We start from the raw sequence: 72,089 nt of genomic DNA, 5'->3' as shown, positions 1-72,089 counted from the left end.
TTATATATTTGTATTTTTGTTTGGGTTGTATTTACATTTATATTCTCTATTCATATATCTAAAAACATACACAATACTCTTTTAAAATTAGAATAACTTATTGTAACATATAATGACTTATGTTACATGTTAAATTTTAAAAATTGACCGAATATATAAAAATAAAATTGGCTCATTCCCATTGCTACACATCTATTTCTTTTGTTTCAATATAGTTAGAGTCATAATTGCATATTTAAAATCCAATTCCTAAATGAAATGACGAAACAAACAGCATCAAATTCCCACCAATATCTTCCAAAAACATCAAGATACCTCCAACAGCCAAACAAGTGTCAGCGAAAAAACAAAGAACACTCTTCAATAACAATTCTCATCAGGACAGAAAAATGGAACCAAAATAAAAGAAAATCCTATAGAAACACACACAGCAAATTACAAAAAGTACTAAAAAAAAGTCAAACCAATCTACTAAACTCAAGCCAGTGCCACTCACCCTGAACGACCTTACTAAAAAAAAACCCAACAAAATTCTACCTCTACACTAACTCAAGGAATAAACAATCCTCTGTAAAAATAACTTTAAAACCTGAACTAATTAACAAAATGGAAAAACATCTCAACCACTAAAAACTAAGAAATTAACTACCCAAATAAATAAATACTTTAAAAACCCACCATATAAATACCCATGTTCCCAAAAAAAACCCTGATAAACAATACTCAAATACATTAAAAGACAACAACAACAACAAGAAGAAAATAAAGAAACCAAGAACAAGAATAATACCAAAAACCAGATAAACTTAAATCTGCAACCAAAAAATTATTCCCAACTGAATAAACCCATAGTGCCTCAAGCTATCAAAATAAAAATACCACCTAGAAACAAACACAAAGACTAAAGACAAACGTAACCATAAACAATGTCCCCCAAATTACCCGGAACCATAAAACATACACTACAATCAAATAAACCAAACAAATAAAAGCCCTGGAAGACGATAAACACACATGCAATTATAAAGATTAAAAACCCGCTGCTATGAACGACAGGACGCTGCCTCAAGCCCCCCAAAACAAACACTACACACTCACGCTAATAAAAGCCACCGCAACAGAATTAAAATCCGAACCGCTGCTTCGCGCTACGACCCGTAAAAACCATTGCGCGCCCTTCTAAACATAATACCCGGAAAAAAAAAAATAAAATGCGACTACAAAACCCAATCCGAAACGAACCTTTATCATCCCTACCGGCACCGAGAACCGTGCCGCTCAGGAAGAACACCGTATCCCTTAGCGGACACCCGCTGCAAACCGAACCCAGCGATGCCATCACCGCCTCCAAAGCGCCTCCGAGCCACGGCACCGCCGAACGTGGAGCGGCCGAACCCCGCGCTCGCTGCCGGCCCCGGACGGAGCGCGGCTCCCGGCAGGAAAGCGGCTCCTGCGGCGGCCGCTCCGGCACGCGGGGCCGGCGCCGTCCCGGGGAGCCCCGCCCGCTGCCCCTGCCCGGCGGGGCCGGCACCGGGCCCGGGGCTACCGGCGGCGCCCGAGCCCCGCGCCCGGAGCGGACGGAGCGGCCGGCACCGCCCGGGCCGGCGCAGCAGCGCCCGCGCCGCCTCTGCCGCCCTTGGCCGGCCCGGCCCGGCTCCGCTCGGCTCCGCACGGCTCGCACCGGCGCGGCTCCGCCACTGCCGCCCTCGGCCGGCCCGGCCGCGCCGAATCCCCCGTGCGCCCCGGCAGCTGCCCGGGCCGTGCCAGCAGCGCTCCCGAGCGGGAACGTTCCGCGCCGGGCCGCGGGCACGGGCAGCGCCCTCCAATGCAGCGGCACAGCCCCATTGCAGCCCTGCAAACGCTGCCGGAGCTGCGGCTTCCCGCAAGTCAACCCCGAAACCGCAGACGGGGCTCACCTCACTTCAACAAGGGCAAAGAAATGTGTTCTCCCCTCCAATTTCACCCCCTAGGAGAGCAGAAAAGAAGGGGCGCTCCCCAAATGAAAGCCTTCGACTGATGGGAAAGGGCGATTTCGAAGGGCGATTTCTCCATTCAAACCCTTCAAAAGGAGGGACACAAGGGCTGCCCCCTCCATTTAAACCCGAGGGTGGTGAAAATGGGGTGGCTGCCTTCAAATCAAACCCAGAATACCACAAGAATACTTTTCCCATTCCCCTTAGAATAGAACGCAGGGATTCCCTGTCACCCCCGGGATACCCCTAACAGCCTGGAAAAGGCAGCTTTTCCTGCAATCAACACCCTTCAAACCACAAGTCAAGAGGGATCCCCTCAGGTCAAACGCAGACAATAAAAGAAGAGGAGCTGCTTCCTTCTCCTTAATTCCTTTTGTCTTCATAAGCTCCATTTTTGTTCCTGGGGAACCGGGGAGGGACTGGCAAGATGAAATTGCAAAGGGGAAGGAGAAAATTCCCCGCTCCGAACCCACACGGGCTCACCTGTTCGGCTGCTGCTCCCCGGCACAAAGATTCGTCCCTCGGCGCCTCCTTTAAGCGATGCTCCACGTACCCAAGCGCGGATCCAGGCGTTGCCCCCGACCCTGTGGGAAGCTCTCGCAGTCCTTCCATGAGACAGCGCCGGGAGCGCCCCATAAACCCCTCCACTCAGCAGCTCCATGCAAAAGGGAGCTGAGACAAAGCCTCCCCCTAAAACAGCCGCGCCCCGGCAGGAGCCGGCCCCTCATCATCCTCACACTCACACCTGGGCTGCTCCGAGCCCTCATCATCCTCACACTCACACCTGGGCTGCTCCGAGCCCCCATCATCCTCACACTCACACCTGGGCTGCTCCGAGCCCCCATCATATATTTTTCATATTTATATTCGCATTTATATTTAGAATTTATATTACTGTATAATAAAAATTATATTATATATTGCATCTCTTCATGTTACTTACATAGATTTCTATTTCTATTCATAGTTTGGTATTATATCTTTATATCTCTATATATTTATTATATATTTCTGTATGTCGATTTACATTTCTATAGTACTTATATTATTTAAAATAAAACCCCTGCCTCTAACGAAATAAAAAGCAAAGACACCCCTTTATTTAAAACACATTTAAAATTTTAAAAATAATTTTGTTTGTCATAATTCTATTCACATCTATATTTGTAATTTTCATTTGTTATATTTATAGATATTATATATATTGGAGAGAATACCTTTTTATTTAATAATAGGTATATTCTTTTGACACAATAGATTTCTTTTACTGATATTTATATATATTAAATATTTATTGATATCGACATATAGATGATATATTTGGATTTCTAGTTTTATATTTTTTATGAAATCTCCAGCCTATACCCCAATAAAAGCCAAACAATCCCCAATTTATTTAAACTATATTTAAACATAAATCCTGTCACGGCTGCATTGCACAGCAGTGCCCCAAACTAATCTGACACTTGTTCATCTCCTGGACCTGAATCTGAACCCGCTCACCTTGATCGCACCTGGCAGAACCATTTTCGTACCTTTTTCTGGCATGTCTTGGGTTTTTTCTTGAATTTTTTGTGGCCTTTATTGCCTCTCTTTCTTGCCTTGTTCCTTGATTTTTTTTTTTTCTGGCACTTCTTGGGTGTTTTTCTTCGTTTCTTCTTGCCCATCTTGGTGTTTTTTCTGGTTTTTCCTTGCCCCCCTTGTTTTTTTTTTTTTTTTCAGGTTTTTTTTTTTTTCCCCTGTTTTTTTTTTCTGTGGTATTTCTGGGATTTTTCTTGCCCATCTTGGATTTTTCAGGGAGGGGGGGTGTTTCTCGCCCATCCCGAGGTATTTTCTGTGGCTTTGTTTTTTGTTGGTTTCTTTTTTCTGTTCTTTTTATTTTTTTTTTCCCCTAGGTTTCTCCTTACCCTCCTGGTTTTTGGTTTTTTTTTGTCTGTCTTCCTTCTTTCCTCCCTTCCTTCCTGTCCTTCCTTCTTTCTTCCTTTCATTTCCTTTCCTTATTTTCTTTTTTTCTTTTTCTTACTTTCTTTCTTTCCCTGCATTTCTAATCTTGGTTTTCCTTTCTAGCTTTAGAATAAAAAAGCAGCAGTAGTAACTTTCAGGCTACCTGGGAGTAAAAAAACTCCAAAACGAAAATGATTTAAAGAAAACGATTTATTCCCTGGGAGCCTGAAATTTTCTACAGCTGCACTTGACAGAGAGCTTTTATCCCTTCTTATCGATAGTTGATATTTTATACTTTATACAGCGCCCCCTGCCGTGTGCACCGGCGCACTGCAGGCACAGCGATCCCTGCCGCGTGCACCGGCGCACTGCAGGCACAGCGCCCCCTGTCGTCTGCACAGGCGCACTGCATGCAGAGCGCTGCGGCGTCGTTAGGTTCTGTTGAATGAAACTCGGCTGAATTGGGCTTGCTTCGGCTCTTGGTCTAAACTCGTTTCAGTTCGGCTCTTCGGCTGAACTGCGCACGGTTCGGCTAAACTCGGTCGTATTCGGCACATTGTCTAAATGCGGCTCAAGTCGGCTACAGTCGGCTATCGGTTGCAGTCGGCTATGATCGGCTCTTGGTGTAAACTGGGCTGTTTTCGGCCGCACTGGGCTCTTGGGTTGCAGTCGGCTGTTTGCGGCCACACTGGGCTCTTCGGTGAAACTCGGCTCTTTGCGGCCACACTCGGCTCTTCGGGGAAACTCGGCTGTTTCCGGCCACACTCGGCTCTTCGGGGAAACTCGGCTGTTTCCGGCCACACTCGGCTCTTCGGGGAAACTCGGCTGTTTCCGGCCACACTCGGCTCTTCGGCTCTTCGGAACTATTCGGCCCGGCTCGGCTCCCTCAGGGCGGGAAAGCCGACGTGAGAGGACCCCGGCACAGCGAGGCGTTTACCCAGATGCCTCTCACAAACCCGCCAAAATACGCCCGCCCGCGGCGCCGCTGAGCCCATAGCATGTCTCGGGTACACATGAAACGCCACAGAAAAATCCGTCGGGGCCGCCATGACGTCGGTATTCCGTGCAGGCAGTGCAGTTAAACACCCACCCGGTCCTCCACTTTCCCGCCCTTTTCGCCGCCATCTTGAGAAGGTCAACCAAAACTCCGCGACATCGCCCACGCGCCACTCCCAAGCTGGCGGCCTCTCGCTGCACGCCTGCAGTACCGCGCTCTGCCCACAAGGCGGCAGCACTGCCGCCCGCCCCAGCCGGGGGCGCAGCGCGCCTCGGGGCTGCGGCAGCGAAGGCGGCTAAAAAGAACAGGGGCGACCCCCGCCGACACCTGCTCTGAAATAAATGCCCCAAAACAACCGGGAAGAGGGAAAAAAAACTTCTGCCTCTAATCTAATAGGATAAAAGACAAAACAAAACAAAAAACAAAACACAACACAAAAAAAAAAAAAATTAAAAAAATAATTAAATATTTTTTAAAATATTTTTTCATATTAATATTCACATTTCTATTTACAATGTATATTGATGTACACTGTCCATTTATACATTTCTTTTTATAAATACATTTCTATTCCATATTGCATATATCCCTAAAACTTTAATTTATTTGTATATTTTTGTAATTATTTTTACATAGTAAGTATGTATTTCTGTTACTATTTTTACTTCTGTAACACTTGGATTATTTAAAATAAAACCCTTGCCTCCATCCACATTAAAGCCAAAAAGAACCCCTTTCTTCAAAACTGTACTTAAATATTTTTTTAAATTCTATTTTTCAGGTTCATATTCACATTTACATTTAAAATGTATACTTATGTATACTGTTATTTGTATTTTTCATTACATCTCTTCCTATTATTTGTATTTATTTAGATTTTGTGGTTATATAATATATTTATATCTTGATTGTATATCTCAATATTTAGAAATATATAACAATAATAACTACATTCATATGATTTAAAATAAAAACCCTGCCTCTAACACAAGAATAAAAAAGCCCAACCTTTGTTTTAAACAATATTTAAATAGATTTTATCCTCGTGTTCAATTTTTATATTCATATTTGTATTTATAATGTATATTAATGTATATTGCTTACTTATGCATTTATCTTTACCAATGTCAATTTATAAATAAATTTATATTCTATATTACATCCGATGCGAGTAGGTATTTATATTTTTCATATATTTTTATTCATGTTTTTTATATTGATTAAATATTTCTGCGTCAAGATTTTTACTTCTGGAACACTTATAATATTCAAAATAAAAACCCTGCCTCTACTTAAATAAAAGCCAAAACATTCCCTTTCTCTTAAACTATATTTACATATTTTTATATTTATATTCCCATTTATAATTTATATTGCCATATAATGTTATTTATATTCTATACTACAACTCTTCATATTACTTACATATATTTATATTTAAATTTATAGGCATAGTTTAGCAATTTCTCTTTATATATTTATTATATCTTTCTATCTTAAGATCCACATTTCTATATTACTTATATTATTTAAAATAAAACTCCTGCCTCTAACCAAATAAAAACCAAGGACACCCCTTTATTTGAACCAGATTTAAAATTTAGGAAGTAAATTTATTTTTCAAAATTATAATGATATTTATATGGATAGTTTTATTTATTCTATTCATAGCTATTATATATATTAGAGAGAATACCTTCTAATATAATCATAGATATATATTTTCTGTATTATATATATATTTTTTACTTATATTTATTTAAATTAAATATGTATAGATATTTGTATTTCTATATATATTTGTATATCTGAATTTATATTGTATTTCTATCATTTATTTAAAAACCCCAGCCTATAACCTAAAAAAACCCCCAATTTACTTTAACTCCATTTAAATATTTTTATATCTACAATCTATATTTATATATCTTTGTGTATATATATATATATAAAACAGACTATCATTTACCTATACGATAATATGTTCCAATTATATACCATATATTATAGTTCTATGTATGTATCTGTTATCTATATTTATGTTTACCACTCTAATTTTATATTTATTTTTAAATTTATATTTATTTCTATTTTCATCTCTACATTAAACCATGTCAGTTCATTAACCCGACGCACAGAGCCACAACAATACTGTACCTTTGTCAGCGCCGGCACGCAGCACACGCCCATCCCACCGCAGCACCTCAAAACAAAACCTATTTCTATTACTAACGGAACAAACATCCCACAACACTGAACCCTAATAAAAACTCAAATAAACCTAACTGTAAACAAATTTTAAATCCCACTATAAAGTAGCCCAAAACCTCCGCACATGCTCATCATAAACTTCCTCCTAAACCAGTATCTCAAAAACCCCAAAAAACTCAAATCCACCTTGAAAATGACACAACTGCTAATAAAAACAAACACCCAATAAAAATTAAATCAAACCAACTCACTAGACTCAAAACTGTACAACTGACCCTAAACATTACTAAAAAAAGTCCCCAAAGCTCTACCTTTTTTCCTAATGCACAAATAATAACCTATAATCTATAAAAGTTCTTTGAAAAAATTAAAAAAAAAACCTTGAAAATAAAAAACCTAAACCATTAAAATACTAAAAAATATCACTACCTAAATTAAAAAACGTATTGCCTATAAAAACCCACCATATAAATGCCCCTGTCCCAAAAAATAAAAATAAAAAAAACTATCCAACCAGAAAGAAATCAGAACTTAGGAACACCAAAACCATAGCCTTCAAGAAGTCACACTACATCCCTCATCATACACCAACTACAAACAACAGAAAACAATACAATGAATTCTTAAAAACCACCTTAAGACCACTACATTGAAAAACATTTCAAAAATTAAAAACTGCATTTAACAAAAGCCATCTAATAAATTCACACCCAAAACTCCAGCAGCCCAGCTGGCCCTACCAAAGCTCTAGGTTCATACATACAGTAAACAAAACCAAAATCCCAGTAATACCCATCAGAAATCTAGGAAAGAATCCTATTGAAATTAATCCTGCTTCAAATACAAACCAACCCATCCAGAAAGTCAGCTTCCCTCAAAAAACAATTTACACAGAGTTAATAATACCAAGAAATGAAACAACACACCATATACCACCAATGAATATCATAGTGAAGGAAAAAAAAAACCACTACATTTTTTCCTTTTTCTTTTTAAACTAACTTCTTTTATTAGCTAGAACAAAAGATTTTGCCAGGACTGTAACAACAACAACAACTTCTTTTGCTTCTTCTCCTTCTGAAATGTCCCTTCTCACTCCCAAATTCCTTTCAACGCCTGAGTTTACATCCAAGCAAAAAAGCAAAATTCGTGCACTCGTCCGTCCGATGCTCCTGTCAGATTCTCTCTTTCCCTCCACATCTTCTTACACTTTCAGTCTTCACGCTGTCCCGCCGTGATGAGTCTGACAGAAGAATTGGCACATGTTAACAGAGCATTTCCCTCCCTCCCTCCCTCCCTCTGCTTTCCTCAGCGCATTTCAATCCATCCCAGGCCTGCAGTGATGCACGCTCACCCCAAAGCTCACAGCAAGCATGCAGCAGCTCAGGCTCACTCGGCTCCAGGGCCCAGAGCCTGCAGGCCCTGCAGCTGCCACACGGATGGACCTGGTTCCCTCCCCGGGTGCCCAGAGGGAAACCTGAGGGCAGGCGTCCACCCCGAGGGGGCACCCGCAGCCCCGGGCAGGCATGGAGTCGCCGGCTGCTCTCTGGGGACGACACCCTCCCTGCAGGCCACACTGCCTCGGCCTCTCCCTCCCTGGGGGACAGGCACCTCCAGGGTCTGTGACCAGCCCCCTTCCGTCAGCATCCAGGGGCTCTGTCAGAGCCAGAGGGCTCAATTCGTGGGGAGTACCGATGGCACACAAATGGCAGCCCGAGGAAATCGTGTTCTGGCCTCTAAGTGCTTGGGACAGGGTCTGATTTTTTGTTTTGTACTTGTATGAAGATTAGTACAACGGGGCTCTGACGGATGACGTGGCAACACAGAATTAAAAACTCCTCGATAGGATTACATTGACTTCTAGGAAAAGACAAAAGCTTAGGGCCCTTCTGAAATCTACTTTTAATCCAAAGCACGGGGATTGTCAGCATGCTGCACCTTCCAGCTTTTCAAAGCAGCTTCCCGCTGAAGACCAGGAAACATTGATTTCTACAGAAACAATGGGCAACCCCCAGGCTAATCTCAGCACTACTGTTTAATAGGGGACCTGCCAGCGCGCCAGTCCAGCTGCAAGTGTGCTTTACTTCAGTCTAACATCCCCACAAAATTCTTCTCACAACTTCCAACCCTGAAATCTTATTTTCCCCTAAAGCTTCTCTTCATTAGCAATTTCCAAGTAACATGGTATTTTTACAACATTCAAAAATGTCATGCTGGACTGTGCTAGAGAGTAATCTGCAAATATAAGCTTAGCAAAGTTTGAATTGACTTGTCCAGAGAAAAAAACTACAAGTGAACACCTACACCTGCCTACAAAGAGCTAACAAGCCCCTGGCAGCTGCCAGCATCAAAGCACAGCGGATGTCTCTAATACAGGGTAAGGATAACAATATCACCTTCTGTTCTCTCCAGCTTCTTTTCCCTGCAGTCCTATTTTGCTTCTTATGATTTTTTTAGTCCCCGTATCTTCTTGGACAGCACTGAGCCCGACGACAAGGACACGAGAGTCTTTCCCTACCGTAGGGAGAGAACCAGGAAAACAGCTAAAATAAGAACAGGGCAGTTTGAAATTCATACTTGCAACGAGAAGCAGCGCCTAACCAACAGAACAAAAGTAAACAAAGCACGACACCTCCCTGGGGACAGAAGACTCACAAACTCTCCAGGATTTACAATTCTAGCCACCAACCCCTTCAGGACAGCAGCCAAGTGTCCCCTGGGGTGGTGCTGCACCAAAGAACCATCTGAGAGGTTCCAAAGAGTGAAATGCACAATATTTTGCAAAGACAAAAAATCTTGCAAAATAACAAAAATACAATAGATGTAAACTACAGGGCAAGAGTACAAGTGTTACCTTTGGGAGCCGGAACCATCCAGGTGAGCACCTGATAACTGGATCCTCACCAGAGTTTGAACCCCTCAGGACACAGAAGGGTTTTCCCCAGGAATTTCACAGACTGAGTTTTGACAGAAGCACGCTCGCCGGATCCTCAGAAACGTCGCCCATTCTCCAGGCGTCTGGAGAGAACTGCAAATGGCTCTCACGTAGTTGGAGCTGGTTCTGTAAGGTCTCAGGGTGAATTTCACCAGATGCAACCAAATTGGGCAACTCCCAGTGGGACAGAAGGAACCCAAAGCTTGGGTAAGCAGAGCTGCAGCAAATACTGAGGAAACAAACATAACAGCGTAAAAAATAATAAACCATCCTTTTTTTTCTCTTGCTTTTGTTTTTTTTTTCTTATTCAGATCAGCATAGCAATTAAAGAGAAGGTGAAAAACTCACCATTACTGAACATTTCATCACCTGTAAGCTGAGCATCCTTAGCATAGGGGACTCCAAAGTTAAAATTCACCGATCCCTGGGAAATGAAACCAAATATCGTATGGTAAACAATCAAACAGCAGACATAAAAATTTGTTTCCTCTAAGGACTTTCAGGTACGTATGTATCTTTGCATTACACATTAGAACATACACTTTATACCATCACCTAATACATAATAATTTACCTTTAAATTCTGATAGTATAGCATGAATTTTTAACTTAAACTGGTGATCTATCATTATTCAGTTGGTGCCTAAAGTTATTTCTGCTGTCACGTTCAAAAAAACATGAATTTTTTTTACTGGAATGAGCAATTGATTTCAAAGTCATCACAAGCCCACCAAAACACAAAGCTGGCTTCACTGGACGGGTCTGTGAGCTAGAAGTAGTTAGGCTTGTACTTCCCTCTTGTTCTTCCAGAACCAATAAATGCTGTCAACAAAACCAGGATCTTTAGCCCACTGCTGTGAAAGATTCTACAAGGATGATGGTTTGATTTGTGTTTAGAAGTTTTGATTTGAAATGGCCAGTCCAATGGATAAAGACAGTTTAAGTAGTATTACATTACTATTGTTATTATTTCTATTATGATTTTTACTAGTACTACTACTATTGTTATCACCTGCTACTGGAAGAAACAAACCAGTAGTACCTATACTTAATTACTTTCATTTCCAGAAAATAATAAAGAAAAAGAACCAAACCAAAAAAAGTCACTTCCTACCTTTTATATCAAGGGATGAAAAATTTCTCTTGGGCTCTTCTCCAATTGATCAAGACTCATAGCACTGAAAGGCAAACAAAACAGTGCTTTACAGAAGGCCAAGTGCACGTTTCAAGGCTGAACCACCAACTGACTGCAGTGACAGCACTTACAACGTAAATCGTTCCCAGAGCCTCTGTTCAATGGAATGTTCTGTGGAACTGCCATTTCTTTCCCAAAACACTAACTTCCAACACTTCCTAAACTTATCTTGTATTTTAAAACCACAGAAGTTAGTGAGACTCTGTGCGGAGGTCAGCTTTAAATTTATTTCCTTCTAAAGCTCAGAGCTCTGTTCCATCACCCTTCCCTTCGGCTCTACACTGGATCATGGTGAGCATTTGAGGAGTGCTCAAGAACCAATTCGATTTCTCTCTTTTTCTAGTTCTCTCTACTCTTAAATAATGCAAGACAAGTCAAATGAAAAATGACAAGTTCAGCATCAAAGTCACACTTTTTCCCTTTGTCTGCTCAAGAACAGGCTCTAAATCCACTTCTTGCTGCCTTCAACGATTAAGACTTGCAAAACCATTTTGACATGTTTTACAGCTTTATCATAAAACCCACAGAACGCAAGCTCTGAATTACAGGAAAAGGTCATTCACAGGCAATTATCTAAAGGGACCACTTACTTGTAAATACATACCTTGATAGAGATCGCACTGAGAACGTTTCTGTGGGACTCTAAGGGAGACATATTTTCTGAGTATCCTGTAAACAAGAAAAGCTAGGATATATTACAAGACATCCCCGCTTTTTCTACATATTCAAATAGGATTTTTAATAAAAACAATTCAGTTAAAAAAGAAGGAAGAAAATCAAGGTAATTTTACTCAGCTATATTTACTCCCGATTTAGAGGGAAAAAAAAGTCACGGGTGCTGCAAAGAAAAAAAAAGTGAACCATAAACGCTTACAGTAGAATTTTAAAACAAGTGCTTGCATAAAAGAATCTTATGGAACGTGAAGTAGAAAAAAAAGTGAAACCACTATCAGACCTGCCTATTTTCTCACCATTGTACAAGAAAATCCTAAAAGCATTATAAAGTCGCTGCCTGAAACTGGTCATGGGATGTAACCAAGAACAATTGAGGCATTTAGGCTAATCTAGACAGAAACCTTTTCTGGATGCAAGTGTCAAATCACAAGTTTTGTCTTTCAGAAGCTCGACAATGCTGGAAAGCATTTTCCCTGGGGCTCGGGAGGGCAGGGGCGGAAGGGGGGGTGGCTTTGCAGCTCGCACCTGTGCCATCCGAAGCACACAGCCCGCCCGCTCCCTGCGCTGGGCATTCTCCCGGCCATCTCTGGCTTTACCGCCCAGCGCCGCTCCATCCGCTGTCACGGCACAAAGAGCCACGGGCACTAACGCAGGCAGCAGCCCCGCCATGCCGGCGATACCGCAGCGCTCCCTGCTCGCAGCGCCCAACACGCGGCGGAGCCGCCTCCGCCCGCAGCACCGGCAGCAGCCCGAGGGAGACGGCTGCAGCTCGGGGGCTCCTCCGGCGCCTCCGCCAGCCCGAGGGCGGCCGCCCCACCGGGACCGCGGCAGCGCCCGGCGCCGCTCGCCCGGGGCGGCTCCCGCAGCTCCCGGCCCGCGGCAGCAAAGCACCGCCTCGCCCTCCGCCATCGGCGGGCGGCAGCGCCCCCGCCCCCGGCACCGCTGAGGGAGGCCGAGGAACCGGGCGGACGCTCCTTCCGCGCTGCTCAGCTCCGCGCGGGCGGCCAGACGGAGGCTGCGCCCCTCCAGCGTCGCTGTCCCGCGCGGGAGAGGCGCCGGCAGCTGCGCGCGCACAGCCCCGCGCGGCCGCCTGGCACGCCAGCCACTCATGTGCCGCGTCAGCCGTTGCGTCACACGCCGCGCCGGCAGCATGGCCTGCCGGGAGTTGTAGTCTCGGGCTGACAGCCACCGCTCCGTCCCCCGCCACCGGCAGCTGCAGTCCCTCCTGGGCATCAAACGGGTCCTTCGCCCCCGGGCGGGGAAGGACCTGAGGCAGCACCGCTCCTCCCCAATGCCCTCTCTTTTTCCCTCCAACTCTTTTTACTTTTTTCACTCTGTTTTTCACCACTTCCCTTCCCTTTTCCTTTTCCCTTTCCTTTCCTTTCCCTTCCCTTCCCCTTTCTTGTATTTCTAATCTTGGTTTACCTTTCCACCTTTAGAATACAAAAAACAGCAGTAGAAACTTGCAGGCTACCCGAGAGGAAAAAAAAAAACTCCATAACGAAAATGATTTAAAGAAAACTATTTATTCCCTGGGAGCCTGACATTTTCTACTGCTGCACGTGACATAGAGCTTTTATTCCTTCTTATAGATAGTTGATATTTTATATATATTTATCGTTTATATTGATGTATTATATTAATAACTATATATAGTATGCACCTTATTCAAAAAATATACGGGAAATATTTTTTAAATTATTTACCATATCTACTGCTACAACTTATTTTTCCTTATATTTCTAATTTTTATATAAATCTTTAATGTGTTTATGATATACTTCTATACTCATATTTCTACCTTTATATTATTTGTATTTGTAATTTTTACACGAAAACCCCTGCTTTGGCAAAGAAAAAACAAAACCATCCATTATTTTAAACTACCTAAATGTTTTTTTATATTTGTATTTATCATAATATACAACAAATGATAGATATAGATAGATAGATAGATCACATCCGTATTTATATCTATTTTATATCCATTTCCTATAATATTTTTCATAAAATATATGCAGTATCACTTGTATTATATATTGTATCAATTTATGTTATTTTACATTTACAATTTAATATTAATTTTTTAGATATCTGCATATAGTTGCAATACATTTATATACTTGTATTTTTGTTTGGGTTGTATTTACATTTGTATTCTCTATTCATAAATCTAAAAACATACACAATACTCTATTAAAATTAGAATAACTTATTGTAACATATAATGACTTATGTTACATGTTAAATTTTAAAAATTGACCGAATATATAAAAATAAAATTGGCTCATTCCCATTGCTACACATCTATTTCTTTTGTTTCAATATAGTTAGAGTCATAATTGCATATTTAAAATCCAATTCCTAAATGAAATGACGAAACAAACAGCATCAAATTCCCACCAATGTCTTCCAAAAACATCAAGATACCTCCAACAGCCAAACAAGTGTCAGCGAAAAAACAAAGAACACTCTTTTCAATAACAATTCTCATCAGGACAGAAAAATGGAACCAAAATAAAAGAAAATCCTATAGAAACACACACAGCAAATTACAAAAAGTACTAAAAAAAAGTCAAACCAATCTACTAAACTCAAGCCAGTGCCACTCACCCTGAACGACGTTACTAAAAAAAAACCCAACAAAATTCTACCTCTACACTAACTCAAGGAATAAACAATCCTCTGTAAAAATAACTTTAAAACCTGAACTAATTAACAAAATGGAAAAACATCTCAACCACTAAAAACTAAGAAATTAACTACCCAAATAAATAAATACTTTAAAAACCCACCATATAAATACCCATGTTCCCAAAAAAAAACCCTGATAAACAATACTCAAATACATTAAAAGACAACAACAAGAAGAAAATAAAGAAACCAACAACAAGAATAATACCAAAAACCAGATAAACTTAAATCTGCAACCAAAAAATTATTCCCAACTGAATAAACCCATAGTGCCTCAAGCTATCAAAATAAAAATACCACCTAGAAACAAACACAAAGACTAAAGACAAACGTAACCATAAACAATGTCCCCCAAATTACCCGGAACCATAAAACATACACTACAATCAAATAAACCAAACAAATAAAAGCCCTGGAAGACGATAAACACACATGCAATTATAAAGATTAAAAACCCGCTGCTATGAACGACAGGACGCTACCTCAAGCCCCCCGAAACAAACACTACACACTCACGCTAATAAAAGCCACCGCAACAGAATTAAAATCCGAACCGCTGCTTCGCGCTACGACCCGTAAAAACCATTGCGCGCCCTTCTAAACATAATACCCGGAAAAAAAAAAAAAATAAATAAAATCCGACTACAAAACCCAATCCAAAACAAACCATTATCATCCCTACCGGCACCGAGAACCGTGCCCACTCATGAAGAACACCGTATCCCTTAGCGGACACCCGCTGCAAACCGAACCCAGCGATGCCATCACCGCCTCCAAAGCGCCTCCGAGCCACGGCACCGCCGAACGTGGAGCGGCCGAACCCCGCGCTCGCTGCCGGCCCCGGACGGAGCGCGGCTCCCGGCAGGAAAGCGGCTCCTGCGGCGGCCGCTCCGGCACGCGGGGCCGGCGCCGTCCCGGGGAGCCCCGCCCGCTGCCCCTGCCCGGCGGGGCCGGCACCGGGCCCGGGGCTACCGGCGGCGCCCGAGCCCCGCGCCCGGAGCGGACGGAGCGGCCGGCACCGCCCGGGCCGGCGCAGCAGCGCCCGCGCCGCCTCTGCCGCCCTCGGCCGGCCCGGCCCGGCTCCGCTCGGCTCCGCACGGCTCGCACCGGCGCGGCTCCGCCACTGCCGCCCTCGGCCGGCCCGGCCGCGCCGAATCCCCCGTGCGCCCCGGCAGCTGCCCGGGCCGTGCCAGCAGCGCTCCCGAGCGGGAACGTTCCGCGCCGGGCCGCGGGCACGGGCAGCGCCCTCCAATGCAGCGGCACAGCCCCATTGCAGCCCTGCAAACGCTGCCGGAGCTGCGGCTTCCCGCAAGCCAGCCCCGAAACCGCAGACGGGGCTCACCTCACTTCAACAAGGGCAAAGAAATGTGTTCTCCCCTCCAATTTCACCCCCTAGGAGAGCAGAAAAGAAGGGGCGCTCCCCAAATGAAAGCCTTCGACTGATGGGAAAGGGCGATTTCGAAGGGCGATTTCTCCATTCAAACCCTTCAAAAGGAGGGACACAAGGGCTGCCCCCTCCATTTAAACCCGAGGGTGGTGAAAATGGGGTGGCTGCCTTCAAATCAAACCCAGAATACCACAAGAATACTTTTCCCATTCCCCTTAGAATAGAACGCAGGGATTCCCTGTCACCCCCGGGATACCCCTAACAGCCTGGAAAAGGCAGCTTTTCCTGCAATCAACACCCTTCAAACCACAAGTCAAGAGGGATCCCCTCAGGTCAAACGCAGACAATAAAAGAAGAGGAGCTGCTTCCTTCTCCTTAATTCCTTTTGTCTTCATAAGCTCCATTTTTGTTCCTGGGGAACCGGAGAGGGACTGGCAAGATGAAATTGCAAAGGGGAAGGAGAAAATTCCCCGCTCCGAACCCACACGGGCTCACCTGTTCGGCTGCTGCTCCCCGGCACAAAGATTCGTCCCTCGGCGCCTCCTTTAAGCGATGCTCCACGTACCCAAGCGCGGATCCAGGTGTTGCCCCCGACCCTGTGGGAAGCTCTCGCAGTCCTTCCATGAGACAGCGCCGGGAGCGCCCCATAAACCCCTCCACTCAGCAGCTCCATGCAAAAGGGAGCTGAGGCAAAGCCTCCCCCTAAAACAGCCTCGCCCCGGCAGGAGCCGGCCCCTCATCATCCTCACACTCACACCTGGGCTGCTCCGAGCCCTCATCATCCTCACACTCACACCTGGGCTGCTCCGAGCCCCCATCATATATTTTTCATATTTATATTCGCATTTATATTTAGAATTTATATTACTGTATAATAAAAATTATATTATATATTGCATCTCTTCATGTTACTTACATAGATTTCTATTTCTATTCATAGTTTGGTATTATATCTTTATATCTCTATATATTTATTACATATTTCTGTATGTCGATTTACATTTCTATAGTACTTATATTATTTAAAATAAAACCCCTGCCTCTAACGAAATAAAAAGCAAAGACACCCCTTTATTTAAAACACATTTAAAATTTTAAAAATAATTTTGTTTGTCATAATTCTATTCACATCTATATTTGTAATTTTCATTTGTTATATTTATAGATATTATATATATTGGAGAGAATACCTTTTTATTTAATAATAGGTATATTCTTTTGACACAATAGATTTCTTTTACTGATATTTATATATATTAAATATTTATTGATATCGACATATAGATGATATATTTGGATTTCTAGTTTTATATTTTTTATGAAATCTCCAGCCTATACCCCAATAAAAGCCAAACAATCCCCAATTTATTTAAACTATATTTAAACATAAATCCTGTCACGGCTGCATTGCACAGCAGTGCCCCAAACTAATCTGACACTTGTTCATCTCCTGGACCTGAATCTGAACCCGCTCACCTTGATCGCACCTGGCAGAACCATTTTCGTACCTTTTTCTGGCATTTCTTGGGTTTTTTCTTGAATTTTTTGTGGCCTTTATTGCCTCTCTTTCTTGCCTTGTTTCTTGATTTTTTTTCTGGCACTTCTTGGGTTTTTTTCTTCGTTTCTTCTTGCCCATCTTGGTGTTTTTTCTGGTTTTTCCTTGCCCCCCCTTGGTTTTTTTTTTTTTTTCAGTTTATTTTTTTTTTCCCTGTTTTTTTTTTTTCTGTGGTATTTCTGGGATTTTTCTTGCCCATCTTGGATTTTTCAGGGAGGGGGGGTGTTTCTCGCCCATCCCGAGGTATTTTCTGTGGCTTTGTTTTTTGTTGGTTTCTTTTTTCTTTTCTTTTTATTTTTTTCCCTAGGTTTCTCCTTGCCCTCTTGGTTTTTGGGTTTTTTTTGTCTGTCTTCCTTCTTTCCTCCCTTCCTTCCTGTCCTTCCATCTTTCTTCCTTTCATTTCCTTTCCTTATTTTCTTTTTTTCTTTTTCTTACTTTCTTTCTTTCCCTGCATTTCTAATCTTGGTTTTCCTTTCTAGCTTTAGAATAAAAAAGCAGCAGTAGTAACTTTCAGGCTACCTGGGAGTAAAAAAAACTCCAAAACGAAAATGATTTAAAGAAAACGATTTATTCCCTGGGAGCCTGAAATTTTCTACAGCTGCACTTGACAGAGAGCTTTTATCCCTTCTTATCGATAGTTGATATTTTATACTTATACAGCGCCCCCTGCCGTGTGCACCGGCGCACTGCAGGCACAGCGATCCCTGCCGTCTGCACCGGCGCACTGCAGGCACAGCGCCCCCTGTCGTCTGCACAGGCGCACTGCATGCAGAGCGCCGCGGCGTCGTTCGGTTCTGTTGAATGAAACTCGGCTGAATTGGGCTTGCTTCGGGTCTTGGTCTAAACTCGTTTCAGTTCGGCTCTTCGGCTGAACTGCGCACGGTTCGGCTAAACTCGGTCGTATTCGGCACATTGTCTAAATGCGGCTCAAGTCGGCTACAGTCGGCTATCGGTTGCAGTCGGCTATTGTCGGCTCTTGGTGTAAACTGGGCTGTTTTCGGCCGCACTGGGCTCTTGGGTTGCAGTCGGCTGTTTGCGGCCACACTGGGCTCTTCGGTGAAACTCGGCTCTTTGCGGCCACACTGGGCTCTTCGGTGAAACTCGGCTGTTTCCGGCCACACTCGGCTCTTCGGGGAAACTCGGCTGTTTCCGGCCACACTCGGCTCTTCGGGGAAACTCGGCTGTTTCCGGCCACACTCGGCTCTTCGGCTCTTCGGAACTATTCGGCCCGGCTCGGCTCCCTCAGGGCGGGAAAGCCGACGTGAGAGGACCCCGGCACAGCGAGGCGTTTACCCAGATGCCTCTCACAAACCCGCCAAAATACGCCCGCCCGCGGCGCCGCTGAGCCCACAGCATGTCTCGGGTACACATGAAACGCCACAGAAAAATCCGTCGGGGCCGCCATGACGTCGGTATTCCGTGCAGGCAGTGCAGTTAAACACCCACCCGGTCCTCCACTTTCCCGCCCTTTTCGCCGCCATCTTGAGAAGGTCAACCAAAACTCCGCGACATCGCCCACGCGCCACTCCCAAGCTGGCGGCCGCTCGCTGCACGCCTGCAGTACCGCGCTCTGCCCACAAGGCGGCAGCACTGCCGCCCGCCCCAGCCGGGGGCGCAGCGCGCCTCGGGGCTGCGGCAGCGAAGGCGGCAAAAAAGAACAGGGGCGACCCCCGCCGAAAACTGCTCTGAAATAAATGCCCCAAAACAACCGGGAAGAGGGAAAAAAAACTTCTGCCTCTAATCTAATAGGATAAAAGACAAAACAAAACCAAACAAAACACAACACCAAAAAAAAAAAAAAAATTAAAAAAAAAATTAAATATTTTTTAAAATATTTTTTCATATTAATATTCACATTTCTATTTACAATGTATATTGATGTACACTGTCCATTTATACATTTCTTTTTATAAATACATTTCTATTCCATATTGCATATATCCCTAAAACTTTAATTTATTTGTATATTTTTATAATTATTTTTACATAGTAAGTATGTATTTCTGTTACTATTTTTACTTCTGTAACACTTGGATTATTTAAAATAAAACCTTTGCCTCCATCCACATTAAAGCCAAAAAGAACCCCTTTCTTCAAAACTCTACTTAAATATTTTTTTAAATTCTATTTTTCAGGTTCATATTCACATTTACATTTAAAATGTATACTTATGTATACTGTTATTTGTATTTTTCATTACATCTCTTCCTATTATTTGTATTTATTTAGATTTTGTGGTTATATAATATATTTATATCTTGATTGTATATCTCAATATTTAGAAATATATAACAATAATAACTACATTCATATGATTTAAAATAAAAACCCTGCCTCTAACACAAGAATAAAAAAGCCCAACCTTTGTTTTAAACAATATTTAAATAGATTTTATCCTCCTGTTCAATTTTTATATTCATATTTGTACTTATAATGTATATTAATGTATATTGCTTACTTATGCATTTATCTTTACCAATGTCAATTTATAAATAAATTTATATTCTATATTACATCTGATGCGAGTAGGTATTTATATTTTTTATATATTTTTATTCATATTTTTTATATTGATTAAATATTTCTGCGTCAAGATTTTTACTTCTGGAACACTTATAATATTCAAAATAAAAACCCTGCCTCTACTTAAATAAAAGCCAAAACATTCCCTTTCTCTTAAACTATATTTACATATTTTTATATTTATATTCCCATTTATAATTTATATTGCCATATAATGTTATTTATATTCTATACTACAACTCTTCATATTACTTACATATATTTATATTTAAATTTATAGGCATAGTTTAGCAATTTCTCTTTATATATTTATTATATCTTTCTATCTTAAGATCCACATTTCTATATTACTTATATTATTTAAAATAAAACTCCTGCCTCTAACCAAATAAAAACCAAGGACACCCCTTTATTTGAACCAGATTTAAAATTTAGGAAGTAAATTTATTTTTCAAAATTATAATGATATTTATATGGATAGTTTTATTTATTCTATTCATAGCTATTATATATATTAGAGAGAATACCTTCTAATATAATCATAGATATATATTTTCTGTATTATATATATATTTTTTACTTATATTTATTTAAATTAAATATGTATAGATATTTGTATTTCTATATATATTTGTATATCTGAATTTATATTGTATTTCTATCATTTATTTAAAAACCCCAGCCTATAACCTAAAAAAACCCCCAATTTACTTTAACTCCATTTAAATATTTTTATATCTACAATCTATATTTATATATCTTTGTGTATATATATATATATAAAACAGACTATCATTTACCTATACGATAATATGTTCCAATTATATACCATATATTATAGTTCTATGTATGTATCTGTTATCTATATTTATGTTTACCACTCTAATTTTATATTTATTTTTAAATTTATATTTATTTCTATTTTCATCTCTACATTAAACCATGTCAGTTCATTAACCCGACGCACCAGAGCCACAACAATACTGTACCTTTGTCAGCGCCGGCACGCAGCACACGCCCATCCCACCGCAGCACCTCAAAACAAAACCTATTTCTATTACTAACGGAACAAACATCCCACAACACTGAACCCTAATAAAAACTCAAATAAACCTAACTGTAAACAAATTTTAAATCCCACTATAAAGTAGCCCAAAACCTCCGCACATGCTCATCATAAACTTCCTCCTAAACCAGTATCTCAAAAACCCCAAAAAACTCAAATACACCTTGAAAATGACACAACTGCTAATAAAAACAAACACCCAATAAAAATTAAATCAAACCAACTCACTAGACTCAAAACTGTACAACTGACCCTAAACATTACTAAAAAAAGTCCCCAAAGCTCTACCTTTTTTCCTAATGCACAAATAATAACCTATAATCTATAAAAGTTCTTTGAAAAAATTAAAAAAAAAACCTTGAAAATAAAAAACCTAAACCATTAAAATACTAAAAAATATCACTACCTAAATTAAAAAACGTATTGCCTATAAAAACCCACCATATAAATGCCCCTGTCCCAAAAAATAAAAATAAAAAAAACTATCCAACCAGAAAGAAATCAGAACTTAGGAACACCAAAACCATAGCCTTCAAGAAGTCACACTACATCCCTCATCATACACCAACTACAAACAACAGAAAACAATACAATGAATTCTTAAAAACCACCTTAAGACCACTACATTGAAAAACATTTCAAAAATTAAAAACTGCATTTAACAAAAGCCATCTAATAAATTCACACCCAAAACTCCAGCAGCCCAGCTGGCCCTACCAAAGCTCTAGGTTCATACATACAGTAAACAAAACCAAAATCCCAGTAATACCCATCAGAAATCTAGGAAAGAATCCTATTGAAATTAATCCTGCTTCAAATACAAACCAACCCATCCAGAAAGTCAGCTTCCCTCAAAAAACAATTTACACAGAGTTAATAATACCAAGAAATGAAACAACACACCATATACCACCAATGAATATCATAGTGAAGGAAAAAAAAAACCACTACATTTTTTCCTTTTTCTTTTTAAACTAACTTCTTTTATTAGCTAGAACAAAAGATTTTGCCAGGACTGTAACAACAACAACAACTTCTTTTGCTTCTTCTCCTTCTGAAATGTCCCTTCTCACTCCCAAATTCCTTTCAACGCCTGAGTTTACATCCAAGCAAAAAAGCAAAATTCGTGCACTCGTCCGTCCGATGCTCCTGTCAGATTCTCTCTTTCCCTCCACATCTTCTTACACTTTCAGTCTTCACGCTGTCCCGCCGTGATGAGTCTGACAGAAGAATTGGCACATGTTAACAGAGCATTTCCCTCCCTCCCTCCCTCCCTCTGCTTTCCTCAGCGCATTTCAATCCATCCCAGGCCTGCAGTGATGCACGCTCACCCCAAAGCTCACAGCAAGCATGCAGCAGCTCAGGCTCACTCGGCTCCAGGGCCCAGAGCCTGCAGGCCCTGCAGCTGCCACACGGATGGACCTGGTTCCCTCCCCGGGTGCCCAGAGGGAAACCTGAGGGCAGGCGTCCACCCCGAGGGGGCACCCGCAGCCCCGGGCAGGCATGGAGTCGCCGGCTGCTCTCTGGGGACGACACCCTCCCTGCAGGCCACACTGCCTCGGCCTCTCCCTCCCTGGGGGACAGGCACCTCCAGGGTCTGTGACCAGCCCCCTTCCGTCAGCATCCAGGGGCTCTGTCAGAGCCAGAGGGCTCAATTCGTGGGGAGTACCGATGGCACACAAATGGCAGCCCGAGGAAATCGTGTTCTGGCCTCTAAGTGCTTGGGACAGGGTCTGATTTTTTGTTTTGTACTTGTATGAAGATTAGTACAACGGGGCTCTGACGGATGACGTGGCAACACAGAATTAAAAACTCCTCGATAGGATTACATTGACTTCTAGGAAAAGACAAAAGCTTAGGGCCCTTCTGAAATCTACTTTTAATCCAAAGCACGGGGATTGTCAGCATGCTGCACCTTCCAGCTTTTCAAAGCAGCTTCCCGCTGAAGACCAGGAAACATTGATTTCTACAGAAACAATGGGCAACCCCCAGGCTAATCTCAGCACTACTGTTTAATAGGGGACCTGCCAGCGCGCCAGTCCAGCTGCAAGTGTGCTTTACTTCAGTCTAACATCCCCACAAAATTCTTCTCACAACTTCCAACCCTGAAATCTTATTTTCCCCTAAAGCTTCTCTTCATTAGCAATTTCCAAGTAACATGGTATTTTTACAACATTCAAAAATGTCATGCTGGACTGTGCTAGAGAGTAATCTGCAAATATAAGCTTAGCAAAGTTTGAATTGACTTGTCCAGAGAAAAAAACTACAAGTGAACACCTACACCTGCCTACAAAGAGCTAACAAGCCCCTGGCAGCTGCCAGCATCAAAGCACAGCGGATGTCTCTAATACAGGGTAAGGATAACAATATCACCTTCTGTTCTCTCCAGCTTCTTTTCCCTGCAGTCCTATTTTGCTTCTTATGATTTTTTTAGTCCCCGTATCTTCTTGGACAGCACTGAGCCCGACGACAAGGACACGAGAGTCTTTCCCTACCGTAGGGAGAGAACCAGGAAAACAGCTAAAATAAGAACAGGGCAGTTTGAAATTCATACTTGCAACGAGAAGCAGCGCCTAACCAACAGAACAAAAGTAAACAAAGCACGACACCTCCCTGGGGACAGAAGACTCACAAACTCTCCAGGATTTACAATTCTAGCCACCAACCCCTTCAGGACAGCAGCCAAGTGTCCCCTGGGGTGGTGCTGCACCAAAGAACCATCTGAGAGGTTCCAAAGAGTGAAATGCACAATATTTTGCAAAGACAAAAAATCTTGCAAAATAACAAAAATACAATAGATGTAAACTACAGGGCAAGAGTACAAGTGTTACCTTTGGGAGCCGGAACCATCCAGGTGAGCACCTGATAACTGGATCCTCACCAGAGTTTGAACCCCTCAGGACACAGAAGGGTTTTCCCCAGGAATTTCACAGACTGAGTTTTGACAGAAGCACGCTCGCCGGATCCTCAGAAACGTCGCCCATTCTCCAGGCGTCTGGAGAGAACTGCAAATGGCTCTCACGTAGTTGGAGCTGGTTCTGTAAGGTCTCAGGGTGAATTTCACCAGATGCAACCAAATTGGGCAACTCCCAGTGGGACAGAAGGAACCCAAAGCTTGGGTAAGCAGAGCTGCAGCAAATACTGAGGAAACAAACATAACAGCGTAAAAAATAATAAACCATCCTTTTTTTTCTCTTGCTTTTGTTTTTTTTTTCTTATTCAGATCAGCATAGCAATTAAAGAGAAGGTGAAAAACTCACCATTACTGAACATTTCATCACCTGTAAGCTGAGCATCCTTAGCATAGGGGACTCCAAAGTTAAAATTCACCGATCCCTGGGAAATGAAACCAAATATCGTATGGTAAACAATCAAACAGCAGACATAAAAATTTGTTTCCTCTAAGGACTTTCAGGTACGTATGTATCTTTGCATTACACATTAGAACATACACTTTATACCATCACCTAATACGTAATAATTTACCTTTAAATTCTGATAGTATAGCATGAATTTTTAACTTAAACTGGTGATCTATCATTATTCAGTTGGTGCCTAAAGTTATTTCTGCTGTCACGTTCAAAAAAACATGAATTTTTTTTACTGGAATGAGCAATTGATTTCAAAGTCATCACAAGCCCACCAAAACACAAAGCTGGCTTCACTGGACGGGTCTGTGAGCTAGAAGTAGTTAGGCTTGTACTTCCCTCTTGTTCTTCCAGAACCAATAAATGCTGTCAACAAAACCAGGATCTTTAGCCCACTGCTGTGAAAGATTCTACAAGGATGATGGTTTGATTTGTGTTTAGAAGTTTTGATTTGAAATGGCCAGTCCAATGGATAAAGACAGTTTAAGTAGTATTACATTACTATTGTTATTATTTCTATTATGATTTTTACTAGTACTACTACTATTGTTATCACCTGCTACTGGAAGAAACAAACCAGTAGTACCTATACTTAATTACTTTCATTTCCAGAAAATAATAAAGAAAAAGAACCAAACCAAAAAAAGTCACTTCCTACCTTTTATATCAAGGGATGAAAAATTTCTCTTGGGCTCTTCTCCAATTGATCAAGACTCATAGCACTGAAAGGCAAACAAAACAGTGCTTTACAGAAGGCCAAGTGCACGTTTCAAGGCTGAACCACCAACTGACTGCAGTGACAGCACTTACAACGTAAATCGTTCCCAGAGCCTCTGTTCAATGGAATGTTCTGTGGAACTGCCATTTCTTTCCCAAAACACTAACTTCCAACACTTCCTAAACTTATCTTGTATTTTAAAACCACAGAAGTTAGTGAGACTCTGTGCGGAGGTCAGCTTTAAATTTATTTCCTTCTAAAGCTCAGAGCTCTGTTCCATCACCCTTCCCTTCGGCTCTACACTGGATCATGGTGAGCATTTGAGGAGTGCTCAAGAACCAATTCGATTTCTCTCTTTTTCTAGTTCTCTCTACTCTTAAATAATGCAAGACAAGTCAAATGAAAAATGACAAGTTCAGCATCAAAGTCACACTTTTTCCCTTTGTCTGCTCAAGAACAGGCTCTAAATCCACTTCTTGCTGCCTTCAACGATTAAGACTTGCAAAACCATTTTGACATGTTTTACAGCTTTATCATAAAACCCACAGAACGCAAGCTCTGAATTACAGGAAAAGGTCATTCACAGGCAATTATCTAAAGGGACCACTTACTTGTAAATACATACCTTGATAGAGATCGCACTGAGAACGTTTCTGTGGGACTCTAAGGGAGACATATTTTCTGAGTATCCTGTAAACAAGAAAAGCTAGGATATATTACAAGACATCCCCGCTTTTTCTACATATTCAAATAGGATTTTTAATAAAAACAATTCAGTTAAAAAAGAAGGAAGAAAATCAAGGTAATTTTACTCAGCTATATTTACTCCCGATTTAGAGGGAAAAAAAAGTCACGGGTGCTGCAAAGAAAAAAAAAGTGAACCATAAACGCTTACAGTAGAATTTTAAAACAAGTGCTTGCATAAAAGAATCTTATGGAACGTGAAGTAGAAAAAAAAGTGAAACCACTATCAGACCTGCCTATTTTCTCACCATTGTACAAGAAAATCCTAAAAGCATTATAAAGTCGCTGCCTGAAACTGGTCATGGGATGTAACCAAGAACAATTGAGGCATTTAGGCTAATCTAGACAGAAACCTTTTCTGGATGCAAGTGTCAAATCACAAGTTTTGTCTTTCAGAAGCTCGACAATGCTGGAAAGCATTTTCCCTGGGGCTCGGGAGGGCAGGGGCGGAAGGGGGGGTGGCTTTGCAGCTCGCACCTGTGCCATCCGAAGCACACAGCCCGCCCGCTCCCTGCGCTGGGCATTCTCCCGGCCATCTCTGGCTTTACCGCCCAGCGCCGCTCCATCCGCTGTCACGGCACAAAGAGCCACGGGCACTAACGCAGGCAGCAGCCCCGCCATGCCGGCGATACCGCAGCGCTCCCTGCTCGCAGCGCCCAACACGCGGCGGAGCCGCCTCCGCCCGCAGCACCGGCAGCAGCCCGAGGGAGACGGCTGCAGCTCGGGGGCTCCTCCGGCGCCTCCGCCAGCCCGAGGGCGGCCGCCCCACCGGGACCGCGGCAGCGCCCGGCGCCGCTCGCCCGGGGCGGCTCCCGCAGCTCCCGGCCCGCGGCAGCAAAGCACCGCCTCGCCCTCCGCCATCGGCGGGCGGCAGCGCCCCCGCCCCCGGCACCGCTGAGGGAGGCCGAGGAACCGGGCGGACGCTCCTTCCGCGCTGCTCAGCTCCGCGCGGGCGGCCAGACGGAGGCTGCGCCCCTCCAGCGTCGCTGTCCCGCGCGGGAGAGGCGCCGGCAGCTGCGCGCGCACAGCCCCGCGCGGCCGCCTGGCACGCCAGCCACTCATGTGCCGCGTCAGCCGTTGCGTCACACGCCGCGCCGGCAGCATGGCCTGCCGGGAGTTGTAGTCTCGGGCTGACAGCCACCGCTCCGTCCCCCGCCACCGGCAGCTGCAGTCCCTCCTGGGCATCAAACGGGTCCTTCGCCCCCGGGCGGGGAAGGACCTGAGGCAGCACCGCTCCTCCCCAATGCCCTCTCTTTTTCCCTCCAACTCTTTTTACTTTTTTCACTCTGTTTTTCACCACTTCCCTTCCCTTTTCCTTTTCCCTTTCCTTTCCTTTCCCTTCCCTTCCCCTTTCTTGTATTTCTAATCTTGGTTTACCTTTCCACCTTTAGAATACAAAAAACAGCAGTAGAAACTTGCAGGCTACCCGAGAGGAAAAAAAAAAACTCCATAACGAAAATGATTTAAAGAAAACTATTTATTCCCTGGGAGCCTGACATTTTCTACTGCTGCACGTGACATAGAGCTTTTATTCCTTCTTATAGATAGTTGATATTTTATATATATTTATCGTTTATATTGATGTATTATATTAATAACTATATATAGTATGCACCTTATTCAAAAAATATACGGGAAATATTTTTTAAATTATTTACCATATCTACTGCTACAACTTATTTTTCCTTATATTTCTAATTTTTATATAAATCTTTAATGTGTTTATGATATACTTCTATACTCATATTTCTACCTTTATATTATTTGTATTTGTAATTTTTACACGAAAACCCCTGCTTTGGCAAAGAAAAAACAAAACCATCCATTATTTTAAACTACCTAAATGTTTTTTTATATTTGTATTTATCATAATATACAACAAATGATAGATATAGATAGATAGATAGATCACATCCGTATTTATATCTATTTTATATCCATTTCCTATAATATTTTTCATAAAATATATGCAGTATCACTTGTATTATATATTGTATCAATTTATGTTATTTTACATTTACAATTTAATATTAATTTTTTAGATATCTGCATATAGTTGCAATACATTTATATACTTGTATTTTTGTTTGGGTTGTATTTACATTTGTATTCTCTATTCATAAATCTAAAAACATACACAATACTCTATTAAAATTAGAATAACTTATTGTAACATATAATGACTTATGTTACATGTTAAATTTTAAAAATTGACCGAATATATAAAAATAAAATTGGCTCATTCCCATTGCTACACATCTATTTCTTTTGTTTCAATATAGTTAGAGTCATAATTGCATATTTAAAATCCAATTCCTAAATGAAATGACGAAACAAACAGCATCAAATTCCCACCAATGTCTTCCAAAAACATCAAGATACCTCCAACAGCCAAACAAGTGTCAGCGAAAAAACAAAGAACACTCTTTTCAATAACAATTCTCATCAGGACAGAAAAATGGAACCAAAATAAAAGAAAATCCTATAGAAACACACACAGCAAATTACAAAAAGTACTAAAAAAAAGTCAAACCAATCTACTAAACTCAAGCCAGTGCCACTCACCCTGAACGACGTTACTAAAAAAAAACCCAACAAAATTCTACCTCTACACTAACTCAAGGAATAAACAATCCTCTGTAAAAATAACTTTAAAACCTGAACTAATTAACAAAATGGAAAAACATCTCAACCACTAAAAACTAAGAAATTAACTACCCAAATAAATAAATACTTTAAAAACCCACCATATAAATACCCATGTTCCCAAAAAAAAACCCTGATAAACAATACTCAAATACATTAAAAGACAACAACAAGAAGAAAATAAAGAAACCAACAACAAGAATAATACCAAAAACCAGATAAACTTAAATCTGCAACCAAAAAATTATTCCCAACTGAATAAACCCATAGTGCCTCAAGCTATCAAAATAAAAATACCACCTAGAAACAAACACAAAGACTAAAGACAAACGTAACCATAAACAATGTCCCCCAAATTACCCGGAACCATAAAACATACACTACAATCAAATAAACCAAACAAATAAAAGCCCTGGAAGACGATAAACACACATGCAATTATAAAGATTAAAAACCCGCTGCTATGAACGACAGGACGCTACCTCAAGCCCCCCGAAACAAACACTACACACTCACGCTAATAAAAGCCACCGCAACAGAATTAAAATCCGAACCGCTGCTTCGCGCTACGACCCGTAAAAACCATTGCGCGCCCTTCTAAACATAATACCCGGAAAAAAAAAAAAAATAAATAAAATCCGACTACAAAACCCAATCCAAAACAAACCATTATCATCCCTACCGGCACCGAGAACCGTGCCCACTCATGAAGAACACCGTATCCCTTAGCGGACACCCGCTGCAAACCGAACCCAGCGATGCCATCACCGCCTCCAAAGCGCCTCCGAGCCACGGCACCGCCGAACGTGGAGCGGCCGAACCCCGCGCTCGCTGCCGGCCCCGGACGGAGCGCGGCTCCCGGCAGGAAAGCGGCTCCTGCGGCGGCCGCTCCGGCACGCGGGGCCGGCGCCGTCCCGGGGAGCCCCGCCCGCTGCCCCTGCCCGGCGGGGCCGGCACCGGGCCCGGGGCTACCGGCGGCGCCCGAGCCCCGCGCCCGGAGCGGACGGAGCGGCCGGCACCGCCCGGGCCGGCGCAGCAGCGCCCGCGCCGCCTCTGCCGCCCTCGGCCGGCCCGGCCCGGCTCCGCTCGGCTCCGCACGGCTCGCACCGGCGCGGCTCCGCCACTGCCGCCCTCGGCCGGCCCGGCCGCGCCGAATCCCCCGTGCGCCCCGGCAGCTGCCCGGGCCGTGCCAGCAGCGCTCCCGAGCGGGAACGTTCCGCGCCGGGCCGCGGGCACGGGCAGCGCCCTCCAATGCAGCGGCACAGCCCCATTGCAGCCCTGCAAACGCTGCCGGAGCTGCGGCTTCCCGCAAGCCAGCCCCGAAACCGCAGACGGGGCTCACCTCACTTCAACAAGGGCAAAGAAATGTGTTCTCCCCTCCAATTTCACCCCCTAGGAGAGCAGAAAAGAAGGGGCGCTCCCCAAATGAAAGCCTTCGACTGATGGGAAAGGGCGATTTCGAAGGGCGATTTCTCCATTCAAACCCTTCAAAAGGAGGGACACAAGGGCTGCCCCCTCCATTTAAACCCGAGGGTGGTGAAAATGGGGTGGCTGCCTTCAAATCAAACCCAGAATACCACAAGAATACTTTTCCCATTCCCCTTAGAATAGAACGCAGGGATTCCCTGTCACCCCCGGGATACCCCTAACAGCCTGGAAAAGGCAGCTTTTCCTGCAATCAACACCCTTCAAACCACAAGTCAAGAGGGATCCCCTCAGGTCAAACGCAGACAATAAAAGAAGAGGAGCTGCTTCCTTCTCCTTAATTCCTTTTGTCTTCATAAGCTCCATTTTTGTTCCTGGGGAACCGGAGAGGGACTGGCAAGATGAAATTGCAAAGGGGAAGGAGAAAATTCCCCGCTCCGAACCCACACGGGCTCACCTGTTCGGCTGCTGCTCCCCGGCACAAAGATTCGTCCCTCGGCGCCTCCTTTAAGCGATGCTCCACGTACCCAAGCGCGGATCCAGGTGTTGCCCCCGACCCTGTGGGAAGCTCTCGCAGTCCTTCCATGAGACAGCGCCGGGAGCGCCCCATAAACCCCTCCACTCAGCAGCTCCATGCAAAAGGGAGCTGAGGCAAAGCCTCCCCCTAAAACAGCCTCGCCCCGGCAGGAGCCGGCCCCTCATCATCCTCACACTCACACCTGGGCTGCTCCGAGCCCTCATCATCCTCACACTCACACCTGGGCTGCTCCGAGCCCCCATCATATATTTTTCATATTTATATTCGCATTTATATTTAGAATTTATATTACTGTATAATAAAAATTATATTATATATTGCATCTCTTCATGTTACTTACATAGATTTCTATTTCTATTCATAGTTTGGTATTATATCTTTATATCTCTATATATTTATTACATATTTCTGTATGTCGATTTACATTTCTATAGTACTTATATTATTTAAAATAAAACCCCTGCCTCTAACGAAATAAAAAGCAAAGACACCCCTTTATTTAAAACACATTTAAAATTTTAAAAATAATTTTGTTTGTCATAATTCTATTCACATCTATATTTGTAATTTTCATTTGTTATATTTATAGATATTATATATATTGGAGAGAATACCTTTTTATTTAATAATAGGTATATTCTTTTGACACAATAGATTTCTTTTACTGATATTTATATATATTAAATATTTATTGATATCGACATATAGATGATATATTTGGATTTCTAGTTTTATATTTTTTATGAAATCTCCAGCCTATACCCCAATAAAAGCCAAACAATCCCCAATTTATTTAAACTATATTTAAACATAAATCCTGTCACGGCTGCATTGCACAGCAGTGCCCCAAACTAATCTGACACTTGTTCATCTCCTGGACCTGAATCTGAACCCGCTCACCTTGATCGCACCTGGCAGAACCATTTTCGTACCTTTTTCTGGCATTTCTTGGGTTTTTTCTTGAATTTTTTGTGGCCTTTATTGCCTCTCTTTCTTGCCTTGTTTCTTGATTTTTTTTCTGGCACTTCTTGGGTTTTTTTCTTCGTTTCTTCTTGCCCATCTTGGTGTTTTTTCTGGTTTTTCCTTGCCCCCCCTTGGTTTTTTTTTTTTTTTCAGTTTATTTTTTTTTTCCCTGTTTTTTTTTTTTCTGTGGTATTTCTGGGATTTTTCTTGCCCATCTTGGATTTTTCAGGGAGGGGGGGTGTTTCTCGCCCATCCCGAGGTATTTTCTGTGGCTTTGTTTTTTGTTGGTTTCTTTTTTCTTTTCTTTTTATTTTTTTCCCTAGGTTTCTCCTTGCCCTCTTGGTTTTTGGGTTTTTTTTGTCTGTCTTCCTTCTTTCCTCCCTTCCTTCCTGTCCTTCCATCTTTCTTCCTTTCATTTCCTTTCCTTATTTTCTTTTTTTCTTTTTCTTACTTTCTTTCTTTCCCTGCATTTCTAATCTTGGTTTTCCTTTCTAGCTTTAGAATAAAAAAGCAGCAGTAGTAACTTTCAGGCTACCTGGGAGTAAAAAAAACTCCAAAACGAAAATGATTTAAAGAAAACGATTTATTCCCTGGGAGCCTGAAATTTTCTACAGCTGCACTTGACAGAGAGCTTTTATCCCTTCTTATCGATAGTTGATATTTTATACTTATACAGCGCCCCCTGCCGTGTGCACCGGCGCACTGCAGGCACAGCGATCCCTGCCGTCTGCACCGGCGCACTGCAGGCACAGCGCCCCCTGTCGTCTGCACAGGCGCACTGCATGCAGAGCGCCGCGGCGTCGTTCGGTTCTGTTGAATGAAACTCGGCTGAATTGGGCTTGCTTCGGCTCTTGGTCTAAACTCGTTTCAGTTCGGCTCTTCGGCTGAACTGCGCACGGTTCGGCTAAACTCGGTCGTATTCGGCACATTGTCTAAATGCGGCTCAAGTCGGCTACAGTCGGCTATCGGTTGCAGTCGGCTATTGTCGGCTCTTGGTGTAAACTGGGCTGTTTTCGGCCGCACTGGGCTCTTGGGTTGCAGTCGGCTGTTTGCGGCCACACTGGGCTCTTCGGTGAAACTCGGCTCTTTGCGGCCACACTGGGCTCTTCGGTGAAACTCGGCTGTTTCCGGCCACACTCGGCTCTTCGGGGAAACTCGGCTGTTTCCGGCCACACTCGGCTCTTCGGGGAAACTCGGCTGTTTCCGGCCACACTCGGCTCTTCGGCTCTTCGGAACTATTCGGCCCGGCTCGGCTCCCTCAGGGCGGGAAAGCCGACGTGAGAGGACCCCGGCACAGCGAGGCGTTTACCCAGATGCCTCTCACAAACCCGCCAAAATACGCCCGCCCGCGGCGCCGCTGAGCCCACAGCATGTCTCGGGTACACATGAAACGCCACAGAAAAATCCGTCGGGGCCGCCATGACGTCGGTATTCCGTGCAGGCAGTGCAGTTAAACACCCACCCGGTCCTCCACTTTCCCGCCCTTTTCGCCGCCATCTTGAGAAGGTCAACCAAAACTCCGCGACATCGCCCACGCGCCACTCCCAAGCTGGCGGCCGCTCGCTGCACGCCTGCAGTACCGCGCTCTGCCCACAAGGCGGCAGCACTGCCGCCCGCCCCAGCCGGGGGCGCAGCGCGCCTCGGGGCTGCGGCAGCGAAGGCGGCAAAAAAGAACAGGGGCGACCCCCGCCGAAAACTGCTCTGAAATAAATGCCCCAAAACAACCGGGAAGAGGGAAAAAAAACTTCTGCCTCTAATCTAATAGGATAAAAGACAAAACAAAACCAAACAAAACACAACACCAAAAAAAAAAAAAAAATTAAAAAAAAAATTAAATATTTTTTAAAATATTTTTTCATATTAATATTCACATTTCTATTTACAATGTATATTGATGTACACTGTCCATTTATACATTTCTTTTTATAAATACATTTCTATTCCATATTGCATATATCCCTAAAACTTTAATTTATTTGTATATTTTTATAATTATTTTTACATAGTAAGTATGTATTTCTGTTACTATTTTTACTTCTGTAACACTTGGATTATTTAAAATAAAACCTTTGCCTCCATCCACATTAAAGCCAAAAAGAACCCCTTTCTTCAAAACTCTACTTAAATATTTTTTTAAATTCTATTTTTCAGGTTCATATTCACATTTACATTTAAAATGTATACTTATGTATACTGTTATTTGTATTTTTCATTACATCTCTTCCTATTATTTGTATTTATTTAGATTTTGTGGTTATATAATATATTTATATCTTGATTGTATATCTCAATATTTAGAAATATATAACAATAATAACTACATTCATATGATTTAAAATAAAAACCCTGCCTCTAACACAAGAATAAAAAAGCCCAACCTTTGTTTTAAACAATATTTAAATAGATTTTATCCTCCTGTTCAATTTTTATATTCATATTTGTACTTATAATGTATATTAATGTATATTGCTTACTTATGCATTTATCTTTACCAATGTCAATTTATAAATAAATTTATATTCTATATTACATCTGATGCGAGTAGGTATTTATATTTTTTATATATTTTTATTCATATTTTTTATATTGATTAAATATTTCTGCGTCAAGATTTTTACTTCTGGAACACTTATAATATTCAAAATAAAAACCCTGCCTCTACTTAAATAAAAGCCAAAACATTCCCTTTCTCTTAAACTATATTTACATATTTTTATATTTATATTCCCATTTATAATTTATATTGCCATATAATGTTATTTATATTCTATACTACAACTCTTCATATTACTTACATATATTTATATTTAAATTTATAGGCATAGTTTAGCAATTTCTCTTTATATATTTATTATATCTTTCTATCTTAAGATCCACATTTCTATATTACTTATATTATTTAAAATAAAACTCCTGCCTCTAACCAAATAAAAACCAAGGACACCCCTTTATTTGAACCAGATTTAAAATTTAGGAAGTAAATTTATTTTTCAAAATTATAATGATATTTATATGGATAGTTTTATTTATTCTATTCATAGCTATTATATATATTAGAGAGAATACCTTCTAATATAATCATAGATATATATTTTCTGTATTATATATATATTTTTTACTTATATTTATTTAAATTAAATATGTATAGATATTTGTATTTCTATATATATTTGTATATCTGAATTTATATTGTATTTCTATCATTTATTTAAAAACCCCAGCCTATAACCTAAAAAAACCCCCAATTTACTTTAACTCCATTTAAATATTTTTATATCTACAATCTATATTTATATATCTTTGTGTATATATATATATATAAAACAGACTATCATTTACCTATACGATAATATGTTCCAATTATATACCATATATTATAGTTCTATGTATGTATCTGTTATCTATATTTATGTTTACCACTCTAATTTTATATTTATTTTTAAATTTATATTTATTTCTATTTTCATCTCTACATTAAACCATGTCAGTTCATTAACCCGACGCACCAGAGCCACAACAATACTGTACCTTTGTCAGCGCCGGCACGCAGCACACGCCCATCCCACCGCAGCACCTCAAAACAAAACCTATTTCTATTACTAACGGAACAAACATCCCACAACACTGAACCCTAATAAAAACTCAAATAAACCTAACTGTAAACAAATTTTAAATCCCACTATAAAGTAGCCCAAAACCTCCGCACATGCTCATCATAAACTTCCTCCTAAACCAGTATCTCAAAAACCCCAAAAAACTCAAATACACCTTGAAAATGACACAACTGCTAATAAAAACAAACACCCAATAAAAATTAAATCAAACCAACTCACTAGACTCAAAACTGTACAACTGACCCTAAACGTTACTAAAAAAAGTCCCCAAAGCTCTACCTTTTTGCTAATGCACAAATAATAACCTATAATCTATAAAAGTTCTTTGAAAAAATTAAAAAAAAACCACCATGAAAATAAAAAACCTAAACCATTAAAATACTAAAAAACATCACTACCTAAATTAAAAAACGTGTTGCCTATAAAAACCCACCATATAAATGCCCCTGTCCCAAAAAATAAAAATAAAATAACTGTCAAACCAGAAAGAAATCAGAACTTAGGAACACCAAAACCATAGCGTTCAAGAAGTCACACCACATCCCTCATCATACACCAACTACAAACAACATAAAACAATACAATGAATTCTTAAAAACCACCTTAAGACCACTACATTGAAAAACATTTCAAAAATTAAAAACTGCATTTAACAAAAGCCATCTAATAAATTCACACCCAAACCTCCAGCAGCCCAGCTGGCCCTACCAAAGCTCTAGGTTCATACATACAGTAAACAAAACCAAAATCCCAGTAATACCCATCAGAAATCTAGGAAATAATCCTATTGAAATTAATCCTGCTTCAAATACAAACCAACCCATCCAGAAAGTCAGCTTCACTCAATAAACAATTTACACAGACTTAATAATACCAAAAAATGAAACAACACACCATATACCACCAATGAATATCATAGTGAAGGAAAAAAAACCACTACATTTTTTCCTTTTTCTTTTTTAAACTAACTTCTTTTATTAGCTAGAACAAAAGATTTTGCCAGGACTGTAACAACAACAACAACTTCTTTTGCTTCTTCTCCTTCTGAAATGTCCCTTCTCACTCCCAAATTCCTTTCAACGCCTGAGTTTACATCCAAGCAAAAAAGCAAAATTCGTGCACTCGTCCGTCCGATGCTCCTGTCAGATTCTCTCTTTCCCTCCACATCTTCTTACACTTTCAGTCTTCACGCTGTCCCGCCGTGATGAGTCTGACAGAAGAATTGGCACATGTTAACAGAGCATTTCCCTCTCTCCCTCCCTCCCTCCCTCTGCTTTCCTCAGCGCATTTCAATCCATCCCAGGCCTGCAGTGATGCACGCTCACCCCAAAGCTCACAGCAAGCGTGCAGCAGCTCAGGCTCACTCGGCTCCAGGGCCCAGAGCCTGCAGGCCCTGCAGCTGCCACACGGATGGACCTGGTTCCCTCCCCGGGTGCCCAGAGGGAAACCTGAGGGCAGGCGTCCACCCCGAGGGGGCACCCGCAGCCCCGGGCAGGCATGGAGTCGCCGGCTGCTCTCTGGGGACGACACCCTCCCTGCAGGCCACACTGCCTCGGCCTCTCCCTCCCTGGGGGACAGGCACCTCCAGGGTCTGTGACCAGCCCCATTCCGTCAGCATCCAGGGGCTCTGTCAGAGCCAGAGGGCTCAATTCGTGGGGAGTACCGATGGCACACAAATGGCAGCCCGAGGAAATCGTGTTCTGGCCTCTAAGTGCTTGGGACAGCGTCTGATTTGTTGTTTTGTACTTGTATGAACATTAGTACAACAGGGCTCTGATGGATGACATGGCAACACAGAATTAAAAACTCCTCGATAGGATTACATGGACTTCTAGGAAAAGACAAAAGCTTAGGACCCTTCTGAAATCTACTTTTAATCCAAAGCACGGGGATTGTCAGCATGCTGCACCTTCCAGCTTTTCAAAGCAGCTTCCCGCTGAAGACCAGGAAACATTGATTTCTACAGAAACAATGGGCAACCCCCAGGCTAATCTCAGCACTACTGTTTAATAGGGGACCTGCCAGCGTGCCAGTCCAGCTTCAAGTGTGCTTTACTTCAGTCTAACATCCCCACAAAATTCTTCTCACAACTTCCAACCCTGAAATCTTATTTTCCCCTAAAAGCTTCTCTTCATTAGCAATTTCCAAGTAACATGGTATTTTTACAACATTCAAAAATGTCATGCTGGACTGTGCTAGAGAGTAATCTGCAAATATAAGCTTAGCAAAGTTTGAATTGACTTGTCCAGAGAAAAAAACTACAAGTGAACACCTACACCTGCCTACAAAGAGCTAACAAGCCCCTGGCAGCTGCCAGCATCAAAGCACAGCGGATGTCTCTAATACAGGGTAAGGATAACAATATCACCTTCTGTTCTCTCCAGCTTCTTTTCCCTGCAGTCGTATTTTGCTTCTTATGATTTTTTTAGTCCCCGTATCTTCTTGGACAGCACTGAGCCCGACGACAAGGACACGAGAGTCTTTCCCTGCCGGGCGGAGAGAACCAGGAAAACAGTTAAAATAAGAACAGGGCAGTTTGAAATTCATACTTGCAACGAGAAGCAGCGCCTAACCAACAGAACAAAAGTAAACAAAGCATGACACCTCCCTGGGGACAGAAGACTCACAAACTCTCCAGGATTTACAATTCTAGCCACCAACCCCTTCAGGACAGCAGCCAAGTGTCCCCTGGGGTGGTGCTGCACCAAAGAACCATCTGAGAGGTTCCAAAGAGTGAAATGCACAATATTTTGCAAAGACAAAAAATCTTGCAAAATAACAAAAATACAATAGATGTAAACTACAGGGCAAGAGTACAAGTGTTACCTTTGGGAGCTGGAATCATCCAGGTGAGCACCTGATAACTGGATCCTCACCAGAGTTTGAACCCTTCAGGACACAGAAGGGTTTTCCCCAGGAATTTCACAGACTGAGTTTTGACAGAAGCACGCTCGCCGGATCCTCAGAAACGTCGCCCATTCTCCAGGCGTCTGGAGAGAACTGCAAATGGCTCTCACGTAGTTGGAGCTGGTTCTGTAAGGTCTCAGGGTGAATTTCACCAGATGCAACCAAATTGGGCAACTCCCAGTGGGACAGAAGGAACCCAAAGCTTGGGTAAGCAGAGCTGCAGCAAATACTGAGGAAACAAACATAACAGCGTAAAAAATAATAAACCATCCTTTTTTTTCTCTTGCTTTTGTTTTTTTTTTCTTATTCAGATCAGCATAGCAATTAAAGAGAAGGTGAAAAACTCACCATTACTGAACATTTCATCACCTGTAAGCTGAGCATCCTTAGCATAGGGGACTCCAAAGTTAAAATTCACCGATCCCTGGGAAATGAAACCAAATATCGTATGGTAAACAATCAAACAGCAGACATAAAAATTTGTTTCCTCTAAGGACTTTCAGGTACGTATGTATCTTTGCATTACACATTAGAACATACACTTTATACCATCACCTAATACGTAATAATTTACCTTTAAATTCTGATAGTATAGCATGAATTTTTAACTTAAACTGGTGATCTATCATTATTCAGTTGGTGCCTAAAGTTATTTCTGCTGTCACGTTCAAAAAAACATGAATTTTTTTTACTGGAACGAGCAATTGATTTCAAAGTCATCACAAGCCCACCAAAACACAAAGCTGGCTTCACTGGACGGGTCTGTGAGCTAGAAGTAGTTAGGCTTGTACTTCCCTCTTGTTCTTCCAGAACCAATAAATGCTGTCAACAAAACCAGGATCTTTAGCCCACTGCTGTGAAAGATTCTACAAGGATGATGGTTTGATTTGTGTTTAGAAGTTTTGATTTGAAATGGCCAGTCCAATGGATAAAGACAGTTTAAGTAGTATTACATTACTATTGTTATTATTTCTATTATGATTTTTACTAGTACTACTACTATTATTATCACCTGCTACTGGAAGAAACAAACCAGTAGTACCTATACTTAATTACTTTTATTTCCAGAAAATAATAAAGAAAAAGAACCAAACCAAAAAAAGTCACTTCCTACCTTTTATATCAAGGGATGAAAAATTTCTCTTGGGCTCTTCTCCAATTGATCAAGACTCAGAGCACTGAAAGGCAAACAAAACAGTGCTTTATAGAAGGCCAAGTGCACGTTTCAAGGCTGAACCACCAACTGACTGCAGTGACAGCACTTACAACGTGAATCGTTCCCAGAGCCTCTGTTCAATGGAATGTTCTGTGGAACTGCCATTTCTTTCCCAAAACACTAACTTCCAACACTTCCTAAACTTATCTTGTATTTTAAAACCACAGAAGTTAGTGAGACTCTGTGCGGAGGTCAGCTTTAAATTTATTTCCTTCTAAAGCTCAGAGCTCTGTTCCACCACCCTTCCCTTCGGCTCTACACTGGATCATGGTGAGCATTTGAGGAGTGCTCAAGAACCAATTCGATTTCTCTCTTTTTCTAGTTCTCTCTACTCTTAAATAATGCAAGACAAGTCAAATGAAAAATGACAAGTTCAGCATCAAAGTCACACTTTTTCCCTTTGTCTGCTCAAGAACAGGCTCTAAATCCACTTCTTGCTGCCTTCAACGATTAAGACTTGCAAAACCATTTTGACATGTTTTACAGCTTTATCATAAAACCCACAGAACGCAAGCTCTGAATTACAGGAAAAGGTCATTCACAGGCAAATATCTAAAGAGACCACTTACTTCTAAATACATACCTTGATAGAGATCGCACTGAGAACGTTTCTGTGGGACTCTAAGGGAGACATATTTTCTGAGTATCCTGTAAACAAGAAAAGCTACGATATATTACAAGACATCCCCGCTTTTTCTACATATTCAAATAGGATTTTTAATAAAAACAATTCAGTTAAAAAAGAAGGAAGAAAATCAAGGTAATTTTACTCAGCTATATTTACTCCCGATTTAGAGGGAAAAAAAAGTCACGGGTGCTGCAAAGAAAAAAAAAGTGAACCATAAACGCTTACAGTAGAATTTTAAAACAAGTGCTTGCATAAAAGAATCTTATGGAACGTGAAGTAGAAAAAAAAGTGAAACCACTATCAGACCTGCCTATTTTCTCACCATTGTACAAGAAAATCCTAAAAGCATTATAAAGTCGCTGCCTGAAACCGGTCATGGGATGTAACCAAGAACAATTGAGGCATTTGCTAATCTAGACAGAAACCTTTTCTGGATGCAAGTGTCAAATCACAAGTTTTGTCTTTCAGAAGCTCGACAATGCTGGAAAGCATTTTCCCTGGGGCTCGGGAGGGCAGGGGCGGAAGGGGGGGTGGCTTTGCAGCTCGCACCTGTGCCATCCGAAGCACACAGCCCGCCCGCTCCCTGCGCTGGGCATTCTCCCGGCCATCTCTGGCTTTACCGCCCAGCGCCGCTCCATCCGCTGTCACGGCACAAAGAGCCACGGGCACTAACGCAGGCAGCAGCCCCGCCATGCCGGCGATACCGCAGCGCTCCCTGCTCGCAGCGCCCAACACGCGGCGGAGCCGCCTCCGCCCGCAGCACCGGCAGCAGCCCGAGGGAGACGGCTGCAGCTCGGGGGCTCCTCCGGCGCCTCCGCCAGCCCGAGGGCGGCCGCCCCACCGGGACCGCGGCAGCGCCCGGCGCCGCTCGCCCGGGGCGGCTCCCGCAGCTCCCGGCCCGCGGCAGCAAAGCACCGCCTCGCCCTCCGCCATCGGCGGGCGGCAGCGCCCCCGCCCCCGGCACCGCTGAGTGCGGCCGAGGAACCGGGCGGACGCTCCTTCCGCGCTGCTCAGCTCCGCGCGGGCGGCCAGACGGAGGCTGCGCCCCTCCAGCGTCGCTGTCCCGCGCGGGAGAGGCGCCGGCAGCTGCGCGCGCACAGCCCCGCGCGGCCGCCTGGCACGCCAGCCACTCATGTGCCGCGTCAGCCGTTGCGTCACACGCCGCGCCGGCAGCATGGCCTGCCGGGAGTTGTAGTCTCGGGCTGACAGCCACCGCTCCGTCCCCCGGGAGCCACCGGCAGCTGCAGTCCCTCCTGGGCATCAAACGGGTCCTTCGCCCCAGGGCGGGGAAGGACCTGAGGCAGCACCGCTCCTCCCCAATGCCCTCTCTTTTTCCCTCCAACTCTTTTTACTTTTTTCACTCTGTTTTTCACCACTTCCCTTCCCTTTTCCTTTTCCCTTTCCTTTCCTTTCCCTTCCCTTCCCCTTTCTTGTATTTCTAATCTTGGTTTACCTTTCCACCTTTAGAATAAAAAAGCAGCAGTAGAAACTTTCAGGCTACCCGAGAGTACAAAAAAAAAAAAACTTCAAAACGAAAATGATTTAAAGAAAACTATTTATTCCCTGGGAGCCTGACATTTTCTACTGCTGCACGTGACATAGAGCTTTTATTCCTTCTTATAGATAGTTGATATTTTATATATATTTATCGTTTATATTGATGCATTATATTAGTAACTATATATAATATGCACCTTATTCAAAAATATACGGGAAATATTTTTTAAATTATTTACCATATCTACTGCTACAACTTATTTTTCCTTATATTTCTAATTTTTATATAAATCATTAATGTGCTTATGATATATTTCTATACTTATATTTCTACCTTTATATTAATTGTATTTGTAATTTTTACACGAAAACCCCTGCTTTGGCAAAGAAAAAACAAAACCATCCATTATTTTAAACTACCTAAATGTTTTTTTATATTTATATTTATCATAATATACAACAAATGATAGATATAGATAGATAGATATATCACATCCGTATTTATATCTATTTTATATCCATTTCCTACAATATTTTTCATAAAATATATGCAGTATTACTTGTATTATATATTGTATCAATTTATGTTATTTTACATTTACAATTTAATATTAATTTTTTATCTGTCTGCATATAGTTGCAATACATTTATATATTTGTATTTTTGTTTGGGTTGTATTTACATTTATATTCTCTATTCATATATCTAAAAACATACACAATACTCTTTTAAAATTAGAATAACTTATTGTAACATATAATGACTTATGTTACATGTTAAATTTTAAAAATTGACCGAATATATAAAAATAAAATTGGCTCATTCCCATTGCTACACATCTATTTCTTTTGTTTCAATATAGTTAGAGTCATAATTGCATATTTAAAATCCAATTCCTAAATGAAATGACGAAACAAACAGCATCAAATTCCCACCAATGTCTTCCAAAAACATCAAGATACCTCCAACAGCCAAACAAGTGTCAGCGAAAAAACAAAGAACACTCTTTTCAATAACAATTCTCATCAGGACAGAAAAATGGAACCAAAATAAAAGAAAATCCTATAGAAACACACACAGCAAATTACAAAAAGTACTAAAAAAAAGTCAAACCAATCTACTCAACTCAAGCCAGTGCCACTCACCCTGAACGACGTTACTAAAAAAAAAAACCAACAAAATTCTACCTCTACACTAACTCAAGGAATAAACAATCCTCTGTAAAAATAACTTTAAAACCTGAACTAATTAACAAAATGGAAAAACATCTCAACCACTAAAAACTAAGAAATTAACTACCCAAATAAATAAATACTTTAAAAACCCACCATATAAATACCCATGTTCCCAAAAAAAACCCTGATAAACAATACTCAAATACATTAAAAGACAACAACAACAAGAAAATAAAGAAATCAACAACAAGAATAATACCAAAAACCAGATAAACTTAAATCTGCAACCAAAAAATTATTCCCAACTGAGTAAACCCATAATGCCTCAAGCTATCAAAATAAAAATACCACCTAGAAACAAACACAAAGACTAAAGACAAACGTAACCATAAACAATGTCCCCCAAATTACCCGGAACCATAAAACATACACTACAATCAAATAAACCAAACAAATAAAAGCCCTGGAAGACGATAAACACACATGCAATTATAAAGATTAAAAACCCGCTGCTATGAACGACAGGACGCTACCTCAAGCCCCCCGAAACAAACACTACACACTCACGCTAATAAAAGCTACCGCAACAGAATTAAAATCCGAACCGCTGCTTCGCGCTACGACCCGTAAAAACCATTGCGCGCCCTTCTAAACATAATACCCGGGAAAAAAATAAATAAAATCCGACTACAAAACCCAATCCAAAACAAACCATTATCATCCCTACCGGCACCGGGAACCGTGCCGCTCAGGAAGAACACCGTATCCCTTAGCGGACACCCGCTGCAAACCGAACACAGCGATGCCATCAACGCCTCCAAAGCGCCTCCGAGCCACGGCACCGCCGAACGTGGAGCGGCCGAACCCCGCGCTCGCTGCCCTCCCCGGACGGAGCGCGGCTCCCGGCAGGAAAGCGGCTCCTGCGGCGGCCGCTCCGGCACGCGGGGCCGGCGCTGTCCCGGGGAGCCCCGCCCGCTGCCCCTGCCCGGCGGGGCCGGCACCGGGCCCGGGGCTACCGGCGGCGCCCGAGCCCCGCGCCCGGAGCGGACGGAGCGGCCGGCACCGCCCGGGCCGGCGCAGCAGCGCCCGCGCCGCCTCTGCCGCCCTCGGCCGGCCCGGCCCGGCTCCGCTCGGCTCCGCACGGCTCGCACCGGCGCGGCTCCGCCACTGCCGCCCTCGGCCGGCCCGGCCGCGCCGAATCCCCCGTGCGCCCCGGCAGCTGCCCGGGCCGTGCCAGCAGCGCTCCCGAGCGGGAACGTTCCGCGCCGGGCCGCGGGCACGGGCAGCGCCCTCCAATGCAGCGGCACAGCCCCATTGCAGCCCTGCAAACGCTGCCGGAGCTGCGGCTTCCCGCAAGCCAGCCCCGAAACCGCAGACGGGGCTCACCTCACTTCAACAAGGGCAAAGAAATGTGTTCTCCCCTCCAATTTCACCCCCTAGGAGAGCAGAAAAGAAAGGGCGCTCCCCAAATGAAAGCCTTCGACTGATGGGAAAGGGCGATTTCGAAGGGCGATTTCTCCATTCAAACCCTTCAAAAGGAGGGACACAAGGGCTGCCCCCTCCATTTAAACCCGAGGGTGGTGAAAATGGGGTGGCTGCCTTCAAATCAAACCCAGAATACCACAAGAATACTTTTCCCATTCCCCTTAGAATAGAACGCAGGGATTCCCTGTCACCCCCGGGATACCCCTAACAGCCTGGAAAAGGCAGCTTTTCCTGCAATCAACACCCTTCAAACCACAAGTCAAGAGGGATCCCCTCAGGTCAAACGCAGACAATAAAAGAAGAGGAGCTGCTTCCTTCTCCTTAATTCCTTTTGTCTTCATAAGCTCCATTTTTGTTCCTGGGGACCCGGGGAGGGACTGGCAAGATGAAATTGCAAAGGGGAAGGAGAAAATTCCCCGCTCCGAACCCACACGGGCTCACCTGTTCGGCTGCTGCTCCCCGGCACAAAGATTCGTCCCTCGGCGCCTCCTTTAAGCGATGCTCCACGTACCCAAGCGCGGATCCAGGCGTTGCCCCCGACCCTGTGGGAAGCTCTCGCAGTCCTTCCATGAGACAGCGCCGGGAGCGCCCCATAAACCCCTCCACTCAGCAGCTCCATGCAAAAGGGAGCTGAGGCAAAGCCTCCCCCTAAAACAGCCTCGTCCCGGCAGGAGCCGGCCCCTCATCATCCTCACACTCACACCTGGGCTGCTCCGAGCCCTCATCATCCTCACACTCACACCTGGGCTGCTCCGAGCCCCCATCATATATTTTTCATATTTATATTCGCATTTATATTTAGAATTTATATTACTGTATAATAAAAATTATATTATATACTGCATCTCTTCATGTTACTTACATAGATTTCTATTTCTATTCATAGTTTGGTATTATATCTTTATATCTCTATATATTTATTATATATTTCTGTATGTCGATTTACATTTCTATAGTACTTATATTATTTAAAATAAAACCCCTGCCTCTAACGAAATAAAAAGCAAAGACACCCCTTTATTTAAAACACATTTAAAATTTTAAAAATAATTTTGTTTGTCATAATTCTATTCACATCTATATTTGTAATTTTCATTTGTTATATTTATAGATATTATATATATTGGAGAGAATACCTTTTTATTTAATAATAGGTATATTCTTTTGACACAATAGATTTCTTTTACTGATATTTATATATATTAAATATTTATTGATATCGACATATAGATGATATATTTGGATTTCTAGTTTTATATTTTTTATGAAATCTCCAGCCTATACCCCAATAAAAGCCAAACAATCCCCAATTTATTTAAACTATATTTAAACATAAATCCTGTCACGGCTGCATTGCACAGCAGTGCCCCAAACTAATCTGACACTTGTTCATCTCCTGGACCTGAATCTGAACCCGCTCACCTTGATCGCACCTGGCAGAACCATTTTCGTACCTTTTTCTGGCATGTCTTGGGTTTTTTCTTGAATTTTTTGTGGCCTTTATTGCCTCTCTTTCTTGCCTTGTTCCTTGATTTTTTTTTTTTTCTGGCACTTCTTGGGTGTTTTTCTTCGTTTCTTCTTGCCCATCTTGGTGTTTTTTCTGGTTTTTCCTTGCCCCCCTTGTTTTTTTTTTTTTTTTCAGGTTTTTTTTTTTTTTTTCCCCTGTTTTTTTTTTCTGTGGTATTTCTGGGATTTTTCTTGCCCATCTTGGATTTTTCAGGGAGGGGGGGTGTTTCTCGCCCATCCCGAGGTATTTTCTGTGGCTTTGTTTTTTGTTGGTTTCTTTTTTCTGTTCTTTTTATTTTTTTTTTCCCCTAGGTTTCTCCTTACCCTCCTGGTTTTTGGGTTTTTTTTGTCTGTCTTCCTTCTTTCCTCCCTTCCTTCCTGTCCTTCCTTCTTTCTTCCTTTCATTTCCTTTCCTTATTTTCTTTTTTTCTTTTTCTTACTTTCTTTCTTTCCCTGCATTTCTAATCTTGGTTTTCCTTTCTAGCTTTAGAATAAAAAAGCAGCAGTAGTAACTTTCAGGCTACCTGGGAGTAAAAAAACTCCAAAACGAAAATGATTTAAAGAAAACGATTTATTCCCTGGGAGCCTGAAATTTTCTACAGCTGCACTTGACAGAGAGCTTTTATCCCTTCTTATCGATAGTTGATATTTTATACTTTATACAGCGCCCCCTGCCGTGTGCACCGGCGCACTGCAGGCACAGCGATCCCTGCCGCGTGCACCGGCGCACTGCAGGCACAGCGCCCCCTGTCGTCTGCACAGGCGCACTGCATGCAGAGCGCTGCGGCGTCGTTAGGTTCTGTTGAATGAAACTCGGCTGAATTGGGCTTGCTTCGGCTCTTGGTCTAAACTCGTTTCAGTTCGGCTCTTCGGCTGAACTGCGCACGGTTCGGCTAAACTCGGTCGTATTCGGCACATTGTCTAAATGCGGCTCAAGTCGGCTACAGTCGGCTATCGGTTGCAGTCGGCTATGATCGGCTCTTGGTGTAAACTGGGCTGTTTTCGGCCGCACTGGGCTCTTGGGTTGCAGTCGGCTGTTTGCGGCCACACTGGGCTCTTCGGTGAAACTCGGCTCTTTGCGGCCACACTGGGCTCTTCGGGGAAACTCGGCTCTTTCCGGCCACACTCGGCTCTTCGGGGAAACTCGGCTGTTTCCGGCCACACTCGGCTCTTCGGGGAAACTCGGCTGTTTCCGGCCACACTCGGCTCTTCGGCTCTTCGGAACTATTCGGCCCGGCTCGGCTCCCTCAGGGCGGGAAAGCCGACGTGAGAGGACCCCGGCACAGCGAGGCGTTTACCCAGATGCCTCTCACAAACCCGCCAAAATACGCCCGCCCGCGGCGCCGCTGAGCCCACAGCATGTCTCGGGTACACATGAAACGCCACAGAAAAATCCGTCGGGGCCGCCATGACGTCGGTATTCCGTGCAGGCAGTGCAGTTAAACACCCACCCGGTCCTCCACTTTCCCGCCCTTTTCGCCGCCATCTTGAGAAGGTCAACCAAAACTCCGCGACATCGCCCACGCGCCACTCCCAAGCTGGCGGCCTCTCGCTGCACGCCTGCAGTACCGCGCTCTGCCCACAAGGCGGCAGCACTGCCGCCCGCCCCAGCCGGGGGCGCAGCGCGCCTCGGGGCTGCGAAAAAAAAAATTAAAAAAATAATTAAATATTTTTTAAAATATTTTTTCATATTAATATTCACATTTCTATTTACAATGTATATTGATGTACACTGTCCATTTATACATTTCTTTTTATAAATACATTTCTATTCCATATTGCATATATCCCTAAAACTTTAATTTATTTGTATATTTTTGTAATTATTTTTACATAGTAAGTATGTATTTCTGTTACTATTTTTACTTCTGTAACACTTGGATTATTTAAAATAAAACCCTTGCCTCCATCCACATTAAAGCCAAAAAGAACCCCTTTCTTCAAAACTGTACTTAAATATTTTTTTAAATTCTATTTTTCAGGTTCATATTCACATTTACATTTAAAATGTATACTTATGTATACTGTTATTTGTATTTTTCATTACATCTCTTCCTATTATTTGTATTTATTTAGATTTTGTGGTTATATAATATATTTATATCTTGATTGTATATCTCAATATTTAGAAATATATAACAATAATAACTACATTCATATGATTTAAAATAAAAACCCTGCCTCTAACACAAGAATAAAAAAGCCCAACCTTTGTTTTAAACAATATTTAAATAGATTTTATCCTCGTGTTCAATTTTTATATTCATATTTGTATTTATAATGTATATTAATGTATATTGCTTACTTATGCATTTATCTTTACCAATGTCAATTTATAAATAAATTTATATTCTATATTACATCCGATGCGAGTAGGTATTTATATTTTTCATATATTTTTATTCATGTTTTTTATATTGATTAAATATTTCTGCGTCAAGATTTTTACTTCTGGAACACTTATAATATTCAAAAAAAAACCCCTGCCTCTACTTAAATAAAAGCCAAAACATTCCCTTTCTCTTAAACTATATTTACATATTTTTATATTTATATTCCCATTTATAATTTATATTGCCATATAATGTTATTTATATTCTATACTACAACTCTTCATATTACTTACATATATTTATATTTAAATTTATAGGCATAGTTTAGCAATTTCTCTTTATATATTTATTATATCTTTCTATCTTAAGATCCACATTTCTATATTACTTATATTATTTAAAATAAAACTCCTGCCTCTAACCAAATAAAAACCAAGGACACCCCTTTATTTGAACCAGATTTAAAATTTAGGAAGTAAATTTATTTTTCAAAATTATAATGATATTTATATGGATAGTTTTATTTATTCTATTCATAGCTATTATATATATTAGAGAGAATACCTTCTAATATAATCATAGATATATATTTTCTGTATTATATATATATTTTTTACTTATATTTATTTAAATTAAATATGTATAGATATTTGTATTTCTATATATATTTGTATATCTGAATTTATATTGTATTTCTATCATTTATTTAAAAACCCCAGCCTATAACCTAAAAAAACCCCCAATTTACTTTAACTCCATTTAAATATTTTTATATCTACAATCTATATTTATATATCTTTGTGTATATATATATATATAAAACAGACTATCATTTACCTATACGATAATATGTTCCAATTATATACCATATATTATAGTTCTATGTATGTATCTGTTATCTATATTTATGTTTACCACTCTAATTTTATATTTATTTTTAAATTTATATTTATTTCTATTTTCATCTCTACATTAAACCATGTCAGTTCATTAACCCGACGCACAGAGCCACAACAATACTGTACCTTTGTCAGCGCCGGCACGCAGCACACGCCCATCCCACCGCAGCACCTCAAAACAAAACCTATTTCTATTACTAACGGAACAAACATCCCACAACACTGAACCCTAATAAAAACTCAAATAAACCTAACTGTAAACAAATTTTAAATCCCACTATAAAGTAGCCCAAAACCTCCGCACATGCTCATCATAAACTTCCTCCTAAACCAGTATCTCAAAAACCCCAAAAAACTCAAATACACCTTGAAAATGACACAACTGCTAATAAAAACAAACACCCAATAAAAATTAAATCAAACCAACTCACTAGACTCAAAACTGTACAACTGACCCTAAACATTACTAAAAAAAGTCCCCAAAGCTCTACCTTTTTTCCTAATGCACAAATAATAACCTATAATCTATAAAAGTTCTTTGAAAAAATTAAAAAAAAAAAACCTTGAAAATAAAAAACCTAAACCATTAAAATACTAAAAAATATCACTACCTAAATTAAAAAACGTATTGCCTATAAAAACCCACCATATAAATGCCCCTGTCCCAAAAAATAAAAATAAAAAAAACTATCCAACCAGAAAGAAATCAGAACTTAGGAACACCAAAACCATAGCCTTCAAGAAGTCACACTACATCCCTCATCATACACCAACTACAAACAACAGAAAACAATACAATGAATTCTTAAAAACCACCTTAAGACCACTACATTGAAAAACATTTCAAAAATTAAAAACTGCATTTAACAAAAGCCATCTAATAAATTCACACCCAAAACTCCAGCAGCCCAGCTGGCCCTACCAAAGCTCTAGGTTCATACATACAGTAAACAAAACCAAAATCCCAGTAATACCCATCAGAAATCTAGGAAAGAATCCTATTGAAATTAATCCTGCTTCAAATACAAACCAACCCATCCAGAAAGTCAGCTTCCCTCAAAAAACAATTTACACAGAGTTAATAATACCAAGAAATGAAACAACACACCATATACCACCAATGAATATCATAGTGAAGGAAAAAAAAAACCACTACATTTTTTCCTTTTTCTTTTTAAACTAACTTCTTTTATTAGCTAGAACAAAAGATTTTGCCAGGACTGTAACAACAACAACAACTTCTTTTGCTTCTTCTCCTTCTGAAATGTCCCTTCTCACTCCCAAATTCCTTTCAACGCCTGAGTTTACATCCAAGCAAAAAAGCAAAATTCGTGCACTCGTCCGTCCGATGCTCCTGTCAGATTCTCTCTTTCCCTCCACATCTTCTTACACTTTCAGTCTTCACGCTGTCCCGCCGTGATGAGTCTGACAGAAGAATTGGCACATGTTAACAGAGCATTTCCCTCCCTCCCTCCCTCCCTCTGCTTTCCTCAGCGCATTTCAATCCATCCCAGGCCTGCAGTGATGCACGCTCACCCCAAAGCTCACAGCAAGCGTGCAGCAGCTCAGGCTCACTCGGCTCCAGGGCCCAGAGCCTGCAGGCCCTGCAGCTGCCACACGGATGGACCTGGTTCCCTCCCCGGGTGCCCAGAGGGAAACCTGAGGGCAGGCGTCCACCCCGAGGGGGCACCCGCAGCCCCGGGCAGGCATGGAGTCGCCGGCTGCTCTCTGGGGACGAGACCCTCCCTGCAGGCCACACTGCCTCGGCCTCTCCCTCCCTGGGGGACAGGCACCTCCAGGGTCTGTGACCAGCCCCCTTCCGTCAGCATCCAGGGGCTCTGTCAGAGCCAGAGGGCTCAATTCGTGGGGAGTACCGATGGCACACAAATGGCAGCCCGAGGAAATCGTGTTCTGGCCTCTAAGTGCTTGGGACAGGGTCTGATTTTTTGTTTTGTACTTGTATGAAGATTAGTACAACGGGGCTCTGACGGATGACGTGGCAACACAGAATTAAAAACTCCTCGATAGGATTACATTGACTTCTAGGAAAAGACAAAAGCTTAGGGCCCTTCTGAAATCTACTTTTAATCCAAAGCACGGGGATTGTCAGCATGCTGCACCTTCCAGCTTTTCAAAGCAGCTTCCCGCTGAAGACCAGGAAACATTGATTTCTACAGAAACAATGGGCAACCCCCAGGCTAATCTCAGCACTACTGTTTAATAGGGGACCTGCCAGCGCGCCAGTCCAGCTGCAAGTGTGCTTTACTTCAGTCTAACATCCCCACAAAATTCTTCTCACAACTTCCAACCCTGAAATCTTATTTTCCCCTAAAGCTTCTCTTCATTAGCAATTTCCAAGTAACATGGTATTTTTACAACATTCAAAAATGTCATGCTGGACTGTGCTAGAGAGTAATCTGCAAATATAAGCTTAGCAAAGTTTGAATTGACTTGTCCAGAGAAAAAAACTACAAGTGAACACCTACACCTGCCTACAAAGAGCTAACAAGCCCCTGGCAGCTGCCAGCATCAAAGCACAGCGGATGTCTCTAATACAGGGTAAGGATAACAATATCACCTTCTGTTCTCTCCAGCTTCTTTTCCCTGCAGTCCTATTTTGCTTCTTATGATTTTTTTAGTCCCCGTATCTTCTTGGACAGCACTGAGCCCGACGACAAGGACACGAGAGTCTTTCCCTGCCGTAGGGAGAGAACCAGGAAAACAGCTAAAATAAGAACAGGGCAGTTTGAAATTCATACTTGCAACGAGAAGCAGCGCCTAACCAACAGAACAAAAGTAAACAAAGCACGACACCTCCCTGGGGACAGAAGACTCACAAACTCTCCAGGATTTACAATTCTAGCCACCAACCCCTTCAGGACAGCAGCCAAGTGTCCCCTGGGGTGGTGCTGCACCAAAGAACCATCTGAGAGGTTCCAAAGAGTGAAATGCACAATATTTTGCAAAGACAAAAAATCTTGCAAAATAACAAAAATACAATAGATGTAAACTACAGGGCAAGAGTACAAGTGTTACCTTTGGGAGCCGGAACCATCCAGGTGAGCACCTGATAACTGGATCCTCACCAGAGTTTGAACCCCTCAGGACACAGAAGGGTTTTCCCCAGGAATTTCACAGACTGAGTTTTGACAGAAGCACGCTCGCCGGATCCTCAGAAACGTCACCCATTCTCCAGGCGTCTGGAGAGAACTGCAAATGGCTCTCACGTAGTTGGAGCTGGTTCTGTAAGGTCTCAGGGTGAATTTCACCAGATGCAACCAAATTGGGCAACTCCCAGTGGGACAGAAGGAACCCAAAGCTTGGGTAAGCAGAGCTGCAGCAAATACTGAGGAAACAAACATAACAGCGTAAAAAATAATAAACCATCCTTTTTTTTCTCTTGCTTTTGTTTTTTTTTTTCTTATTCAGATCAGCATAGCAATTAAAGAGAAGGTGAAAAACTCACCATTACTGAACATTTCATCACCTGTAAGCTGAGCATCCTTAGCATAGGGGACTCCAAAGTTAAAATTCACCGATCCCTGGGAAATGAAACCAAATATCGTATGGTAAACAATCAAACAGCAGACATAAAAATTTGTTTCCTCTAAGGACTTTCAGGTACGTATGTATCTTTGCATTACACATTAGAACATACACTTTATACCATCACCTAATACATAATAATTTACCTTTAAATTTTGATAGTATAGCATGCATTTTTAACTTAAACTGGTCATCTCTTATTATTCAGTTGGTGCCTAAAGTTATTTCTGCTGTCACGTTCAAAAAAACATGATTTTTTTTTACTGGAATGAGCAATTGATTTCAAAGTCATCACAAGCCCACCAAAACACAAAGCTGGCTTCACTGGACGGGTCTGTGAGCTAGAAGTAGTTAGGCTTGTACTTCCCTCTTGTTCTTCCAGAACCAATAAATGCTGTCAACAAAACCAGGATCTTTAGCCCACTGCTGTGAAAGATTCTACAAGGATGATGGTTTGATTTGTGTTTAGAAGTTTTGATTTGAAATGGCCAGTCCAATGGATAAAGACAGTTTAAGTAGTATTACATTACTATTGTTATTATTTCTATTATGATTTTTACTAGTACTACTACTATTGTTATCACCTGCTACTGGAAGAAACAAACCAGTAGTACCTATACTTAATTACTTTTATTTCCAGAAAATAATAAAGAAAAAGAACCAAACCAAAAAAAGTCACTTCCTACCTTTTATATCAAGGGATGAAAAATTTCTCTTGGGCTCTTCTCCAATTGATCAAGACTCATAGCACTGAAAGGCAAACAAAACAGTGCTTTACAGAAGGCCAAGTGCACGTTTCAAGGCTGAACCACCAACTGACTGCAGTGACAGCACTTACAACGTGAATCGTTCCCAGAGCCTCTGTTCAATGGAATGTTCTGTGGAACTGCCGTTTCTTTCCCAAAACACTAACTTCCAACACTTCCTAAACTTATCTTGTATTTTAAAACCACAGAAGTTAGTGAGACTCTGTGCGGAGGTCAGCTTTAAATTTATTTCCTTCTAAAGCTCAGAGCTCTGTTCCATCACCCTTCCCTTCGGCTCTACACTGGATCATGGTGAGCATTTGAGGAGTGCTCAAGAACCAATTCGATTTCTCTCTTTTTCTAGTTCTCTCTACTCTTAAATAATGCAAGACAAGTCAAATGAAAAATGACAAGTTCAGCATCAAAGTCACACTTTTTCCCTTTGTCTGCTCAAGAACAGGCTCTAAATCCACTTCTTGCTGCCTTCAACGATTAAGACTTGCAAAACCATTTTGACATGTTTTACAGCTTTATCATAAAACCCACAGAACGCAAGCTCTGAATTACAGGAAAAGGTCATTCACAGGCAATTATCTAAAGGGACCACTTACTTGTAAATACATACCTTGATAGAGATCGCACTGAGAACGTTTCTGTGGGACTCTAAGGGAGACATATTTTCTGAGTATCCTGTAAACAAGAAAAGCTAGGATATATTACAAGACATCCCCACTTTTTCTACATATTCAAATAGCATTTTTAATAAAAACAATTCAGTTAAAAAAGAAGGAAGAAAATCAAGGTAATTTTACTCAGCTATATTTACTCCCGATTTAGAGGGAAAAAAAAGTCACGGGTGCTGCAAAGAAAAAAAAAGTGAACCATAAACGCTTACAGTAGAATTTTAAAACAAGTGCTTGCATAAAAGAATCTTATGGAACGTGAAGTAGAAAAAAAAGTGAAACCACTATCAGACCTGCCTGTTTTCTCACCATTGTACAAGAAAATCCTAAAGGCATTATAAAGTCGCTGCCTGAAACCGGTCATGGGATGTAACCAAGAACAATTGAGGCATTTGCTAATCTAGACAGAAACCTTTTCTGGATGCAAGTGTCAAATCACAAGTTTTGTCTTTCAGAAGCTCGACAATGCTGGAAAGCATTTTCCCTGGGGCTCGGGAGGGCAGGGGCGGAAGGGGGGGTGGCTTTGCAGCTCGCACCTGTGCCATCCGAAGCACACAGCCCGCCCGCTCCCTGCGCTGGGCATTCTCCCGGCCATCTCTGGCTTTACCGCCCAGCGCCGCTCCATCCGCTGTCACGGCACAAAGAGCCACGGGCACTAACGCAGGCAGCAGCCCCGCCATGCCGGCGATACCGCAGCGCTCCCTGCTCGCAGCGCCCAACACGCGGCGGAGCCGCCTCCGCCCGCAGCACCGGCAGCAGCCCGAGGGAGACGGCTGCAGCTCGGGGGCTCCTCCGGCGCCTCCGCCAGCCCGAGGGCGGCCGCCCCACCGGGACCGCGGCAGCGCCCGGCGCCGCTCGCCCGGGGCGGCTCCCGCAGCTCCCGGCCCGCGGCAGCAAAGCACCGCCTCGCCCTCCGCCATCGGCGGGCGGCAGCGCCCCCGCCCCCGGCACCGCTGAGGGAGGCCGAGGAACCGGGCGGACGCTCCTTCCGCGCTGCTCAGCTCCGCGCGGGCGGCCAGACGGAGGCTGCGCCCCTCCAGCGTCGCTGTCCCGCGCGGGAGAGGCGCCGGCAGCTGCGCGCGCACAGCCCCGCGCGGCCGCCTGGCACGCCAGCCACTCATGTGCCGCGTCAGCCGTTGCGTCACACGCCGCGCCGGCAGCACGGCCTGCCGGGAGTTGTAGTCTCGCGATGACAGCCACGGCTCCGTCCCCCGGGAGCCACCGGCAGCTGCAGTCCCTCCTGGGCATCAAACGGGTCCTTCGCCCCCGGGCGGGGAAGGACCTGAGGCAGCACCGCTCCTCCCCAATGCCCTCTCTTTTTCCCTCCAACTCTTTTTACTTTTTTCACTCTGTTTTTCACCACTTCCCTTCCCTTTTCCTTTTCCCTTTCCTTTCCTTTCCCTTCCCTTCCCCTTTCTTGTATTTCTAATCTTGGTTTACCTTTCCACCTTTAGAATAAAAAAGCAGCAGTAGAAACTTGCAGACTACCCGAGAGGAAAAAAAAAAAAACTCCAAAACGAAAATGAATTAAAGAAAACTATTTATTCCCTGGGAGCCTGACATTTTCTACTGCTGCACGTGACATAGAGCTTTTATTCCTTCTTATAGATAGTTGATATTTTATATATATTTATCGTTTATATTGATGTATTATATTAATAACTATATATAATATGCACCTTATTCAAAAAATATACGGGAAATATTTTTTAAATTATTTACCACATCTACTGCTACAACTTATTTTTCCTTATATTTCTAATTTTTATATAAATCTTTAATGTGTTTATGATATACTTCTATACTCATATTTCTACCTTTATATTATTTGTATTTGTAATTTTTACACGAAACCCCCTGCTTTGGCAAAGAAAAAACAAAACCATCCATTATTTTAAACTACCTAAATGTTTTTTTATATTTGTATTTATCATAATATACAACAAATGATAGATATAGATAGATAGATATATCACATCCGTATTTATATCTATTTTATATCCATTTCCTATAATATTTTTCATAAAATATATGCAGTATCACTTGTATTATATATTGTATCAATTTATGTTATTTTACATTTACAATTTAATATTAATTTTTTATCTGTCTGCATATAGTTGCAATACATTTATATATTTGTATTTTTGTTTGGGTTGTATTTACATTTATATTCTCTATTCATATATCTAAAAACATACACAATACTCTTTTAAAATTAGAATAACTTATTGTAACATATAATGACTTATGTTACATGTTAAATTTTAAAAATTGACCGAATATATAAAAATAAAATTGGCTCATTCCCATTGCTACACATCTATTTCTTTTGTTTCAATATAGTTAGAGTCATAATTGCATATTTAAAATCCAATTCCTAAATGAAATGACGAAACAAACAGCATCAAATTCCCACCAATATCTTCCAAAAACATCAAGATACCTCCAACAGCCAAACAAGTGTCAGCGAAAAAACAAAGAACACTCTTCAATAACAATTCTCATCAGGACAGAAAAATGGAACCAAAATAAAAGAAAATCCTATAGAAACACACACAGCAAATTACAAAAAGTACTAAAAAAAAGTCAAACCAATCTACTAAACTCAAGCCAGTGCCACTCACCCTGAACGACCTTACTAAAAAAAAACCCAACAAAATTCTACCTCTACACTAACTCAAGGAATAAACAATCCTCTGTAAAAATAACTTTAAAACCTGAACTAATTAACAAAATGGAAAAACATCTCAACCACTAAAAACTAAGAAATTAACTACCCAAATAAATAAATACTTTAAAAACCCACCATATAAATACCCATGTTCCCAAAAAAAACCCTGATAAACAATACTCAAATACATTAAAAGACAACAACAACAACAAGAAGAAAATAAAGAAACCAACAACAAGAATAATACCAAAAACCAGATAAACTTAAATCTGCAACCAAAAAATTATTCCCAACTGAATAAACCCATAGTGCCTCAAGCTATCAAAATAAAAATACCACCTAGAAACAAACACAAAGACTAAAGACAAACGTAACCATAAACAATGTCCCCCAAATTACCCGGAATCATAAAACATACACTACAATCAAATAAACCAAACAAATAAAAGCCCTGGAAGACGATAAACACACATGCAATTATAAAGATTAAAAACCCGCTGCTATGAACGACAGGACGCTGCCTCAAGCCCCCCAAAACAAACACTACACACTCACGCTAATAAAAGCCACCGCAACAGAATTAAAATCCGAACCGCTGCTTCGCGCTACGACCCGTAAAAACCATTGCGCGCCCTTCTAAACATAATACCCGGAAAAAAAAAAATAAAATCCGACTACAAAACCCAATCCGAAACGAACCTTTATCATCCCTACCGGCACCGAGAACCGTGCCGCTCAGGAAGAACACCGTATCCCTTAGCGGACACCCGCTGCAAACCGAACCCAGCGATGCCATCACCGCCTCCAAAGCGCCTCCGAGCCACGGCACCGCCGAACGTGGAGCGGCCGAACCCCGCGCTCGCTGCCGGCCCCGGACGGAGCGCGGCTCCCGGCAGGAAAGCGGCTCCTGCGGCGGCCGCTCCGGCACGCGGGGCCGGCGCCGTCCCGGGGAGCCCCGCCCGCTGCCCCTGCCCGGCGGGGCCGGCACCGGGCCCGGGGCTACCGGCGGCGCCCGAGCCCCGCGCCCGGAGCGGACGGAGCGGCCGGCACCGCCCGGGCCGGCGCAGCAGCGCCCGCGCCGCCTCTGCCGCCCTTGGCCGGCCCGGCCCGGCTCCGCTCGGCTCCGCACGGCTCGCACCGGCGCGGCTCCGCCACTGCCGCCCTCGGCCGGCCCGGCCGCGCCGAATCCCCCGTGCGCCCCGGCAGCTGCCCGGGCCGTGCCAGCAGCGCTCCCGAGCGGGAACGTTCCGGGCCGGGCCGCGGGCACGGGCAGCGCCCTCCAATGCAGCGGCACAGCCCCATTGCAGCCCTGCAAACGCTGCCGGAGCTGCGGCTTCCCGCAAGTCAACCCCGAAACCGCAGACGGGGCTCACCTCACTTCAACAAGGGCAAAGAAATGTGTTCTCCCCTCCAATTTCACCCCCTAGGAGAGCAGAAAAGAAGGGGCGCTCCCCAAATGAAAGCCTTCGACTGATGGGAAAGGGCGATTTCGAAGGGCGATTTCTCCATTCAAACCCTTCAAAAGGAGGGACACAAGGGCTGCCCCCTCCATTTAAACCCGAGGGTGGTGAAAATGGGGTGGCTGCCTTCAAATCAAACCCAGAATACCACAAGAATACTTTTCCCATTCCCCTTAGAATAGAACGCAGGGATTCCCTGTCACCCCCGGGATACCCCTAACAGCCTGGAAAAGGCAGCTTTTCCTGCAATCAACACCCTTCAAACCACAAGTCAAGAGGGATCCCCTCAGGTCAAACGCAGACAATAAAAGAAGAGGAGCTGCTTCCTTCTCCTTAATTCCTTTTGTCTTCATAAGCTCCATTTTTGTTCCTGGGGAACCGGGGAGGGACTGGCAAGATGAAATTGCAAAGGGGAAGGAGAAAATTCCCCGCTCCGAACCCACACGGGCTCACCTGTTCGGCTGCTGCTCCCCGGCACAAAGATTCGTCCCTCGGCGCCTCCTTTAAGCGATGCTCCACGTACCCAAGCGCGGATCCAGGCGTTGCCCCCGACCCTGTGGGAAGCTCTCGCAGTCCTTCCATGAGACAGCGCCGGGAGCGCCCCATAAACCCCTCCACTCAGCAGCTCCATGCAAAAGGGAGCTGAGACAAAGCCTCCCCCTAAAACAGCCGCGCCCCGGCAGGAGCCGGCCCCTCATCATCCTCACACTCACACCTGGGCTGCTCCGAGCCCTCATCATCCTCACACTCACACCTGGGCTGCTCCGAGCCCCCATCATCCTCACACTCACACCTGGGCTGCTCCGAGCCCCCATCATATATTTTTCATATTTATATTCGCATTTATATTTAGAATTTATATTACTGTATAATAAAAATTATATTATATATTGCATCTCTTCATGTTACTTACATAGATTTCTATTTCTATTCATAGTTTGGTATTATATCTTTATATCTCTATATATTTATTATATATTTCTGTATGTCGATTTACATTTCTATAGTACTTATATTATTTAAAATAAAACCCCTGCCTCTAACGAAATAAAAAGCAAAGACACCCCTTTATTTAAAACACATTTAAAATTTTAAAAATAATTTTGTTTGTCATAATTCTATTCACATCTATATTTGTAATTTTCATTTGTTATATTTATAGATATTATATATATTGGAGAGAATACCTTTTTATTTAATAATAGGTATATTCTTTTGACACAATAGATTTCTTTTACTGATATTTATATATATTAAATATTTATTGATATCGACATATAGATGATATATTTGGATTTCTAGTTTTATATTTTTTATGAAATCTCCAGCCTATACCCCAATAAAAGCCAAACAATCCCCAATTTATTTAAACTATATTTAAACATAAATCCTGTCACGGCTGCATTGCACAGCAGTGCCCCAAACTAATCTGACACTTGTTCATCTCCTGGACCTGAATCTGAACCCGCTCACCTTGATCGCACCTGGCAGAACCATTTTCGTACCTTTTTCTGGCATGTCTTGGGTTTTTTCTTGAATTTTTTGTGGCCTTTATTGCCTCTCTTTCTTGCCTTGTTCCTTGATTTTTTTTTTCCTGGCACTTCTTGGGTGTTTTTCTTCGTTTCTTCTTGCCCATCTTGGTGTTTTTTCTGGTTTTTCCTTGCCCCCCTTGTTTTTTTTTTTTTTTTCAGGTTTTTTTTTTTTTTCCCCTGTTTTTTTTTTTCTGTGGTATTTCTGGGATTTTTCTTGCCCATCTTGGATTTTTCAGGGAGGGGGGGTGTTTCTCGCCCATCCCGAGGTATTTTCTGTGGCTTTGTTTTTTGTTGGTTTCTTTTTTCTGTTCTTTTTATTTTTTTTTTCCCCTAGGTTTCTCCTTACCCTCCTGGTTTTTGGTTTTTTTTTGTCTGTCTTCCTTCTTTCCTCCCTTCCTTCCTGTCCTTCCTTCTTTCTTCCTTTCATTTCCTTTCCTTATTTTCTTTTTTTCTTTTTCTTACTTTCTTTCTTTCCCTGCATTTCTAATCTTGGTTTTCCTTTCTAGCTTTAGAATAAAAAAGCAGCAGTAGTAACTTTCAGGCTACCTGGGAGTAAAAAAACTCCAAAACGAAAATGATTTAAAGAAAACGATTTATTCCCTGGGAGCCTGAAATTTTCTACAGCTGCACTTGACAGAGAGCTTTTATCCCTTCTTATCGATAGTTGATATTTTATACTTTATACAGCGCCCCCTGCCGTGTGCACCGGCGCACTGCAGGCACAGCGATCCCTGCCGCGTGCACCGGCGCACTGCAGGCACAGCGCCCCCTGTCGTCTGCACAGGCGCACTGCATGCAGAGCGCTGCGGCGTCGTTAGGTTCTGTTGAATGAAACTCGGCTGAATTGGGCTTGCTTCGGCTCTTGGTCTAAACTCGTTTCAGTTCGGCTCTTCGGCTGAACTGCGCACGGTTCGGCTAAACTCGGTCGTATTCGGCACATTGTCTAAATGCGGCTCAAGTCGGCTACAGTCGGCTATCGGTTGCAGTCGGCTATGATCGGCTCTTGGTGTAAACTGGGCTGTTTTCGGCCGCACTGGGCTCTTGGGTTGCAGTCGGCTGTTTGCGGCCACACTGGGCTCTTCGGTGAAACTCGGCTCTTTGCGGCCACACTGGGCTCTTCGGTGAAACTCGGCTGTTTCCGGCCACACTCGGCTCTTCGGGGAAACTCGGCTGTTTCCGGCCACACTCGGCTCTTCGGCTCTTCGGAACTATTCGGCCCGGCTCGGCTCCCTCAGGGCGGGAAAGCCGACGTGAGAGGACCCCGGCACAGCGAGGCGTTTACCCAGATGCCTCTCACAAACCCGCCAAAATACGCCCGCCCGCGGCGCCGCTGAGCCCACAGCATGTCTCGGGTACACATGAAACGCCACAGAAAAATCCGTCGGGGCCGCCATGACGTCGGTATTCCGTGCAGGCAGTGCAGTTAAACACCCACCCGGTCCTCCACTTTCCCGCCCTTTTCGCCGCCATCTTGAGAAGGTCAACCAAAACTCCGCGACATCGCCCACGCGCCACTCCCAAGCTGGCGGCCTCTCTCTGGACGCCTGCAGTACCGCGCTCTGCCCACAAGGCGGCAGCACTGCCGCCCGCCCCAGCCGGGGGCGCAGCGCGCCTCGGGGCTGCGGCAGCGAAGGCGGCAAAAAAGAACAGGGGCGACCCCCGCCGACACCTGCTCTGAAATAAATGCCCCAAAACAACCGGGAAGAGGGAAAAAAAACTTCTGCCTCTAATCTAATAGGATAAAAGACAAAACAAAACAAAAAACAAAACACAACACAAAAAAAAAAAAAAATTAAAAAAATAATTAAATATTTTTTAAAATATTTTTTCATATTAATATTCACATTTCTATTTACAATGTATATTGATGTACACTGTCCATTTATACATTTCTTTTTATAAATACATTTCTATTCCATATTGCATATATCCCTAAAACTTTAATTTATTTGTATATTTTTGTAATTATTTTTACATAGTAAGTATGTATTTCTGTTACTATTTTTACTTCTGTAACACTTGGATTATTTAAAATAAAACCCTTGCCTCCATCCACATTAAAGCCAAAAAGAACCCCTTTCTTCAAAACTGTACTTAAATATTTTTTTAAATTCTATTTTTCAGGTTCATATTCACATTTACATTTAAAATGTATACTTATGTATACTGTTATTTGTATTTTTCATTACATCTCTTCCTATTATTTGTATTTATTTAGATTTTGTGGTTATATAATATATTTATATCTTGATTGTATATCTCAATATTTAGAAATATATAACAATAATAACTACATTCATATGATTTAAAATAAAAACCCTGCCTCTAACACAAGAATAAAAAAGCCCAACCTTTGTTTTAAACAATATTTAAATAGATTTTATCCTCGTGTTCAATTTTTATATTCATATTTGTATTTATAATGTATATTAATGTATATTGCTTACTTATGCATTTATCTTTACCAATGTCAATTTATAAATAAATTTATATTCTATATTACATCCGATGCGAGTAGGTATTTATATTTTTCATATATTTTTATTCATGTTTTTTATATTGATTAAATATTTCTGCGTCAAGATTTTTACTTCTGGAACACTTATAATATTCAAAATAAAAACCCTGCCTCTACTTAAATAAAAGCCAAAACATTCCCTTTCTCTTAAACTATATTTACATATTTTTATATTTATATTCCCATTTATAATTTATATTGCCATATAATGTTATTTATATTCTATACTACAACTCTTCATATTACTTACATATATTTATATTTAAATTTATAGGCATAGTTTAGCAATTTCTCTTTATATATTTATTATATCTTTCTATCTTAAGATCCACATTTCTATATTACTTATATTATTTAAAATAAAACTCCTGCCTCTAACCAAATAAAAACCAAGGACACCCCTTTATTTGAACCAGATTTAAAATTTAGGAAGTAAATTTATTTTTCAAAATTATAATGATATTTATATGGATAGTTTTATTTATTCTATTCATAGCTATTATATATATTAGAGAGAATACCTTCTAATATAATCATAGATATATATTTTCTGTATTATATATATATTTTTTACTTATATTTATTTAAATTAAATATGTATAGATATTTGTATTTCTATATATATTTGTATATCTGAATTTATATTGTATTTCTATCATTTATTTAAAAACCCCAGCCTATAACCTAAAAAAACCCCCAATTTACTTTAACTCCATTTAAATATTTTTATATCTACAATCTATATTTATATATCTTTGTGTATATATATATATATAAAACAGACTATCATTTACCTATACGATAATATGTTCCAATTATATACCATATATTATAGTTCTATGTATGTATCTGTTATCTATATTTATGTTTACCACTCTAATTTTATATTTATTTTTAAATTTATATTTATTTCTATTTTCATCTCTACATTAAACCATGTCAGTTCATTAACCCGACGCACAGAGCCACAACAATACTGTACCTTTGTCAGCGCCGGCACGCAGCACACGCCCATCCCACCGCAGCACCTCAAAACAAAACCTATTTCTATTACTAACGGAACAAACATCCCACAACACTGAACCCTAATAAAAACTCAAATAAACCTAACTGTAAACAAATTTTAAATCCCACTATAAAGTAGCCCAAAACCTCCGCACATGCTCATCATAAACTTCCTCCTAAACCAGTATCTCAAAAACCCCAAAAAACTCAAATACACCTTGAAAATGACACAACTGCTAATAAAAACAAACACCCAATAAAAATTAAATCAAACCAACTCACTAGACTCAAAACTGTACAACTGACCCTAAACATTACTAAAAAAAGTCCCCAAAGCTCTACCTTTTTTCCTAATGCACAAATAATAACCTATAATCTATAAAAGTTCTTTGAAAAAATTAAAAAAAAAACCTTGAAAATAAAAAACCTAAACCATTAAAATACTAAAAAATATCACTACCTAAATTAAAAAACGTATTGCCTATAAAAACCCACCATATAAATGCCCCTGTCCCAAAAAATAAAAATAAAAAAAACTATCCAACCAGAAAGAAATCAGAACTTAGGAACACCAAAACCATAGCCTTCAAGAAGTCACACTACATCCCTCATCATACACCAACTACAAACAACAGAAAACAATACAATGAATTCTTAAAAACCACCTTAAGACCACTACATTGAAAAACATTTCAAAAATTAAAAACTGCATTTAACAAAAGCCATCTAATAAATTCACACCCAAAACTCCAGCAGCCCAGCTGGCCCTACCAAAGCTCTAGGTTCATACATACAGTAAACAAAACCAAAATCCCAGTAATACCCATCAGAAATCTAGGAAAGAATCCTATTGAAATTAATCCTGCTTCAAATACAAACCAACCCATCCAGAAAGTCAGCTTCCCTCAAAAAACAATTTACACAGAGTTAATAATACCAAGAAATGAAACAACACACCATATACCACCAATGAATATCATAGTGAAGGAAAAAAAAAACCACTACATTTTTTCCTTTTTCTTTTTAAACTAACTTCTTTTATTAGCTAGAACAAAAGATTTTGCCAGGACTGTAACAACAACAACAACTTCTTTTGCTTCTTCTCCTTCTGAAATGTCCCTTCTCACTCCCAAATTCCTTTCAACGCCTGAGTTTACATCCAAGCAAAAAAGCAAAATTCGTGCACTCGTCCGTCCGATGCTCCTGTCAGATTCTCTCTTTCCCTCCACATCTTCTTACACTTTCAGTCTTCACGCTGTCCCGCCGTGATGAGTCTGACAGAAGAATTGGCACATGTTAACAGAGCATTTCCCTCCCTCCCTCCCTCCCTCTGCTTTCCTCAGCGCATTTCAATCCATCCCAGGCCTGCAGTGATGCACGCTCACCCCAAAGCTCACAGCAAGCATGCAGCAGCTCAGGCTCACTCGGCTCCAGGGCCCAGAGCCTGCAGGCCCTGCAGCTGCCACACGGATGGACCTGGTTCCCTCCCCGGGTGCCCAGAGGGAAACCTGAGGGCAGGCGTCCACCCCGAGGGGGCACCCGCAGCCCCGGGCAGGCATGGAGTCGCCGGCTGCTCTCTGGGGACGAGACCCTCCCTGCAGGCCACACTGCCTCGGCCTCTCCCTCCCTGGGGGACAGGCACCTCCAGGGTCTGTGACCAGCCCCCTTCCGTCAGCATCCAGGGGCTCTGTCAGAGCCAGAGGGCTCAATTCGTGGGGAGTACCGATGGCACACAAATGGCAGCCCGAGGAAATCGTGTTCTGGCCTCTAAGTGCTTGGGACAGGGTCTGATTTTTTGTTTTGTACTTGTATGAAGATTAGTACAACGGGGCTCTGACGGATGACGTGGCAACACAGAATTAAAAACTCCTCGATAGGATTACATTGACTTCTAGGAAAAGACAAAAGCTTAGGGCCCTTCTGAAATCTACTTTTAATCCAAAGCACGGGGATTGTCAGCATGCTGCACCTTCCAGCTTTTCAAAGCAGCTTCCCGCTGAAGACCAGGAAACATTGATTTCTACAGAAACAATGGGCAACCCCCAGGCTAATCTCAGCACTACTGTTTAATAGGGGACCTGCCAGCGCGCCAGTCCAGCTGCAAGTGTGCTTTACTTCAGTCTAACATCCCCACAAAATTCTTCTCACAACTTCCAACCCTGAAATCTTATTTTCCCCTAAAGCTTCTCTTCATTAGCAATTTCCAAGTAACATGGTATTTTTACAACATTCAAAAATGTCATGCTGGACTGTGCTAGAGAGTAATCTGCAAATATAAGCTTAGCAAAGTTTGAATTGACTTGTCCAGAGAAAAAAACTACAAGTGAACACCTACACCTGCCTACAAAGAGCTAACAAGCCCCTGGCAGCTGCCAGCATCAAAGCACAGCGGATGTCTCTAATACAGGGTAAGGATAACAATATCACCTTCTGTTCTCTCCAGCTTCTTTTCCCTGCAGTCCTATTTTGCTTCTTATGATTTTTTTAGTCCCCGTATCTTCTTGGACAGCACTGAGCCCGACGACAAGGACACGAGAGTCTTTCCCTGCCGTAGGGAGAGAACCAGGAAAACAGCTAAAATAAGAACAGGGCAGTTTGAAATTCATACTTGCAACGAGAAGCAGCGCCTAACCAACAGAACAAAAGTAAACAAAGCACGACACCTCCCTGGGGACAGAAGACTCACAAACTCTCCAGGATTTACAATTCTAGCCACCAACCCCTTCAGGACAGCAGCCAAGTGTCCCCTGGGGTGGTGCTGCACCAAAGAACCATCTGAGAGGTTCCAAAGAGTGAAATGCACAATATTTTGCAAAGACAAAAAATCTTGCAAAATAACAAAAATACAATAGATGTAAACTACAGGGCAAGAGTACAAGTGTTACCTTTGGGAGCCGGAACCATCCAGGTGAGCACCTGATAACTGGATCCTCACCAGAGTTTGAACCCCTCAGGACACAGAAGGGTTTTCCCCAGGAATTTCACAGACTGAGTTTTGACAGAAGCACGCTCGCCGGATCCTCAGAAACGTCACCCATTCTCCAGGCGTCTGGAGAGAACTGCAAATGGCTCTCACGTAGTTGGAGCTGCTTCTGTAAGGTCTCAGGGTGAATTTCACCAGATGCAACCAAATTGGGCAACTCCCAGTGGGACAGAAGGAACCCAAAGCTTGGGTAAGCAGAGCTGCAGCAAATACTGAGGAAACAAACATAACAGCGTAAAAAATAATAAACCATCCTTTTTTTTCTCTTGCTTTTGTTTTTTTTTTTCTTATTCAGATCAGCATAGCAATTAAAGAGAAGGTGAAAAACTCACCATTACTGAACATTTCATCACCTGTAAGCTGAGCATCCTTAGCATAGGGGACTCCAAAGTTAAAATTCACCGATCCCTGGGAAATGAAACCAAATATCGTATGGTAAACAATCAAACAGCAGACATAAAAATTTGTTTCCTCTAAGGACTTTCAGGTACGTATGTATCTTTGCATTACACATTAGAACATACACTTTATACCATCACCTAATACATAATAATTTACCTTTAAATTTTGATAGTATAGCATGCATTTTTAACTTAAACTGGTCATCTCTTATTATTCAGTTGGTGCCTAAAGTTATTTCTGCTGTCACGTTCAAAAAAACATGATTTTTTTTTACTGGAATGAGCAATTGATTTCAAAGTCATCACAAGCCCACCAAAACACAAAGCTGGCTTCACTGGACGGGTCTGTGAGCTAGAAGTAGTTAGGCTTGTACTTCCCTCTTGTTCTTCCAGAACCAATAAATGCTGTCAACAAAACCAGGATCTTTAGCCCACTGCTGTGAAAGATTCTACAAGGATGATGGTTTGATTTGTGTTTAGAAGTTTTGATTTGAAATGGCCAGTCCAATGGATAAAGACAGTTTAAGTAGTATTACATTACTATTGTTATTATTTCTATTATGATTTTTACTAGTACTACTACTATTGTTATCACCTGCTACTGGAAGAAACAAACCAGTAGTACCTATACTTAATTACTTTTATTTCCAGAAAATAATAAAGAAAAAGAACCAAACCAAAAAAAGTCACTTCCTACCTTTTATATCAAGGGATGAAAAATTTCTCTTGGGCTCTTCTCCAATTGATCAAGACTCATAGCACTGAAAGGCAAACAAAACAGTGCTTTACAGAAGGCCAAGTGCACGTTTCAAGGCTGAACCACCAACTGACTGCAGTGACAGCACTTACAACGTGAATCGTTCCCAGAGCCTCTGTTCAATGGAATGTTCTGTGGAACTGCCGTTTCTTTCCCAAAACACTAACTTCCAACACTTCCTAAACTTATCTTGTATTTTAAAACCACAGAAGTTAGTGAGACTCTGTGCGGAGGTCAGCTTTAAATTTATTTCCTTCTAAAGCTCAGAGCTCTGTTCCATCACCCTTCCCTTCGGCTCTACACTGGATCATGGTGAGCATTTGAGGAGTGCTCAAGAACCAATTCGATTTCTCTCTTTTTCTAGTTCTCTCTACTCTTAAATAATGCAAGACAAGTCAAATGAAAAATGACAAGTTCAGCATCAAAGTCACACTTTTTCCCTTTGTCTGCTCAAGAACAGGCTCTAAATCCACTTCTTGCTGCCTTCAACGATTAAGACTTGCAAAACCATTTTGACATGTTTTACAGCTTTATCATAAAACCCACAGAACGCAAGCTCTGAATTACAGGAAAAGGTCATTCACAGGCAATTATCTAAAGGGACCACTTACTTGTAAATACATACCTTGATAGAGATCGCACTGAGAACGTTTCTGTGGGACTCTAAGGGAGACATATTTTCTGAGTATCCTGTAAACAAGAAAAGCTAGGATATATTACAAGACATCCCCACTTTTTCTACATATTCAAATAGCATTTTTAATAAAAACAATTCAGTTAAAAAAGAAGGAAGAAAATCAAGGTAATTTTACTCAGCTATATTTACTCCCGATTTAGAGGGAAAAAAAAGTCACGGGTGCTGCAAAGAAAAAAAAAGTGAACCATAAACGCTTACAGTAGAATTTTAAAACAAGTGCTTGCATAAAAGAATCTTATGGAACGTGAAGTAGAAAAAAAAGTGAAACCACTATCAGACCTGCCTGTTTTCTCACCATTGTACAAGAAAATCCTAAAGGCATTATAAAGTCGCTGCCTGAAACCGGTCATGGGATGTAACCAAGAACAATTGAGGCATTTGCTAATCTAGACAGAAACCTTTTCTGGATGCAAGTGTCAAATCACAAGTTTTGTCTTTCAGAAGCTCGACAATGCTGGAAAGCATTTTCCCTGGGGCTCGGGAGGGCAGGGGCGGAAGGGGGGGTGGCTTTGCAGCTCGCACCTGTGCCATCCGAAGCACACAGCCCGCCCGCTCCCTGCGCTGGGCATTCTCCCGGCCATCTCTGGCTTTACCGCCCAGCGCCGCTCCATCCGCTGTCACGGCACAAAGAGCCACGGGCACTAACGCAGGCAGCAGCCCCGCCATGCCGGCGATACCGCAGCGCTCCCTGCTCGCAGCGCCCAACACGCGGCGGAGCCGCCTCCGCCCGCAGCACCGGCAGCAGCCCGAGGGAGACGGCTGCAGCTCGGGGGCTCCTCCGGCGCCTCCGCCAGCCCGAGGGCGGCCGCCCCACCGGGACCGCGGCAGCGCCCGGCGCCGCTCGCCCGGGGCGGCTCCCGCAGCTCCCGGCCCGCGGCAGCAAAGCACCGCCTCGCCCTCCGCCATCGGCGGGCGGCAGCGCCCCCGCCCCCGGCACCGCTGAGGGAGGCCGAGGAACCGGGCGGACGCTCCTTCCGCGCTGCTCAGCTCCGCGCGGGCGGCCAGACGGAGGCTGCGCCCCTCCAGCGTCGCTGTCCCGCGCGGGAGAGGCGCCGGCAGCTGCGCGCGCACAGCCCCGCGCGGCCGCCTGGCACGCCAGCCACTCATGTGCCGCGTCAGCCGTTGCGTCACACGCCGCGCCGGCAGCACGGCCTGCCGGGAGTTGTAGTCTCGCGATGACAGCCACGGCTCCGTCCCCCGGGAGCCACCGGCAGCTGCAGTCCCTCCTGGGCATCAAACGGGTCCTTCGCCCCCGGGCGGGGAAGGACCTGAGGCAGCACCGCTCCTCCCCAATGCCCTCTCTTTTTCCCTCCAACTCTTTTTACTTTTTTCACTCTGTTTTTCACCACTTCCCTTCCCTTTTCCTTTTCCCTTTCCTTTCCTTTCCCTTCCCTTCCCCTTTCTTGTATTTCTAATCTTGGTTTACCTTTCCACCTTTAGAATAAAAAAGCAGCAGTAGAAACTTGCAGACTACCCGAGAGGAAAAAAAAAAAAACTCCAAAACGAAAATGAATTAAAGAAAACTATTTATTCCCTGGGAGCCTGACATTTTCTACTGCTGCACGTGACATAGAGCTTTTATTCCTTCTTATAGATAGTTGATATTTTATATATATTTATCGTTTATATTGATGTATTATATTAATAACTATATATAATATGCACCTTATTCAAAAAATATACGGGAAATATTTTTTAAATTATTTACCACATCTACTGCTACAACTTATTTTTCCTTATATTTCTAATTTTTATATAAATCTTTAATGTGTTTATGATATACTTCTATACTCATATTTCTACCTTTATATTATTTGTATTTGTAATTTTTACACGAAACCCCCTGCTTTGGCAAAGAAAAAACAAAACCATCCATTATTTTAAACTACCTAAATGTTTTTTTATATTTGTATTTATCATAATATACAACAAATGATAGATATAGATAGATAGATATATCACATCCGTATTTATATCTATTTTATATCCATTTCCTATAATATTTTTCATAAAATATATGCAGTATCACTTGTATTATATATTGTATCAATTTATGTTATTTTACATTTACAATTTAATATTAATTTTTTATCTGTCTGCATATAGTTGCAATACATTTATATATTTGTATTTTTGTTTGGGTTGTATTTACATTTATATTCTCTATTCATATATCTAAAAACATACACAATACTCTTTTAAAATTAGAATAACTTATTGTAACATATAATGACTTATGTTACATGTTAAATTTTAAAAATTGACCGAATATATAAAAATAAAATTGGCTCATTCCCATTGCTACACATCTATTTCTTTTGTTTCAATATAGTTAGAGTCATAATTGCATATTTAAAATCCAATTCCTAAATGAAATGACGAAACAAACAGCATCAAATTCCCACCAATATCTTCCAAAAACATCAAGATACCTCCAACAGCCAAACAAGTGTCAGCGAAAAAACAAAGAACACTCTTCAATAACAATTCTCATCAGGACAGAAAAATGGAACCAAAATAAAAGAAAATCCTATAGAAACACACACAGCAAATTACAAAAAGTACTAAAAAAAAGTCAAACCAATCTACTAAACTCAAGCCAGTGCCACTCACCCTGAACGACCTTACTAAAAAAAAACCCAACAAAATTCTACCTCTACACTAACTCAAGGAATAAACAATCCTCTGTAAAAATAACTTTAAAACCTGAACTAATTAACAAAATGGAAAAACATCTCAACCACTAAAAACTAAGAAATTAACTACCCAAATAAATAAATACTTTAAAAACCCACCATATAAATACCCATGTTCCCAAAAAAAACCCTGATAAACAATACTCAAATACATTAAAAGACAACAACAACAACAAGAAGAAAATAAAGAAACCAAGAACAAGAATAATACCAAAAACCAGATAAACTTAAATCTGCAACCAAAAAATTATTCCCAACTGAATAAACCCATAGTGCCTCAAGCTATCAAAATAAAAATACCACCTAGAAACAAACACAAAGACTAAAGACAAACGTAACCATAAACAATGTCCCCCAAATTACCCGGAACCATAAAACATACACTACAATCAAATAAACCAAACAAATAAAAGCCCTGGAAGACGATAAACACACATGCAATTATAAAGATTAAAAACCCGCTGCTATGAACGACAGGACGCTGCCTCAAGCCCCCCAAAACAAACACTACACACTCACGCTAATAAAAGCCACCGCAACAGAATTAAAATCCGAACCGCTGCTTCGCGCTACGACCCGTAAAAACCATTGCGCGCCCTTCTAAACATAATACCCGGAAAAAAAAAAATAAAATCCGACTACAAAACCCAATCCGAAACGAACCTTTATCATCCCTACCGGCACCGAGAACCGTGCCGCTCAGGAAGAACACCGTATCCCTTAGCGGACACCCGCTGCAAACCGAACCCAGCGATGCCATCACCGCCTCCAAAGCGCCTCCGAGCCACGGCACCGCCGAACGTGGAGCGGCCGAACCCCGCGCTCGCTGCCGGCCCCGGACGGAGCGCGGCTCCCGGCAGGAAAGCGGCTCCTGCGGCGGCCGCTCCGGCACGCGGGGCCGGCGCCGTCCCGGGGAGCCCCGCCCGCTGCCCCTGCCCGGCGGGGCCGGCACCGGGCCCGGGGCTACCGGCGGCGCCCGAGCCCCGCGCCCGGAGCGGACGGAGCGGCCGGCACCGCCCGGGCCGGCGCAGCAGCGCCCGCGCCGCCTCTGCCGCCCTTGGCCGGCCCGGCCCGGCTCCGCACGGCTCCGCACGGCTCGCACCGGCGCGGCTCCGCCACTGCCGCCCTCGGCCGGCCCGGCCGCGCCGAATCCCCCGTGCGCCCCGGCAGCTGCCCGGGCCGTGCCAGCAGCGCTCCCGAGCGGGAACGTTCCGGGCCGGGCCGCGGGCACGGGCAGCGCCCTCCAATGCAGCGGCACAGCCCCATTGCAGCCCTGCAAACGCTGCCGGAGCTGCGGCTTCCCGCAAGTCAACCCCGAAACCGCAGACGGGGCTCACCTCACTTCAACAAGGGCAAAGAAATGTGTTCTCCCCTCCAATTTCACCCCCTAGGAGAGCAGAAAAGAAGGGGCGCTCCCCAAATGAAAGCCTTCGACTGATGGGAAAGGGCGATTTCGAAGGGCGATTTCTCCATTCAAACCCTTCAAAAGGAGGGACACAAGGGCTGCCCCCTCCATTTAAACCCGAGGGTGGTGAAAATGGGGTGGCTGCCTTCAAATCAAACCCAGAATACC

The sequence above is a fragment of the Melospiza melodia genome, chromosome W (assembly GCF_035770615.1).
Source record: "Melospiza melodia melodia isolate bMelMel2 chromosome W, bMelMel2.pri, whole genome shotgun sequence".
Lineage (NCBI taxonomy): Eukaryota > Metazoa > Chordata > Aves > Passeriformes > Passerellidae > Melospiza > Melospiza melodia.
The sequence above is the reverse complement of the archived record's forward strand: the minus strand, read 5'-3'. Positions refer to the sequence as shown.